The 68,706-nt window shown below is 52.1% G+C and overlaps 2 protein-coding genes across 2 annotated transcripts; one reads left to right on the forward strand and one right to left on the reverse strand.

Annotated features, from left to right (window-relative positions):
- Positions 1–4,059: 4,059 nt before the first annotated feature.
- Positions 4,060–44,999, reverse strand: CAPN9 (calpain 9). Its single transcript, XM_084755958.1, has 20 exons — positions 44,781–44,999; positions 38,017–38,086; positions 36,279–36,397; positions 34,266–34,399; positions 27,511–27,679; positions 26,213–26,296; positions 23,760–23,845; positions 20,464–20,541; positions 20,161–20,321; positions 18,855–19,012; positions 18,502–18,710; positions 17,140–17,176; positions 15,184–15,264; positions 11,965–12,022; positions 10,030–10,094; positions 9,583–9,651; positions 8,883–8,961; positions 7,381–7,497; positions 5,435–5,493; positions 4,060–4,443 (listed from the first exon to the last, which is right to left on the reverse strand). The coding sequence occupies exons 1-20, from the start codon at positions 44,991–44,993 to the stop codon at positions 4,417–4,419; spliced, it is 2,073 nt and encodes a 690-aa protein (XP_084612084.1). The 5' UTR covers positions 44,994–44,999; the 3' UTR covers positions 4,060–4,416.
- A 9,269-nt stretch (positions 45,000–54,268) lies between these two features.
- Positions 54,269–67,043, forward strand: AGT (angiotensinogen). The gene is made up of 5 exons (XM_084755963.1): positions 54,269–54,381; positions 59,723–60,587; positions 63,857–64,124; positions 65,748–65,892; positions 66,505–67,043. Exons 2-5 carry the CDS (start codon positions 59,750–59,752, stop codon positions 66,694–66,696), a joined length of 1,443 nt encoding a protein of 480 aa, XP_084612089.1. The 5' UTR covers positions 54,269–54,381; positions 59,723–59,749; the 3' UTR covers positions 66,697–67,043.
- The last annotated feature ends 1,663 nt before the right edge of the window (positions 67,044–68,706 follow it).

Below are 68,706 nucleotides of genomic sequence, written 5' to 3' on the forward strand. Positions count from 1 at the left end.
AAGGATGACAACAGACTCCTCATCAGAAATACTGCGAACCACAGAGACATATGCTCAACCATATTCATAGCAACCTTATTCATAATAGCCAGAACATGGAAACAGCCTAAGTGTCCCTCAGTAGAAGAATGGATAAAGAAATTGTGGTACATATACACCATGGAATACTATTCAGCTATTAAAAACAAGGAATTCCCAAAATTTGTGGACAAACGGATTGAACTAGAAATTATCATAATGAGTGAGTTAACCCAGAAGCAGAGAGACTCAAATGGTATATATACTCACTTATATCTGGACACTAGCCCAAGTGGCATGTCCCATGAAAGTCTTCACTTACCAGGAAAGTGGGATAGAGGGGAGGACATCCTATTGAGACTCTAGGTGGGAGAAGCATGGAAGAATGGAAAAATAGAAGGATCCAGAGGGTCCTAGAAACCTACAAGAAGAACACTATGATGGGTAGATCTGAGCCCAGGGGTTCTACTTGATCTAAGGCACTAACCAAGGACAATACATGCAGTCATCATCAAACCCCTACCCAATCTAGCCAAGGGACAAACATTCTCCACAGTTAAGTGGAGACTGGGGACTGACTTTCACACGAACTCTGGTGCCCCATATTTGGCCATGTCCCCTTGTTGGGGAGGCCCAATGGCACTCGGAGGAAGGATAGCAGACTACCAAGAAGAGACTCAATACACTAGCATCATATTTAGGGGGAGGAGGTCCCCCTCAGTCACAGTCATAGGGAAGGGGAACGGGGTGAAAGCGGGAGGGAGGGAGGAATGGGAGGATGCGTGGGATGGGATAGCAAATGAGATGTAATATGAATTATTTTATTTTTCAATAAAAATGTGTTTAAAAAAACAAAAACAAAAATAAGAAATACTGTGAACCATAAGAAAATGGAGCAACATCTTTAATACACTGAAAGAAAAAAAAATCTAGAAATAATACCTTGTATTGGATCTGTGGTTTCAATGTGTCCCCGGGTTTCCTGTGCTGAACTTAACCCTGACTGTAACGTATTAAGAAGGTGGAGACGACGGGACTGGGGCGATGCTCCATGGTAAAGCACTTGCTGAGTGAGCCTGAGGACCCGAGTTTGATTCCCAGGGCACACACTGAAGCTATAGTCCCTAGAGTTAGGAGGCAGAACACCAAGCTCTGTGTGTTCATTGGCCAGCCGGTCTAGCTCAAATGGAAAGCTCCAAATTTAGTGAAACTCTGTCTCAGAATCTAAGGTGGAGCAGCTGATGTGGAGATGTCCAGTGTGACTCCCTGGGGTGAGGGACAGATGTGCAGACACGCCCCTCTCCTGTGGTGTATGGACAGACATTCCAGAAGCCCAGACCCCGGGGAACAGCAGACTAGTGACCGAAGCTACGGGACCCTCAGAGGGCCTGAGAAGAGCACACGGTGAGCAAGAGCAGGTAAGCGAGGAGGGCATGAAGCGAGGCCAGAGGCAGGGGACAGCAGGGTGTGAAGAGAATCAATGTCACAGGGTACAAGAGAGACAGCTAAATCCACATGGTGCCTAATATGCCAGCGTTTGATGACAAAAAAAGAGAGTTGAGAAGCTTCTGGAAGCCAGGTCCTGTGTGGCAGAGTCGGTTGGCTCTTTAGACATCTTCCCTGACTGAGCTCTCTAGGGATGGGGCAATTCTCTTCCCAACTGCCTCCTCTTTCCTGTAGCTCCTGAGCTCAATTAGACTGAGAGACCCCTCCTGGCTTGGCCTTCGAGCCTTGGCACATGAGAACTTCAGAATGACATGGCAGGGGTCTCCGAGAGCACTGAACACTGCACCCAAAGCTGTTTCTGCCACGCTATCTTGTATTTGTTCACAGAGGCTCCAGTGCCCGCCTGGCTGTTCCCTCTCACTGAAAGGATCAGAACTTCCACTCACGGCATAGCCCTGCAGACAACAAACCCAGCTTTGTCCTCGGGAGTGTTCCGGTGCCGCACAGTGACCTGGAACTCTTTTGAGCTCCCTCCCCCCCCCCCCCCCCCCAGTTTCTCCCTCTGAAAGGCCCAGGGGCTGGGAACATGCTCAGGTCGCCCTGGTGGCCAGCACAGCCTACTACGGATTCACAGCTGTGTGGTGTGTGGCCTTCGCTCTGGTCCTGGCAGGCACTCTTGGCTCTCAATAGAATGATGCTTTGTTTTCACAAAAGATTCTGGGCCTGAATTGGGCTGGTACCAGTGAACTTAGTACCCTTGCTTGAGTCACATGGCCTGTTTTTCTGAAGCCCTGGCCTCTCAGCAGACCACAAGGCTCTGAGGTGACAGGCTTGAGGGAACTTGGAGCCAGCTCCAACTTTTGAATCCCAGTGGCTGGTTCTGTAGGTTGTGCCAGATAGAGTCCCGAGGATGCAGTTTAAGGACCTATAGAAACACCCAGGGTGTCAGTGTGAGGACCTACAGAAACAGCCAGGGCGTCAGTGTGAGGACCTATAGAAACACCCAGGGTGTCAGTGTGAGGACCTACAGAAACAGGCAGGGCATTAGTGTAAGGACCTATAGAAACACCCAGGGCGTCAGTGTAAGGACCTATAGAAACACTGTTTGTGCCTCAGGTGTGTGTTCTTTAGATCTGAGCACAGGACTGTGAGGAGGGTCCAGCCTGGAGACCACTCTGGATGGAAGCTGGTGGCAGGTGTTGCTGAGTCAACCCTCATGAGTGCTGAGACATCGACCAGTTCATACTCTTAACCACTGGGCCATTTCTCCAAGTGAAGACTTTTTTTTTTTTTTAAGTGGAGCTGACGGAAAAGATGGCTCATGGGTAAGGAATAACACTGCTAGCCCGGCCTGGTGGCGCACGCCTTTAATCCCAGCACTGGGGAGGCAGAGGCAGGAGGACTTCTATGAGTTTGAGGCCTGCCAGAACTCCCGGCATGTACTTCAGGCTGTTCACACTGCCTGGAACTCACTTCAGCCCCAGGGGGTCCAATGGTCTCTTCTGGACTCCTCAGGCACCTGCCTTCGTGTGCACATCCTCACACACATTCTCACACACACATTCTCACACACACATCCTCACACACACATCCTCTCACACACATTCTCACACACACATCCTCTCACACACATTCTCTCACACACATGTTCTTATGCACACATTCTTACACACGGACACATGATTAAAAAAAGAAACATTCTTAAAGTTAAAAGTCTGGAGATGGCTCAGCGGGTGAAGTGCTCCCCTCACAAGCCATGTTTTAAAAAGGCAAATGCAGTGGACTTCCTTGTAAGCCCAGCCCTGGCAAGGTGGAGGCAGACAGATGCCTGGGACTCACTGGCCCAGCCCACCTGGTGAGTTGCAGGCCAGTGAAAGACCCTGCCTCAAAAACAGCAAATACACACACACATAAGAAAACAGGAACAAACAAAAATCCCTAACGTGGAGAGGTGGCTTGGCAGGTAGAAGGCCGAACTGTTCTTGCAGAGAGTGTAAGTGGGTGTCTAGCCCTCATGTCACGCAGCTCACACCAGCCTGTGGCTTCAGCCGTAGGGATCCTCTTCTGGCATTCATGTGCACCTACACACAGATATATACATGTGTGCATGCAATCCAAAATACGATAATTCGAAATATGTCTAAAAAACGATGTGGACAGTGCCTGAAAAATGGACACTTGAGCCAGGTGCACGGCTTTAATCCCAGCACTCGGGAGGCAGAGGCAGGTGAAACTCTGTGAGTTCGAGGCCAGCCTGGTCTACAAAGTGAGTCTAGGACAGCCAAGGCTACACAGAGAAACCCTGTCTTGAAAAACAAAACAAAACAAAAAAGGATTCTTGAGGACACATGCGCTCGTGCGCATGCTCGCGCACACACACACACACACACACACACACAGATCCCACCAGTCACCGATAGTACATTAGAATGGTTTCCATGACGCCATAGCATTTTAGACTCACAGCATCAGCAGGCTCCACTTCTTCCATCTAAGATTAACATCTTTGCTAACCTTCCCTTGAATGAAAAAAGTGAAGAGAAACACTTCGTGTGTGGCATAATAACATGATTGGAGCACACCAAAGCCAGGATTGGGGTCCCAGGACACTGAACAGTCATTTGGTGGAGAAGGGGCAGTGGATGGGGGAGGGGCAGCAGGTGGGGGAGGGGCAACGGGTGGGGGACCATCCAGCAACCTCAGGCCTGGGCACAGGCACATGTGGTTCCCCTTGGTTCTTGTGAAGAAACGATCCCATAAGAACTATCACAGAATCAGAGGACACAGGCAATCCCTTTAGATCCTTCTAGATCACACTGGAGAGGGGAGGAGGGCGGTAGGAGGCAGGGGGACAGCAGTAGGTAGGATGGCCCTCCCTCCTGTAAAACTTCTGTGGCTCATGGTCCAGAAGTCGAGCATCAGAGGGGCAGACAGCATCGCCTCGGTGCAACCTCAGATGTTCATGGTCAAGCTGATGAACTGGAAATAAAGAGAGAGACAAGGCTTGCCCTTCCGAGTCTGGCCTAGCAGACGAGTGGCCTCTGTTTACGTCACAAGGACTCTGCTCGTCATCTTGCCTACAAATTGGGCTTATGATTCAACATGAAACCATGTTTTAAATCTGAACAAATTGGTGGGTTATTTTATGTATGTGTGCATGTGCCATGTGTGTGCAGACCACAGGCTGACATCAGGCATTTTCCTCCCCACCTTATATTCTGAGACAGGGTCTCTCACTGAACCTGTGGCTCACTAGTTGGCCACACTGGCTGGCCAGTGAGTGTCAGAGACCCAGCTGCCTCGGCCCCACGTACAGTGCTGGGAATACACACACACACGCCACCAAACTTGGCTTTTTACACGGGTTTCGGGGAGGGGTCATCATGCTGTGCAGAAGGCACATTTCCCTAGCCAGATAAACCACTTAAAAAGGGCTAAATGAACTTGCAGTGTTTACAGGGCAGGTACGACAGAGGGGCAAAGATGTGGTTTCTCCCTGTTGAGGGGGACAGCCTCACAGAGACATCATGGGCCGGGCAGTGCGAGCTGTGCTTGCTTTTTGGTGACCCTTTTTCAGAGAAAGGTGACCCTGTGCCATAGTATTGCTGAGGGGGAGGGAAGCGGCTGGTGGCTCAGGCTTTTTGGGAGCAAGCGAGCTGCTGAAGAAGCAGCTGGAAACACTTCATTTCTCCCCTCCTTCCCACCAGCCTTGCTTATATTTATGTGTAAGGTTCTGTTTCCTCCACGCCCTCTTTCTTGGGCATAGCATGAGCAGACCCTACGGCGTGAAGACACCCACAGCTCATAGGAATATAGCCCTGATTATAGTGACTGCCAAATGAACAGAAACACCAGCCTTTACTGCTGTGTAATTGCCCCGCTGTGACTGCCCACCCTGCCTGGGCACCCACTAAGGACTTTCGAGCGTTTGTACTCTGCGGGGCCCTGGCTGGGGTCAGCCTGGTCATACCTCATTTATGTTGAGATGCATGGAGTCCCTGTTCGTCACACAGAGAGCCTGGAACACCCCTGGTGGGAGAGAGAAAGCATCACGGTGAAAACAGGCAAGTTTAAGAGCTCCTGGACCACTGGGAAGCCTGTGGGTAGCTGCGCCCTCTACTGGAGATCAGATTGCCTGCCTGACATGGTGGAGAGGACTTGAAAGGGCTCCAATTCTTGGTCCAAGGGACCTGCCTGAAGGGGGCGTGTCCTCTCCAGCCCCAAGGCTTCCACCTCCAGAAGAGGTACAGATGGACTTTGATTAGCAAGGGGAGGAGGGATTGTCCCAGAGCAGGAGAGAGAGAGAAGAGAGACACCACACATGCAGCAAGGACCTGCTTGGATACCAAGTCAACCAAGTAGTGGTGTCAGCACTCTGTCATTGTATGGGACACTGCACTATGGGCTGGGCATCCTATGGTGGTGAAAGCTAGCTAAGATTTTTGTAGGTGTGTGAAATGCATGGCGATCATAAAACCACAAGATGAGGGCCGGGCGATGGTGGCGCACACTTTTAATCCCAGCACTCGGGAGGCAGAGACAGGTGGATTGCTGTGAGTTCGAGGCCAGCCTGGCCTACAAAGCGAGTCCAGGACAGCCAAGGCTAACAGAGACCCTGCCTAGAAAAACCAAATAAATAAATAAATAAATAAATAAAGCCACAAGATGTTGGGACATGTTTGTTTTCAGCTGAAGGGGCAGTAGACGACTGAGCTGCCCTGGATGCATCTGGCCACCCCTCAGGGCTATTTATAGGAGGAAAGTTCTACAGAGAACTGCACACAGACCCTCTCCCTCTACTGTATAGCAGACCCTGCCTAAAATGAGTGAGTCTGTGTCTAGGGCTTTCAGTGGACAGCAAGTGAGGGACAGAGACCTCTCGTTTTATGTTCTGTGAGGGGGCTTGATCTGAAGTGGACCCTCTCTTAGGTAGGAGGCCCCAAACCTGCCCACTTGCAGCACTCCACAGCCTGTAGGTGTGTGACAAAGAGCAACCACAAGATGCAGTTTTCAGTCATTCATATTCCATCTCTCGGATGACCACAGGGCACAGCTGTCTGCGCAGGCATCCTAGATCTGCCATATTTCCCCCTGGTTGTTTCTTATATACTATCGGTGGGGACTGGAGAGCCTGAGCTAGGCACCCCATGCACCCAGGGGTTCAAGGACACTCTTGGCTCCCCTGTACACTCAGGGCTTCCCTGTACACTCACGGCTCCCCTGTACACTCACAGTTCCCCTGTACACTCACAGCTCCCCTGTACACTCACAGCTTCCCTGTACACTCACAGCTCCCCTGTACACTCACGGCTCCCCTATACTCTCAGGGCTCCCCTGTATACTCAGGGATCCCCTGGACACTCAGGGCTCCCCTGTACACACACGGCTCCCCTGTACACTCACGGCTCCCCTGTACACTCACGGCTCCCCTGTGCACTCACGGCTCCCCTGTACACACACGGCTCCCCTGTACACACACGGCTCCCCTGTACACTCACGGCTCCCCTGTACACTCACGACTCCCCTGTTCACTCACGGCTCCCCTGTACACTCACGACTCCCCTGTTCACTCACGGCTCCCCTGTACACACACGGCTCCCCTGTACACACACGGCTCCCCTGTACACTCACGACTCCCCTGTTCACTCACGGCTCCCCTGTACACTCACGACTCCCCTGTTCACTCATGGCTCCCCTGTACACACACGGCTCCCCTGTACACACACGGCTCCCCTGTACACTCACGGCTCCCCTGTACACTCACGACTCCCCTGTTCACTCACGGCTCCCCTGTACACTCACGACTCCCCTGTTCACTCATGGCTCCCCTGTACACACACGGCTCCCCTGTACACTCACGGCTCCCCTGTACACTCAGGGCTCCCCTGTACACTCAGGGCTCCCCTGTTCACTCACGGCTGGCGTTCTCCAGGCGCACCAGGCAGTTGAGGTAGTCATCGAAATCCAGCTGGAGGTTTTCATCTGCATACCTGAGGACGATCAGCTGCAGGAGATGGCCACTCAGCTGAAAGCCTACAGGGGGACAGGAGACTCAGGGTCTGCCATGGCTGAGGCCCATGGTGAGCCCACGTCTCTGGGGCTTTCAGAGGCATAGAAGGGAATTATTTAATGTACAAGCCCTGTGTGCCTGTGTTCATGTGGTTATCCATGTGTGAGAGTGTGGGCAGAGGCCAGAGGACACAGGCAGCTGTAATTCCTCAGGGCCACACACCCTCCCTTATTTTTTGAAACAAGGCCTCTTACTTGTCTGGAACTTGCCGAGTAGGCCAGGCTAGCTGGCTAGCAGTCTCCACGAATCCTCCTGTCTCTACCTCCCCAGTGCTGGGGTTACATCACAGACCACCACACCTGACTTGTTTTATGTGGGTTCTGGGATTGAACCCAGGTCTTTGTGGCTAGTGTGCCACCACCTTGACAACTGAGCCATGTCCTCAGCTGGTATTGCTTAAGAGCCTTAAGAGCCAAGGTGTTGGCAATATCTCCTAAGGGTGCTGCCGCCCTCAGTGAGGGGTGCTGTGTGGGGCTCATTCCTCGGGCTGTGCTGGACAGAGGTGCTGTGCACACTGGAGGCCATTGCGGCCCTAGAGATGGCCTGGCCACCACAGGACATGGCCTTCACTTTCCTCATGCATCAGATGGATGAGCTGGAATTTCATCTGGGTCTGACTCTCATTGCTTGGCTTCCTAATGGATGGTCCTGGCGGGTGTGTGTGTGTGTGTGTGCTTATCCTTTCCCGCTTTAACTCGGGGTGTACACATGTGCAGGTGTTCACAGGAGCACTTGGAAGCCCACCGGGGGGTCTTCTCACCTATTCTCCCAGTTCCCCCAGAGATGGATGCTGGTCAGGCTTTGTTTCTGGAGCATGCACCCTGTGCCTGGCCTCAGCCACTCCTAAACCCCGGCACCTGCACCCATGGGACCAAAGGACCATGAGCAACTCTCCCCGGTATCAACTTAGGAGTGCAAAGACTTGGTTAGGTCCTGTAGTTCCCTGTTCAATCAACTCAATCAGCCCTGGAAATGGGGTCACACGCCCATTTTTGGCAAAAGTTTATGACACATTTTGTTCTTCACAAAGAACCCGAGGTGTCACACTGTGTTGTGCCTTCTGCTACGGAGAGTGGAAAAATCACTGTTTAGAATGCAGCATGGTGGACCAACCTCGGCCGCCGCAGACAGCCCAGATTCTCCTGCCCATATCTTCTCCCCTCCCCCACTGCCCCTGCCCCTCCCCTGTCCCACCCAGGCGTCCTTTCCCCGTTCCTGTCATGTGTTCAGTTGACCTCCCCATCCATCCTCATGTCTTCTTCCTCTCCAGTTCATGCTTGGACTCGCCCCCGCTTACACGCAAACGTGAAAGTATCGGGTAGAATACACACCTGGCGCGTCTCTTTACCTGCAGATTTCAGTGCCGTCTGCAGCTCGTAGGAAGACATGGTGCCAGACTTGTCCACATCGAACTGGACAAACAGGTTCTGGGGCCAAGGAGTACAGCATCGAGCAGTCAGAGGCAGGGATGACGGCTGCCTTCTAGACAGGCAAGGTTGGCCCAGGCCCTCTTCTTCTCTTTTCCTTTCCTGTCTTTTCTCCCTTCTCCCTTTCCTTCCTCCCTCCTTCCCTCCCTCCCTCCCTCCCTCCTTTGACAGGGTCTTATGTAGCCCAGGCTAGCCCCCAACTCTCTATGTAGCAGAAGGTGACCTGAAACTTCTGATCCTTTTGCCCCCACAGGAGTCAGAATCCTTGGTCCTCGGGCGTGGCGATTACAGATGCACACCGCCATGCCCAGTCTCACGCTGGCCATCAGAGCCAGGGTTTCATGCATGCTAGGCAAACACACATCAGCTTAGCTACATCCCCAGGCCCACAGGCCTCTTTTTCTTCGATGCAGCGCTAAGGAGTTAAGGTCTCACACTGTAGCTGTCTTCCGGACGTAGGTCCTCTGTTGTCACCTTTCCTTTCGGGTGGAAGCAGAGTGTAACCTCTGCCAGCATCGGGGTGCACCGAGATTCCTCGGCTCCCCTCCCAGGTCCACTCTTAGCGTGTAGTCTAGGTCTTTGCCCCACTCATCTGCTGGGGGAGCTGACAAGATCACTTACCATCCAGTACTTCAGCTTGTCCCAAAACACCCGGAACTCTCCAAACTCCAGCTTCCCGTTGCCACTGGTCTGGCCACGTGAGCTAAGGTTAGCCTTTCAACGCGGGATCCCTGTGGGAACCCAGCTCTGGGATCACAGCAGGAGGCTAGGGGGCTCTGTGGCAAGAGAAACAGATTTGGGGCCCTGGGGGAGCACCCTTAGTGAGGGAAGCTGCAGGTACGATGGGTGGGCACCTGAATATTTACAGTACAGTAAATAAAGCAGGTCCTTATTTCCCTAAAGAGAACCCTCTCCTCACTGCACTGTTCTGGCTCCTTGCTTCTGACCCAACCCTAGTTAGGTGGGCAAGGTCTCCCGCTTTTTAGAGCTGTGGTGCCTGTCCCAGGAGAGTGATCCCCGCAGGATGCCACTGCTCAGAGGGACCTGTGCACCTGCTGGAAAGGATACGTCCATCAGAGAGATGATGTTCCTGCAGGACAGCAGGCTCAGCTTCTTGAACTTGACGGCTGTTTCTGCAAAAACATGGGAAGCCGTGCGATCACTGGGCCCTGAGAAAACAGTCCTGTCCTCTCTGCTCCTGGGATCCCAGGGGTGTAGGCAGGTTGGGCTTTCAGGGACCACGCTGTGGACACCGCTTAGGACACTGTAGAAAGCAGGGGCTGGGCTTCCGGAGGAAAGATGGCAGTCTGTGCAGAAAGCCTGTTCTCATGCATTTACTTCAATGACCGGCTCGTACAGGTCAGTGGGCAGGATTTAAAGTTGCTCAAGGGGGCTGGAGAGATGGCTCAGAGGTTAAGAGCACTGGCTGCCCTTCCAGAGGTCCTGAGTTCAATTCCCAGCAGCTACATGGTGATTCACAACCATCTATGATGAGATCTGGTGCCCTCTTCTGGCCTGCCGGTGTACATGCAGGCAGAGCAGTGTATAAATAATAATAAGTAAAATTTTAAAAATTGTTCAAGGGCTGAATGTGGTGGCTCATGTAAACCCCACACTAAGGAGGCAGAGGCAAGATACTCAGCAAGTTTGAAGCCAGTCTGCTCTGTGGCATAGCAAGTTCCAGGCCAGCCAGGGTCTGAGTCTTGGTTTCAAACAAACAAAAAGTAACACCCTCCCAATTGCTGAAAAATTTTGATATTCATACACAGTTTGTGGATCCTCAAAAACACTGGTATCTGGGTGTACCACATGCTTGTAACCCTGGCATTCAAGATTTGGGGGCTGGAGGGATGTAAATTTGAGGCCAGTCTAGGTAGTTAGCCAGACCCTGTCTCAAAAAACAAAATCAAGGGCCAGGGCTACGGTTCAGTCAGTGAGGTGATTGTCCTGTAGGCAGGAAGATCTGGGTTCAATCCTCCTGAACTGACATAAAACAACAAAGCCAGGAGCACCAGCATGAACTGCAGTCTCAGCGCTGGGGAGGTGGACCCTGGGGCTCCCGCTGGCCAGGCTAGCTTTCTCAGTGAGAGACTCTGTCCTGACAACCAAAATAAGGTGGCTGGCCTTGAGGAGCATGGCTGAGGGTGTCCTCTGCCTCTACATGCAGACGCACATGTGTGCATGTGAACACCACACACACACACACACTAAACACTGTGCTAAGTGTAAGAATCTAGTAACCACCACATAATGTATGATTCTTTGATATAAAATGTCTGTTACAAGTTGGGCGTGATGGCGCACGCCTTTAATCCCAGCACTCGGGAGGCAGAGGCAGGTGGATGGCTGTGAGTTTGAGGCCAGCCTGCTTTACAAAGCGAGTCCAGGATAGGCAAGGCTACGCAGAGAAACCCTGTCTCAAACCCCCACCCCCCGCCGCCAAAAAAAAAGAGTCCGTTACAGCAAGTCTGAGACAGAAAGGAGATGAGAGGCCATGAAGGTCTGGGGAGGATCAACTAGGGGCGACTACTGTGGTAAAAAACGGGCTTCATACACACAAACACAGACACATATACACATATGAAAACACACACACATACACACAAATGGACACACAGCACAGGCAACACCCATGTACACATGCATAACACAGGCATATATACACAAACATGCACAGCACAGACAGTGCACACATGTGTACACACATTCACATCTGCAGAAAGCACAGAGTGCACACAGTGACAGTGGCTACTTGGGGGTGATGAGGTTCAGCCATCTTCATCTTCGCCGCTAGCTTCTCTGTAGAAAAGTCTGTGAAACACTCTGTGGGAAACCTGCATCGTTTTTGCAGTTAGGAAATGAGAAACGACAATCGTTTCTACAGTCTGCATACAGGTCAGCCATGGTGCTGGTGCTCTGAGGAGCAGAGCTTGAAAGAGCCCTGACAATGTGGTCACCCCTTTTCCCCAGGAAGCCCTTGTCCCCAGTGGGGATGGCACTTACTCTTCTGCAGAACAGCATTTAAAGTATATTCAAGCTCCTCGGCTGTCACCTCCATGTCCTGTGGAGTGGAGACAGTTGCTCTTTACGCTGCTTGGCAATTCTAAGCTTGCCTTGGCCCTGGGAGAAAATGACCCCGAGAACGCCGTGCTAGGAGCTGAGGTCACCTCCGTGGAGGCTGCAACCCATTGGCTTCTCAGGGAAGGGCCGACCACCCACGTGAGACGTGGGAAGACTCAGGAAAGGATAAGCCGTGTTGCCCATCCCCCAAAGAGGCAAGATTCTGTGAGAATGCTTTGAAAAGCCACCAGAGACGTTAAAGAGTCAGAAGGCATTTGGGGAGGGGCAGGGGGTCCTCACGCCTCCCCACACCAGCACCCAGAGAACCGAAAAGGCTCCATGCATTGGGGTCTCACCTGCTACTCAAGATGGAAGACCTAAGACACTGGCTAGTTTAAAGCCTCTAGGGGTGAATCTTGACATCACCAGTGTAATGCACCCACCAACTCCAGCATCCGCAAAGCAGAAGCTGGTGACAGATGCACTCAGGCCAAACCAGAGCTGTGGAAGGGAGCCTGCAGTCCTAGGATGCTCAGGCATTTCAAACAGAATTTTATTTTTATTGTATTGTGTGGTATGTGTCTCTCTGTCTCTCTCTGTCTCCCTCTCTGTCTCTCTGTCTCTGTCTCTGTCTCTGTCTCTGTCTCTGTCTCTCTCTCTCTCTCTCTGTGTGTGTGTGTGTGTGTGTGTGTGTGTGTGTGTGTCTGTGTGTGTGTGTGTGTGTGTAGGCCAGAGCACAACTTTGTGGCGTTGGTTCTCTCCTTCCACCTTTACCTGAGCTCTGAGGACCGATCTCATCCCATCAGGCTTTCATGACAAGCGCCTACGCTCTTACGTGCTGAGCCATCTTGCCAGACCTCGCTTAGTTTTTTGAGACAACGTCTCACCCCTGTAGCCCAGGCTATCCTGAAATTCACTGCAAATCTCCCTGTCTCAGCTTCCTGGTGCTGGAGGAGCTACTTGGCTCCCTAAGTGGGATTTTCATGCACATGGAGGCCTGGCTGGCTCCTCAGTACACCTGGCTGTTGGCATTAGCTTAACATCTGCCAGTCGGCTCTACCGCTCACTGCAGCTTCCAGGCCTAGGGAGTGGGCCTTTGGGATGTGTAGCTCTGGCAAGAGAGGAAAGTACAGTGCGGGGCCATCCTGACCAGGGGAAGTAGGCGTGGAGCCACCCAGCTGCATGGGAGCGGGACAGGACCCCGCGGGTAGAAATTCACTCTCGGGGGCTTTCTCTTGCTTGTTGTTGCTAATGGCGGTTGAGTGAATTCTCCTGCTTCCCTTCCAAATGCTGTGCTTCTCCCCCAGTGACCTCTGCCTCTGCCTCAGCTTGAGGGTCACAGCTGTCATGATGTGGGGCAGCCCATCACCCCTGGAATTAGAGGCCATTTGATTCTGAGGTGTTCCGCACCCTCATCACCTATCATCTTCTGCCCAGATGTGGAGAGGGGTGGCTGCACACGGCCCGGTTGTTCACAGCAGTGTCTACTACCTTGCGGGTTCTATCTTTCTTTCTCTCTTTCTTTCTTTTTTGTTTTTGTTTTTTGAGACAGGGTTTCTCTGTGTAACAGCTCTGGGTGTCCTGGAACTCACTCGAAACCAGGCTGGCCTCGAACTCACAGAGATCCACCTGCCTCTGCCTCCCAAGTGCTGGGATTAAAGGCGTGCGCCACCACGCCTGGTCTAGCATTTTTAAAATTAATTTATTCTTGTTACATCTCAATGGATCCCCTAGCATTTTTTTTATACCCTCTAAAATGTCCCCAGAATTCTAAATGTCACACAATCACAGAAGCTATCTGCAGCTGGCAAAACCACACCCTCGCCAGAGCATGGGGCAAATCACAGCCAGCTGTTGTGGGCAGTCTGAGGCAGCCCCATATCCCCACACCTGGGGTTAAAATGAAAACATTTCTGTGTTTTTTGTTTTTGTTTTTCAAGACAGGGTATCCTGGACTTGCTTTGTAGACCAGGCTGGCCTTGAACTCACAGCAATCCATCTGCCTCTCTGGGTTGCTGTTTCCAGTCCAGGTGCTCAGGCAGGAAGAGGAAGCAATGTCATACAGTCGCTAGTGTCTGAGTCCAAGCCATGAGGCCTGGAGCTAGCTGAGGTTTCACCTCACTCCCTAGAATTGCCAGGGCTCCCCAAAAGGAAGCTGAGTGGGCTGGGGATGGTGTGGAAGACGGGCACAGGAAGCAGCACAGGAAGTGGGCAGGTGCTCTGTCTCCTCCCTCTGGCCCTGGTCTGCCAATCGGACACTCCTGGGGCTAATGGCTGAAAGTGCTTTGTTCCCTGTGCCTCCCTGGGTAGCATTTTAGTGGGTGTGATTTGGGGCAGAGTTTGCACTCACTGTCTCCTTTAAATAAGAGGCTTCAGGTCAGTTCTGAGCCCTTTGAGCCCTAATTCTAACCTTAGTCCTACCCCTGAGCTATCACCCCTAACAGAGGTGAATTGATTTGACCTTATTAGCAAGCTGGAGCTCAGGCTCCCCGGGGACCAGAGCTGGCTTTACTTTGCAGCAATCCCACCAGGGCTTGGGGGGGGGGGGATAGTGCTGACAAGTGTATGACCACAGCCCTCTGCTGGGGACCTAGAGCAGGCCCCTCAGCCAGGGTGGCGGTTGGAACGGAAGCTTGGGTTCCTTGGTAAACTCAGCTGAGTTCTGTAAATATGTTTTTGTTCTAATCCCAAGTGTGGGATTTTAGCTTGAGCTTTAGCTTGTCCACACCTGTTAAGCAGCTTGTGAGGGGCGTGGCTTTTGCCAGCTGGTAAGGGCCTTCCTCAGGAAAGCACAGAGAGGGGCGTGGCCTAGGGCTCTGAGGATGTAAATAAGAGCATGGTGGTGTGTGGTGTTGGCCTGTGGCCTGTAGCAGTTTGAAGAGACCAGAGACAACAGTACTGCATTTTGGAGCAGGAACACTTTGGGGGACAGCGGCTTGGAGGAGACTGCCAGACAGAGATGGTATAATCCAAAAGAACCTAGTTGACCCTAAACAGCCAGGAGAAGTAAAGGGGCCCCCTCTCCCCACTAACCTTCTGTCTCCTATGTAGGGTTGGGAGGTTGGAAGGGAGGTTGAGGCCTAAACACCCCAAATAAGTAGAGTTTAAAAGAAAGACTGCTAAGGGGGTGGGGAGTTGGGGTCCAAGGTGGCTGCAGCCTACCTCGCCAGCAATTTGACGGAACAGGGCTCGGAACTGCTGCTCCTCTTCCGTCTCCTCCTCCTGTGGAGTCGGCTTTGGAAGCTGAAAGACCCAAGTGAGGTTGTGTCATGGGCAGAGCAGGGCTCACAGAGAGAAACCTGACACATGCTTTCCCACACAAACAGCAGGAAAGACGAGCCCCACACTGGTCACACCACACTGGCCCTGAAGAGCCTGTGGAGCCTGTAGACTCTTCCCTGCCACGATGGGGACCCTGGTTCAGTCCCCACGCAACAAAAGAAAAGAATGGAACCCACACAGCACAGCACAGCACACACTGGTCAGCAACAAGCCGCTCCCGAGATGGTCACCTGGTGGTTAAAGCAGGGGCCTTCCCAGTCACGTGGCCAGAGCTGGCACGTCTCACGCTCATTGGCATCTCCTGATTTCCCAAAGCTACGTGAGCAACTTGGTTTCATCTTGGGGCCATGAGGTTGAGAATGAGCGACTGCACTTCAGTGTGTGAGCTCTACCACTTAACACGGACGGGAAGGCTAAGGGTGCCGCCCTGACTGGCAGCTTGGCACAGGGCTGCCCACACTCCAGCCGCATCCCCAATCCATCCCCTCTCTAGCCAGAGAGTCAGTGTCCAGGAGTTTGCCTCCAGCACCCAGAGCAGGCGAAAGGCGCAGCACACTGGGTGTTGAGCTTTTCCGTAGAGTTCGGCCCATCTATAAACTGCAGCCCTGGGGGTGGAGCACAGAGCAGCAGGCTCTCTGCTGCCCAAGGAAGTTCCTGCTTTTCCAGAAGCAACTATTGTGTCTCCTCGACCCCTCGGACAGTCAGTATCCCTTATTGAGCTTTGGATTTCACAATGACATTTTCTTTCTATCTTCCTTTCTTTTAAAGATTTATTTATTATTATGTATACAGTGTTGTCTGCTTATACACCTGCAGTCCAGAAAAGGGCAGCAGGTTACATTATAGATAGTTGTGAGCCACCATGTGATTGCTGGGAATTGAACTCAGGACCTTTGGAAGAGCAGGCAGTGCTCTTAACCACTGAGCCATCTCTTCAGCCCCACAGTGACGCATATTATATGCTTTGACCTTATTCGTCCCTCTGTTAGCCTCTCCTGCTCTCCCTGCTAGATCTCATCCTCTTTCCGGTTTCCACGTCTACCTTCATGACACATATATGACACATAGACATGTGCACATGTGTAGGTAGATCTTAGGCACGCCTTCAAGATATCACAGCCCTCCACAGTGAGCCCTGTGCTCCTCAAATCAACCTGCCTCGGTTTTTCTTCCTCCTTCTCTCCCTCTCCTCTTCCTCCTCTTCTTTCTCCTCTTTTTTCCTTTATCGTTCTGTGTGTGTGTGTGTGTATGTGTGTGTGTATGTTTATATGTGTGTGTGTGTATGTGTGAGTGTGTGTGTATGTTTGTATGTGTGTGTGTATGTTTGTGTGTGTGTGTGAGTGTGTGTGTGTGTGTGTGTGTGTGTGTTTTGAGACAGGGTCTTATAAATCCCAGGCAGGTCTTAAGCTGACCCAGAAGCCAGGGCTGGCCTTGAATGTCTGATCCTCCTGCCCTTACCTCCACAGTGCTGAGGTGTCAAGTGTGTTCCACACAGTTATCTTAAATAAAGTACATTTGGAGATATTCCACTGCCTTCGCAATTAGCAGGGGCCTCTTGGGGGTGGGGGGGGGGAGAGGGAGGCCCAAAGAAAGATGGCACCCATCAGAACTTTATCCCAAGCACCCACCTGGCCCCTGCACAGTCCCATGGGCTGCGTGTAGTGAGAAAAAACCCTGGCCTCCAGGGTACAATCAGCCAGGGTGCCTGTCATGACGCCTGCCTGGCTGCAAGCAGCCATCTCCTGAATTTGAGTTTTAAGAGGCACTGTGGTTTGAAGAAGGGTTCTAGAACCTTCAGCTGAACCCGACCCTCCCTAGCCACACCAGAGGACCCACCTCAGGAAGGTCAATGTCTGTGTCCTCGTCCAGGTCCCTGCAGTAGCAGAAAGCACAGTCTCAGTTATGGACCTGCCTCTTGCGGGAGCAGAGCTACAGAAAGGCTCTGGCCTGTCAGAACCCTCTCGCGGGAGCAGAGCTACAGAAAGGCTCTGGCCTGTCAGAACCCTCTCGCGGGAGCAGAGCTACAGAAAGGCTCTGGCCTGTCAGAAGCCTCTCGCGGGAGCAGAGCTACAGAAAGGCTCTGGCCTGTCAGAAGCCTCTTGTTCAGTTCGGTTTGTTCACCCCAACCCCAGCCTTTGAACCTTGCCCAGTGTGCCAGAGAGAGGGAGACTGGCATGGCCCTAACCCAAGGGTAGTTTGTAACGCTGAGCAACCCTAGCCCAGGGCATTTTCATCACAGCAACAGGAAAAGTCACCAAGACACCATCACCCCCTTATCATTCCTTGGACACACATGACATTATCTCTCCAAAAAAGGCTGATGGTTAGGGCCGCATCAACAGACATGGCTGGGCCCTGCTTCATAGTGGGACCATCAGGGCTCAATTTTCAGTCCCATTCTGCCTTCTCACACACAGAAGGTAACTAGAGTGGGGCCTGCAGCCATCTCTCTCAACACATCTGTACATGTTGGTCTCTTCTTGGGTTGTATCTGGAATTCTGTAGATCAGTGGTTCCTTTTTTTTTCTGAGACAGGGTCTTTCTGTGTTAGGCCTGGCTGTCCTGGAGTCGTTTTGTAGACCAAGGTGGCCTCAACTTCACAGCGATCTGCCTGCCTCTGCCTCCTGAGTGCTGGGACTAAAAGCGTGTGCCACCACGCCTGGCTAGATCAGTGGTTCTTAATCTCCCTAATACAGTGTGTGGTGACCCTCATCAAAAATTATTTTCGTTGCTACTTTATAACTGTAAGTTTGACACTGTGGTGAATTGTAATGTAAATATCTGTATTTACTGACCGGCATAGGTAACCCCTGTGAAATGGGTGTTCAAGCCCCAAAGGGGGCATGACCCACAGGTTGAGAACCACTGCTCTCCATGGTCTTCCCTAGATTAAGAAGTGATTTCTTATATATTGAACCATTTCCCATGTGCCACATACACAGTCACTGATGGTAAATGACAGCAGCAGAAAATGTTCACAGCAGGATGAGCTAACTGAAAAAGACTTCTTCTAAGACTCCTGAGCACATGCAGGGCGTGAGATAGCTAAACCCAAGTGGTCCCCATCTCATGTCCTGTGCAGGTGGCAGATGGGTGGGGAGGAGGGAGTCTTAGGTCTGCTAGCCATCTTCCTGGTGGGTGGCCTTTGGGTGTGCAGTGCACAATGAGAAAGGAGGGCCTGTGAGCCCCAGTCCTCACCGAGTAACGGCTCTCTTCTCCGAGAAGATTCTCAGGCAGAAGTCGGCCTCCTGGTGCGGCTCAAAGGTGCTGGGGATGAGGATGTAGTCCCCCGGGGGCAGCTGGAATCGGCCTGAGACTTCTCGCAAGTTGATGAATGTCTTGCTTCGGGCCAGGGAGGCATGGTACTTGAAAAAGTCCCTACTCAGGTGTCCATCCTTGTCTGGGCACTGCAAGGACAAGCAGAGGTCATCAGGAAGATGTGACTGGCCTTCGTGCTCGCCTGGAGGACTGACCGTTGGTCACAGTATGGAGTCCAGAAGCAGCTGGGAACTAAATCCTGGCAGGGACACTGAGGGCAGCTGGCCCCCTACCTGGTACACGGCATAGCCAATGGTCAGCATGTTGGCGCCAAACCGCTTGAGCTTCCTGCGGTCCTTCTGCATCAGGGCTGCTAAGAAGGTACAGCTCTCCTGGCCCTCGTCCCTCTCCATCAGGGACAGCTTTATCTGTGGGTTGGTCCAGAAGGTGTCTGCCATTTGAAAGAGGGTGCGTTACTATCTCTTCCTTAAAAACACAAAATCATAGTTCAGATGACAAGGGGCTTGCTGTGCCAGCACTGGAGTTGGATTCCCCAGAACCTGCCCCCGTTCCCCTGCCCCCAAAACAAACAAAATGGACAAATAAAACAAAAAAAGCTCAGGAAGATGGCCCAGTGGATAAAGGCATCTTCTGTCAAGACTGATGACCTGGGACCCACAAGGTAGAGGAAAAAAGCCACCTCCCAGAAAGTGTCCTGTAACCTCCACTGGTGCACCTTGGGATAAGCATGCATGCATGCACACAAGTGTACATGTGCAAGCATACACACACACACACACACACACACACACACACACACGCACACACACACACACACACACGCGCACACACACACTAAATGTGATATATGAAAAGACAGTGTGTAGTGGCATGCATTTAGTGGTGGGGTATGGAGCCAGGCAGACCCCTGGTGCTCCCTGGCCAACCTAGCCCCCTTGGTGGGCTCCTGGCTAGTGAGAGACCCTGTCTCAAAAACAAGGTGGGTGACATTTGAGGAGTGACAGCCAAGGTTTTCTTTTGTCTCTACACTCATATGAATACACAGAACAAAAATTATAAAATCAAAACAAAATGGGTGATCACACTTAGCACCATGGGGGGGGGGGGTCGGGCAACAAAACAAGACCCAAACCAAAAAGGACAATGTTCTATGCTCTCCCTACACCTCCATGGATTGCGTCTTAACCCTGAGAAGGCGGTCCCTTCCCTCCCTGTTTCCCCCTCAGCCCTCTTGCCTACTTCCTTTGTCCTCAGCAATTCTCCAAGCCCCTGCCTTGCACTTTGTCCAACTTTTCCGCCATCACCTGGGCAGCCCTTAAAGGCTCCGGGGCCTGCCCTGCTTCTCTGAGGTACTGTTGGACCTGACCACTAGCCTGCTGTGACTGGTGATGCTGTCACCTGTACCTCACACAGGAAATCTCCCTGAGGGTCCCAGCTTTCTGCCTAAGGCTCAGCTGTCCTCTCCCCCTGTTCCTTCCCTGACTTTGCTGCCCAGCTGCACACAGACCGCCCCTTCCGTGTCCCCACATGGATTGCATATACGGGGATAGGAGAGAGGAGGGCAGAGAGGCCGCCTACCCAGGAAGTTTCGGCAGCCACCAGCCGTGGAGCCTCGGACCCAGCTTCCTTGGTGGATGGTCACTTCCCACTTGTGGAGGGCGCTGTCCTCCAGGGCATCAGGTGTGAGGTTGCAGATCTCCACTTTGTCAAAATGGGTCTTGAAGTCCTCGAAAGCCATCCTGAGACAGAGGGGAGGACGGTGCGTGAAGCTCCGTGGGGATGTCTCCAGCTGCCTGGACAGTCAACCCCTTAAGCCCCTAACCCAGGGGTCCCTCCCAGGGGAAGGAGAAAGAAAGAGGCGGGAGGGAAGGATGGCACCACCAGAACTCCCCGTCGTCAAGGGCGGCGTGTCCCAGGCGTCTCTGCTCCTCCGGGTTCACAGAGCGCCACTCGGGAGAGCTGCAAGAACAGAAGCACAGTTCAGCCTGGGCGCTCCACTTCCCCAGAGCCACACCAAACCAGATACCCGTGATGTGGGGCTCGCACTCCATTTAAGTGAGGTTTGCTGGGCCTGGGGAACACAAGGCCAGCTCACTGCTGGCTTCAGTAGGACGGTGGCTGGGAAGGACACTTCTGAGTGCTGTGGTAGGCAGTTCCTCTCCGTAGGCCACAAGGAACTGGACACAGTAGCTCAGCTGGAGGAGGTCACAGTTCACAATATGTCCCTAACTCACAGCCTGCCTGGGGCCTGGAGCAGGCACTGACACCTGGGTAGTGCTCCTAATACCTGTGGCTGCCATTTGAAATACTAAGTGTCCCGTTTATGTGATCAGAGGCTCAGGAAGTGTCTGCTGAAGGTGAGTCCAAGCTCAGGTCCCAAGCTGAAGGCTCAGGCAGGCCCAGAAGTCACTCTCAGAAATCAAGGAGAGATGCTGGCACCCTTGCAGGCTCAAACTGGGCATTCTAGTCTCAGGGATGCGGTGCGTGCCTTGGGCTTTCCCCACTGACATCTAACCCAGCAGTGTCTCTAGCCCTGGGAAGGTTCTAGGAGCCCCAGTACAAGCCAAACCCATGAGCACAGAGCCCCACTCATGCCTCCTAAACATACACAAATGTGAGGTTTGGTTTATTAAACACACGGTTGAGTTTAGCAGCAATCCCTACTAACGTGGGACAATCAGAGCAACACAGTGTGACAAAGTTGTGTGAATGTGTTATCTACTATTTATCAATAATATGTATCATCTGTATCATCCATCTATAATATATACTTACCATGTATCCATCCATGCACTCAAGCAGCCACCATGTACTCACCCGCTCTGTACACATCTGTCCGTCCGCACACCCGTCCACTCACCCATCCACCATATACACACCTGCTCTGCACACATCTGTCTGTCTGCACACCCGTCCACTCACCCATCCACCATGTACACACCTGCTCTGCACACATCTGTCTGTCTGCACACCTGTCCACTCACCCATCCACCATGTACACACCTGCTCTGCACACATCTGTCTGCACACCTGTCCACTCACCCATCCACCATGTACACACCTGCTCTGCATACACCTGCCCGTCCACCCATTGATTTACCCGCCCGTGACCTACCCACCTGCCCATCAGCCCATCACTCTTTCATCTATCAATCCATCCATTATCTAGCTGTGCACCCACCCACCCGCTCATCCATCGCGTATGCAGCCATCTGTCATGTATGCCTCCATATGTTCATGTATCATCTATTCTTCTAGTTATCCATCGTCTGTGCATTCATCCATCTATCATCCATCCATTATCCATGCATCAATTTATCCATCACCCACTCATCTATCACCCATCCATCAAGCCATTGAACATATATCCATCCCTTCATTGTCTATCATCCCTTGATTATCTTCTCTCTCTCTCTCTCTCCATCATCTATCATCTATTGATATCAATCTCCTATCAATCATCTATCTTTCATCTATCTATCTATCTCTCATCCACCTATGGCTCTAATTATCCTGCAGAGCTTAGAAATCGCAACACACACTGCACTTCTTTCCTAGTTAAGTTCAATGCTTCTATATTTTAACTTGAGGGGTGCATTTTCTGCCTCCTCTGACCCGTTTGAGTAGCCAGTGTCCCTATCCTGGCACTTGGGTTTGCTGCTAAGTAGAACAACTTTATTTGAACACACACTGCAATAGTCCATAACGCAGTGGTGTACACAGTGTAGGCTTCATCACACCCTAAGGAGGATGTGACAGCGCTTAGTTTAGAACTTTCCATATGATACTATGTGTTCAGACCTCAGTGGACCATAGTGAACTGAAACTGCGGGTGACACGTCAGGTAAAGGGAGTCGAGGTTATTTAAATCTCTTCACTTTGGCTGTGGGGCTGAGACTGTGTGGCAGGTCCATCGTGTGTTCATGGGCAGGGCTCGTGGTGTCCAGGGTGAGCCTGGGCAGGACGGAAGACAGAACTGAGGGCCTCAACTGGCTCACTGAACCATTTCCTTCTAAAGGGTCCTGCCTAGTGATGGGCCAGAACAGCTAAGCAACGTCACCAATTCTGGTTTCAAAGTCAGTCTTACTGACTCAGGTTCCACTGTCTTGGCCCCTCCCATTCCCAGCAGCAGGTTCCCTGAGACCTGAGCAGGGTGGCTGGAGCTGGCTGAGGTGTGGAGAGGCTGCGGCGTCTCAGTTCCCAGTCACCTGGGTCACTGTCCAAGGCACAGGTGGGCACAGCCTGGAAAGCTGGCCTTCCCAAATTAGCAGGGCCTTGGAGCGGGCCTGTTCAGGAAGCTGTACAGAGCTTCCTGTTGCTACTTCTGTTTCTCTGTCGGCCGTGGGCTTTAGCCAGGGACCAATGTCCAGCAGAGAGAGCCTTGGAGTGATCTGTTTGGCAGTGTTTCAGGGATTCCGCCCTCAAATTACTCATACACACCCTTATACACACACCCTTACACCCCCTTAAGCCCTATACACACCCTTGTACACACACCCTTACACCCCCTTAAGCCCTATACACACCCTTGTACACACAATATATCCCCCACACACACCCTCATACACACACCCTCACAACCCTTACACACACACCCTCACCCACACACACCCTCATACACACACCCTCACAACCCTTACACACACACCCTCACCCACACACACCCTCATACACACACCCTCACAACCCTTACACACACACCCTCACCCACACACACCCTCATACACACACCCTCACAACCCTTACACACACACCCTCACCCACACACACCCTCATACACACACCCTCACAACCCTTACACACACACACCCTCACCCACACACACCCTCATACACACTCTCACATACACATACCCTCACACACATGCTCACACACACACACACATACACACACACACACACACACACTCACACACACAGAGTTGCTCATAATTGGAGTCCAAAGTCTTTCCTGTTACCCTGATGACAGTAACAATTTCATCAGTAAATGTAATCATGAGACAGTGAGAGTGTCATCCTGAGAGCTGTTTAGCCAGCATCAAGCTTGACGTAGGTGTCCTAAGTAAGGCCTGAAGGGAAGAAGGCAGTCCCTCGCAGGTCTGCACAGGCCGGGCTATGTGTACCTGGCTACCCCCCCCCCCCAGGAGCTGGCCGCAGGGCAGGAATGGAGCCACTAACCTGTCACTCCACCGTCCATTCCACTCCACCTGGCCCCAAGGGTTACGGACCCTGATGAGCCGGATTCTCTGGCCTTGGAAGTTTACCTCAAAGAAAAAGCATCAAATAAACATGGTGCGATGGGCCTAAAGTGGCCTTTAGCCATCCATGACCCAGGTCCATCTCTATTACCATTATCCAAGCTCTCGAGAAACCCGCCCTTGAGGTGTGCTTCAGCTGCTCTTCCCTCGTGCCCGCCCGCTCCTTGCTTTTCTGAGACAGGGTTTCACTATACACTGTATAAACCGTCTCCAGCTTTGGTCAAAACACGGTTCTTGCTGTTGGTGTGGGGAAGCCGGAGCCGATAGGAGGCAAGTCAGCCATTGCCGAGGTCTGGGTAGGAAGGGGGACTCTGAGAAAGGCTTCAGAGGTTAGGAGCTACAGACTAGACAGAAATCGTAGCTCTTGGTTCATTTTCACATGTTGTATTGCAGCATAGTGAAAATTCAAATAGGCTGGAGAGGTGGCTCAGCCAGTAGGCTGCTCACCTAGAGTGCACGGAGCCCGGGCCTTCATCCCGGCACCACATAAGACAGGGGTGTGCCCACACCTGTAGTCTCACATTGGGTGAGACTATCGCTTGGGTGCTGGAAGCAGGAGGATCAGAAGTTCAAGGCCAGCCTTGACTATACCACAAGGCCAGCCTTGACTATACCACAAGGCCAGCCTTGACTATACCACAAGGCCAGCCTTGACTATACCACAAGGCCAGCCTTGACTATACCACAAGGCCAGCCTTGACTATATCACAAGGCCAGCCTAGGGTACATGAGATCCTATCTCAAAACATATCAAGTCTCAGAGTTCAGGAGCTCACAGCTCTGTAATCAGACAAGCCAATTCTTGTAAGAAGTCTCTCATTTGGAAATGAGCAAGCACCTTATCCGTGGACAGGATGCAGAAGCAAGTGGACCAGGGTGAGAAGTCATTGGGCTGGGAACAGCTGGAAGACCTGGGCTAAAATCCACCCGTCTACCCGAGTGAGCAGGTATCTCAGCATGTGTGGCGGGACCAGACACCGGAACCAGTGCCAGTGACCAACAGCCTGCAAAAGCCCAGTGTCCACCTCATGTAGACCTGGGCTGCAGTGTGTTGGGGTGCCCAGTGTCTACGTCATCTCAGACCTGGGCTGCAGTGTGTTGGGGTGCTGAAGTTCCCTCTTCCACATTCTGCTCTTAGAACATTTCAGATGTGCTACCCAAGACCCTTCAGAGAAGAGGGGTCGCAGGTGCCATGTCTTCTACAGATGAGGCTGGACACCCATCCAGAGGGCTATCAGGGCAAACCAGGCCCTGGGGATTTCTTTGCTGGACTTGCTCTGGGGTTGGTAATTTGGATTTCTTCTCTCTCATCCTGTTCTCTTCTCTCTTCTCCACATGCCCGAGAGCCTCTCCTTCAAGACTTCCTAGAGTTGAGGTGTTCTGTGTGAGGCTTGGATGTCTGAGGATCAGTTCCACACTGGACTACCGCTACCAAGGATGGGATTCAAGGTGGCCATGCCACATTTCATGTGTCAGCTAGACTGGGTCATGGGGCACCCAGATATTTGGTTCAAGCAGAGCTTAATTGTGCCTGTGACTTTTATGTGACAGACTACATTTTAATTGGAAGATGTAGCAAAGGGCCTGCGTCTGAAGAGCGGGGCAGAGTAAACAAAAGGCGGAGGAAGGAAGCTGCTGGCTGTGCTCCTTGCTGGGCTGAGGCAGGCTCTCCTGCCTAGGGACTGGGGATCTACTGCTGCTTTTCCTGGCCTCCCTCACCCTTAGCCTGCTGTGAGGCCATGGGTGTTCCTGAAGTCTGTGAGCTACAGGAGACATATCACATGTGAGCTACAGGAGACATATCACAGCGGTTTTCATAATTATGCAGGCCAATCCCGATACATTTATATAGTAACTGCACATGTGTACATAGCTACACAATATGGACATGTATGTCCTTACGCACAATCATGTACTTATATAAAATGAGTGTGCATATGTACATAACAAACATGAATATATTTCATATACTCATAATTTGTATACTCATGGGCATATATAATGAATATGCATATCTGCATGCATATATAAAAATATGCATATATGCATATGTAATGAGTAAGCATGTATATGAATGCATATATATATATTTATCAACTTGATCTTGTAATGGCTGTGTTCCTCTAAAAAACCCTAGCTGTATTTGACTGCTTTGGAACTGGAAAAGAATTAATTTATAAACAAATAATCCAAGGAAGAGCAATTGCTATCTCCAAACGGTCGGATTGGTGCATGCGTGGTCACTCGCCTTCCTCCTGGTTTCTGCCGGCTGTTTCTCCTCCCAGCCCACCTGTGTTAAGTGGGATGTCCTAAAGACCAGGGTTGTCCTGTCCCCGCCCCCATTCCATCCCCTGCAGTGGGCCCTGCCCTTACCTGGTCCAGCCCAGTCACAGTGTAGGCATGGCCCTTAATGAGACCAAAGGGTGTGCGGGCTTCAGATTCCGAGACACTGAGGATCTGGAAGTGAGGAAGAGCAGGGTGAGTCCCGTCTTCTATGCCAGCCTCCACCCCCCTGTGCCCCCCCCATGCCAGTCCTAGCCCAACCCTAGGCCAGGCTCAGCACAGCACAGCCCTCCGTTCCACAAGGACAGCCATGTGTGTAGGCCTTAGAAGTTGGGTGTGCAGCACCCCTAATAGTGATGCACAGCAAGACCAGTCTCTTCCCAGGGGAGCCCCGTACATTGCAATGAGCTACTTTTCTGACCCCAAACAGGAACCAGCCACCCCAGTCATAGTTTAGTGAATGACCCTCACAGCCACACAGGGGAAAGGCCAACTCTGCTGACACGTGATTTGGTCATGAATACGAATCTGTGGGAGAAGTAAATAGTTTGAAGCACACACCCACAAAAAAATTGATCTTTGTAGTTAATCCAAGAAGAAAGGGAAATTTTGAATAATGATAGAAGAATAGAAAAATGCTGTTAGCTTTCTTTCTGGTGGATTTTTCTCCCATAGTGTAGAAAGTAAAAGGAACACATTTCAGAGGCGCACACTGGGGGTTCCCTTCAGTGGGGTGAAGTCCGCCTTCAGTGCTGATGCTGCAGCCCTGAGCATGATGAGAGAGACAGGCAACTCTGCCTCTGCACCTCACAGGGTGCTCCACTTGACCGCAGGTGTATTTGCCTTTTGCAATCCAACAGTATTAAATAAAAGCTCATGTCTGCTTGTTTGACCGTCTCATGTATCCCAGCCTGCCCTCGAGTTATGTAGTGGAAGATGACTTTGAACTTAGGGCTCTCCAGCTGCTGTCTCCTGAGTGCTGGGAGTTATGGGTCTGTGTCATCAGCCTGGTTTACACAGTGTTAGGGACGGACCCCAGGGCTGCCGGCATGCTAGGCCAAGTGTTCCACCAACGTGTGTTTTAACTAAAGGTCCTTATGTCCCTTCTGGGTTGTCACTTCCATCTGCTGGCGCTTACACGGGGTGGGGCGGCCACTCACATCTGCTGGCGCTTACACGGGATGTGATAGCCACTCACATCTGCTGGCGCTTACATGGGGCGGGGCAGCCACTCACATCTGCTGGCGCTTACACGGGGCGGGGCGGCCACTCACATCTGCTGGCGCTTACACGGGGTGGGGCGGCCACTCACATCTGCTGGCACTTACACGGGGCGGGGCGGCCACTCACATCTGCTGGCGCTTACACGGGGCGGGGCAGCCACTCACATCTATAGAGCAACCCAGCAAGGAACCACGCTCCAAGGCCTTCTCCAAGATCTCATAGAAGTCCTCGGGCGCCTCTCGGATTTGGAAGGTCTCAGCCACTCCCCCAGTGAAGTCTTCCATGGCCTCGATGGTGCTGCCCCCCTTCAGCGCCTCATAACTCCCGTTAAGCCTACAAAGATGGAGGAGCAGACTGGTTGAGGGAGTGGAGGAACCAGAAGAGTTGCAGGCCCGGCTCTGTGAGGAGAGGCAGTGATTGGCACTGGGCTCAAGCCCTGGTTCTAGTAAGCTGAGAAACTGAGGCTGACACCTCAAGGGGACAGGAGTCTGTAGACCACTCATGCCAACTTCTTCATGGACAGGGTTTTCTGTGTTTAAACTGCTCAGTGTTTTTAATCTGTTCTCCTGCTCCGGCCTCTGAAGTGCTGAGATTATTTTCACTGTTCTTGTTTTTTGTTGTTGTTATTGTTGTTTGTTTGTGTTTTGTTTTTTTGAGACAAGCTCTCACTCCATAGACCAGGCTAGCTTCGAACTCATAGCAAATCCTCCTGTCTCAGGCTCCCCTTGTAGGAATCAGGCCCGACTGGGCTGCCTGCCTGTCTTTTTTTTTTTTTTTTTTTTGGTTTTTCGAGACAGGGTCTCTCTGTAGCCTTGGCTGTCCTGGACTCACTTTGTCGACCAGGCTGGCCTTGAACTCACAGTGATCCGCCCGCCTCTGCCTCCCGAGTGCTGGGATTAAAGGCATGCGCCACCACGCCCGGCTCTGCCTGCCTGTCTTGCTGTTTCACATCCTGTTTCTAGCAGCTTCCACGTCTGTGTTTATCTTGGTTAGCTAGTCATGTTTACTGCTCTGAGAACGCACCCCTCCCTTCCTCAAGACTTTTCCTCCTGTGTGTGATTACCTCTTGAGGGATTTCACCTGGGAGGAGGATTCCTGTTTTGCTGCCTATAAGAAGGCTCTTTGGAACTCTGGGAGGAGAATAATAAACCACTGCCGCGGCTGTTGCTCTCTTAGCATGAAGGACCCGCTGTGTTAGTGTGTGTGTGTGTGTGTGTGCGTGCATGAGTTAAATCCGCAGTCCCTCACCCTCGACTCGGTACCGCGGTGGCACAGGCGCCACAAGTGGAGGTTCCACCGAGACCAGGGAAGGAAGGGAAGAAGCTGACGGATCGCCCAGGGAAGCTGGCCAGCGCCTCAGGGAGGTAGGAAACGGGCGTATTGGAAATAGGTGCTGCAGGTTCGTCCACGGTTCTGGTGGACTAGTGATTAAGGCACCGGGATTAAGTATGAGAGTGTTAAAATGGGCGCCGCAGGTTCATCCACGGTTCTGGTGGATCAAGCATTGAGATTGTTAGAGGATCAAGGCACCGGGATTAAGGATGAGAGTGTTAAAGATTTTATAAAACAATAGAATTGAGTAGTCCTTGGTTTATGGTATCGGGAGAGCTAAATATCCAAGATTAGGGTCAGGTGAAGTCTGATCTCCAGAGGACTTTACGAAATGAAGGGTCCAGCAGTGTTCCTATCGCTACCTTTTCGTTATGGCGTCTTGTTAGAGATGCGCTTAGAAATGAAGATGAAAAAATAAGAGAGCAGCTAGGAGGTATGGAACTTGCCCTGACTGAAGTGCAGGAGGAGCAATCTGTGAAATCTTTGGCCCCGTCTGAGATTGCCTCTGATACATCTTCTTCTACTTCTGAGGAGGAAGAGGCAACTTTAACCTCTGAGATACGGGCCCTAAAGAAGAAGTTGAAGGAGTGTAAGATTGAAGGAAAAGAAACTAGAGGAGAGCGGCCCCAGGCATATAACCCAGATTATCAAAGTCAATTGTCTTTGGCAAAACCTTCTGCTCCCTCTCGGGGAGTAGTCTTTCCAATAGTGGAAGTGCCTCACCCAACTAACCCAGGGCAAACGCAGAGACAGCATGAAGCCCTCCAGTTTAAAGACATAAAACAGCTTAAGGAGGCAGTTATAGCTTATGGTCCACATGCCCCTTTTACTATTGCCATTTTTGAATCCGTCACTGGACAATTTTTAACATCTAGTGACTGGCAACAAATGTGTAGAGCAGTCCTCAGTGGGGGTGATTATCTGCTTTGTCGCAGTGATTATCAAGAACAGTGTATTCAGACCACCACACGTAATGCAGCAGCTGGGGTTCCACAGAGAAATGTGGATATGCTAGCAGGCATGGGTTTGTATGCTGAACTTAGTGCCCAGATACAATATGACCCAGCTGTGCATGCGCAGATTGCAACTTGCGCCACGAGGGCTTGGAAGTCTTTGCCTAATAAGGGGGCAGGAGAGCAGCTGTCTAAAGTGGTCCAGGGACCCTTGGAGCCCTTCCAGGAATTTGTAGATTGCCTTATGCAATTGGCAGGAAGGATTTTTGGAGATGTGGAAGGAGCCATGCCTATTATTAAACAATTTGCCTTTGAAAATGCTAATAAGTATTGTCAGGAAGCCCTTAGGCCTTATAACTATAAAAGTGTGAATCACTATCTGAAAATTTGCCATAGTATAGATACTACTCACGTGATGGGACAAGTAAGTAATAGCTTCTGCTGTTCAGGGACGGACACCTTCTGGGGGAGTCCGGCCGAGAACATGTTTCAGATGTGGCCAGATAGGACAATTCAAGAGAGAATGTGCTCAAAGGGAGACTGGACAAGCCCGAGATAGAGTTGATCATACTAAGCCAATTTGTGTCCTTGTTGCCAATGAGGGTATCATTGAGGGAATGAGTGCCTCTCTAGGACAAGTAGGCAAGGGAGGCCATTGCAGGGAAATGGGCCCCGGGGTCAGCTCCAGGCCCCGTCAAGACGTGTGCGGAGCATTGCAGACACCTGCCCTTCAAATGACTCAACCTGTGCATTCTATCCCCCAAAGAAACCCATCTTTATCCGAGATCTCACCCGGGGGACCTCTGTACCTCCACCAGAGCCATTTTAACACCTCAGATGGGCCCCCAGGACATCGGGACAGGAATTTTTGGTCCGTTATCTGATGGCTCATTGGGACTGATGCTGGGTCGAAGGTAGTGCCCTTATGAGAGGTCTTAAAGCTATTCCTGGAGTCATTGATGCTGATACAAGGGGAGAAATAAAAATTATGGTGGAAACTACTAAGGGTATGCTGGTGATTTCCCAGGGAGCCCGTATAGCTCAAATAATCCTAGTACCTCAATTCCGAGCAACCAACCCATTTTTAAAGGAAAAGAGAGACGAGGGAGGGTTCGGCTCTACTGGGCCAGTGGCTTGTTGGAGAGCAACCCTTAATGACCGCCCTATGCTTACACTGAAATTTGATAGCAGAGAACTTTAAAGGCCTACTGGACATGGGAGTGGACATCTCGGTCCTTTCTCTCTCCAATTGGCCTACGGCCTGGCCACTGCAACAAACAAATACACAATTTCAAGGAGTGGGAACAGCCACACTCCTTTTCACAGTACTAAGATGTTGACTTGGAAGGATGAGGAGGGACATCAGGGAATATTTCAGCCATGTTTCCTCCCTCATATTCCTATTAATTTATGGGGAAGGGATATACTGGAAGGAATGGGGTCTGTATTGACCACACAGCCAGTAAAAGAATGTTAAATCAACAAGGATTTTGTCCAGGACAAGGTTTAGGCAAAAACCTACAGGGCAATAACTGTCCTGTCTCAGACCAAGAGATAAATCTCCGCCATCCTTCTGATAAACAGGAGCTCATTTGTATTTGAGCCTTGATAAATGAGTATCCAATGACGGGTAAGACCATGGAGGTACCTACCCACCTAAGACAGGAGGGTTTTGAAGCACAAAGCCTTTCCAATGACGGGTAAGATAGGAAACCAATGTCCTGGTGACCTAAGACAAGAGCTCATTTGTATTTTATATAAAGGGGGGACCTGTAGGAACCAGGCCCGACTGGGCTGCCTGTCTGTCTTGCTGCTTCATGTCCTGTTTCTAGCAGCTTCCGTGTCTGTGCTTACGTTGGTTAGCTAGTCATGTTTACTGCTCTGAGAACGCGCCCCTCTCTTCCTTGAGACTTGTCCTCCTGTGTGCAATGATTACCTCTTGAGGGATTTCACCTGGGAGGAGGAGTCCTGTTTTGCTGCCTATAAGAAGGCTCTTTGGAACTCTGGGAGGGGAATAATAAACCACTGCCGTGGCTGCTGCTGCTGCTGCTCTCTTAGCATGAAGGACCCGCTGTGTTAGTGTGTGTGTGTGTGTGTGTGTGTGTGTGTGTGTGTGTGTGTGTGTTAAATCTGCAGTCCCTCACACAGTTGCCACACCTCTGTTCTATGATTGTAGGAGGAAGTTACCAACCACATCCAGCTTCTCCTTGGAAAAAGAATGAGACATGATATTGCTTATATAGCCCTGGATAGCCTGAGACGTGCTATGCAGGCCAGGCTGAGCTCAAATTTATCGTGCTCCTCCTGCCTCAGTTTCCCCAGAACTGGGGTTATAGGCATTCATCACCATGCACAGCTTCTTCTTGACTTCTTTTTTGTGTGCATGAATGTGAGTAGGTGTGACGTAGACACACATCTGTGTACAGGAGCATGTGTCTGTGTGCTCACACAGAGGCCAGAGGAGGACATCTGGTGTCCTGCTCTGTCACTCTCTTCCTTATTCCCTCAAGACAGGGTCTCTCACTGAACCTGGAGCTAGGCTAGTGGCCAGCAACCCCCAGGAATCCTCCCGTCTCTGCTCCCCACAGCACTGGGGGTATAGGCATTCACAACCAAGCCTTTAGTGTTTGTGTGTATGACCTATGTATACACACACATTGGCTTCCCATCACTGCCTCTGTGGGGAGCCTCACAAGTCTGCCTGCCCTGCACTCTAGTGTCCTCTGTCAGCGTATACCACAGCCCTTCTCCCCTGGTGGGTAATTTTGCCCTCCAACAGCTAGCATCTGGCTTCCCTACCTGCCCTCTGTCTCGCCAATTGCTCAGGCACTGTGTGGACCACTGCGTCAGGATCCTCTTCCAGAACCCTGTGAGTCGTGACCTTATCTGCTAGAGTGTAGCCCCTTGTTCTCTCAGACATGTGTTTCTGGGGTGACTGAGGCACCGGCTGTCTGCCCCACTCAGCAAGCTTCATTTCGCACATTTGTGATGTGATCGGCTGTGTCCCCTCCAGGCTGGGACTGGAGGTCTGAGGGAATTGGGATGTTATGGCTAGCGGTTAGAAATGGATGTGCTAACTCCATTTATGTGAAGTTCTTGGACTGGTTCAACCACAGAGACAGGAAGTGGGTGGTGCCAAGAGGGGCTGGAAGGACAGGGGCTGGGAGGCAGTGTCTTCTGGGAACAGAGTTTTAGTTTTTGCAAGGTGACTAGTTCTGAGGATGGGTGCTGTGCTGGTCACAAGACAGAGAAGGTGCTAATGCCCTTGAACTATGCTCTCAAAATACTAAAATGCTGGGTTTTATGTCATGTAGAGGACTTTTAATTCAGAAAATGGCTGCTCTAGCAAGAGGTCTGCGTGATCCAGCTGGAATACAGACATGCCTTAAACCCCAGGAGATAGAGGCAAGCAGATCTCTGAGTTCAAGGCCAGCCTGGTATAGAGCAACTTCCAGGTAAAGAAAAGGTCCAGGCGTGGGGTACAGGCCTTTAACCCCCGCACGCAGGAGACAGAGGCATGCAGATCTCTAGGCAGTTCTGTTCGTGCAGTTTGGTTGAGTGGGTGAGTTGAGACTCAGTGCAGCAGAGTTGAGTTCCTGGCAGATCAGTTTGTGGAATTCAGAGGCAGTTTTCACAGGGAGACTTTTACAGAGACAGGTTGAAGAGAGAACCAGCCAGACACAGGTGAAGACAGAATGAGCCAGAAGATGAGCATAGATTGCTGGAGTTAGTTTGAGGCCAAGCAGAACAATTCAGTGAGAACCTGAGAGAAGCCAGATTGAATCAGTCAGCTTGGAGAGGAATTTGGGCCAGAACAGCTGATTTAAGCCAGTCAACCAGAAAGAACTAGAAAAGGTGAGCTTATTCAGCGGCAAGTCTCACAGGCTGAAAACATTCTAGGACTAGATTAGATTGTACAGAGCCTGGAAGCTTCCAGGACTAGATCCAGGTTAGCAGACAGAGACATTAAGCCTTGGAGACAACAATTAAAACAGGCAAATAAAAGATACTTTACAAAAATAATGAACATTTAGCCAGGCTGTGGTGGTGCACGCCTTTAATCCCAGCACTCAGGAGGCAGAGGCAGGCAGATCTCTGGGAGTTTGAGGCCAGCCTGGTCTACAAAGTGAGACAAGGACAGCCAGGACTACAAGAGGAATCATGTCTTGAAAAAACCAAGCCAAACCAAAATAAAAAACAAAAAATACCAAAACCACAAACCAACCAACCAAAAAAAATATGAATATTTCATAACAAATTTTAAAAGGAAGGAAAGAAGCACTTGTGGGGACGACAGACGGACCCACTCATGTGGCTTAAAGCCTGAGCTGTGGCAAAGTCTGGTATGAGATCTGAAGAGCCACTGTCCCCTGTGGGCATAGCCAGGGGCCCTCCCCCCTCCTAGTAGCCTTCCCACCAGCATTTCTGAGGCCAGGTCAGTGACTAGAGGAGACAGAGGAGGCATGTGGCTGCTGTGCTTGCAGCTGGAAGTGTCTAGGCCATCGCATGAAGATGGCTCAGTGGTCCAAGTCCTCGAGAGGTAAACCACTCTTGCACGCTCACCGCACCCCAGTCTCTCTACCTCACAGGGATGAGTCCAGGCTTCTAGGAGCAGGATGGGGGAGCCTACTCACTTGGCATAGGCTTTCTCCAGCAGTGCGCTCCAGAACTCATTGTGGTCAGCAGAGTGGAGGAAGACCAGGCGGTCCCTGAAGGTGGGCAGGCGGTCATCAATCACGACGTCCAGCCACTCGCTGTGCTGCCAGAACTAGTGCCCAGGGCAAGACAAGGAGACAGGGTGAATCCCACGGAGGTGTGGGCCCAGCGGCAAATGCTTACCCCACGGTTCGTCTCTCTGAGCAAACTGCCTTTGTGGTCCAAGGAAAATCTCATCTGGTGCCACAGCAGGGTCACATCAATGTCATAGCAGGGTAAGCCAGGGCTGCCTGGGGTTTGTCCACTCAACCATTCCAGGACGATGTCACCATGGATGTGGGTGAGACACAGTCACAGTAGGCACTCCTGTGCATCTTTTCCACGGGTCACCAGGTTAGGCGGGCAGGGGAGGGTGGTGTATGTGCTTAGCTCTGTTCACACGCAGCCCAGTTTCCATGCACACTCCCACCCAGTTTTGTCCTTCACTTCCTGCATTTTCCAGTCCACATAGTTCTATCCTGGCTCATAGATGGAGCCCCAACATGAATGTGCCTGGACTTGGTTTTCCTTAGTGCCATGCGTGTAGACGTGAGGGGCATGTGGGTAATGCACCTGAGAGTCTGTTTGCATGTGTGATCATAGACATCTGTTGGCATGAGTGTGTGTGTGTGTATATATATATGTATATATATATATACACACACACACATGCATATGTTTGTGAACCTGAATGTATGTCTTCATGTGCATCTATGAGGTTCATGTACATGCACATGTGAGTATATATATTTAAATGTGCATTGTGTGGGTGGGTATACTATGCATTACACACACACACACACACACACACACACACACACACACACACACACAATCATCTGTCAAGTTGACACAGCTTGGAGTTCTCTAAGAGCATCTCAATTGAGGAATTGCCCAGATCGGGTTGGCCTGTGGCCACATCTGAGTGTTTATCTTAACCACTAACTGATGTGGGAAATCTCAGCTCACTGTGGGTGGCACCATCTTCAGCAGAAGAAGTCATGGACCAAACAAGAAAGCTAGTGTGCGTGGTCCAGGACAGCCAAGGCTACACAGAGAAAGCCTGACTAAAAAAAAAAAAAAAAAAAAGACAGAAAGTTAGTATGTGTGAACTGTCTCTGCTTGAGTACTGCCCTCATTTCTCCTCAGTGACGGATTGTGACCTGATAGTGTAAGCCAAATAAAGCCTCTCTTCCCTAAGTCACTTTCCATCCAACTGTTGATCACAGAGACAGAAGGAAACTAGAAGAGTGAGTGTGCAGGTGGGGGACAGAACATGTACATGTGAACGTGAACGTGTGTGTGTGTGTGTGTGCAGTATGCATGCGTATGTGCACATGTGTGAGTGTGCATATATGTGACTTTGCACATCTATGTGGGCGTACTGTGTGTGAGCCCATAGGTGTGATAATGTAAGAATATGCATTGCTTTCATGCATAGAAACATGGGTATTTGCACAGGCATGTGAGTACATGTGTGTTTACGAATACAGGTATGTGTGCACATGTGTGACTATACACACATATGAGCACATGTTTGACATCTGTGTATTAAGCATGTGTCTAGGTGGAGAGAGATAGGCAGGGGAAACAAGAGGAAAGCAGGAACAGGCACCCTCCCACACACACAAGCTTCCCCATGCAGTTCAGTCATACAACCTCATGGCTGTTTTTGTATGGCTGTGTTTCTCAGTTTCATGCTTGAGTGCCCCAGTCAGGGAGCTGCTTTGCTTATGAGAAGTGCCCTGGCCCCCAGGGGAGCAACCATGGTTCCCTGAGGATACCACATGCTTCTGTCCTGCCGCTTGCTGCCTCTGAAGTCCCCCCAGAAGATTCCCACACGGTTTAGCACCATGGCTCCTTGCAGGGCTGTCAACAGTACAAAGCTGTACACAGTGTCTCCCGGGCCTCCTCTCCCCACAAGCAAACCCAGAGGCTCAGGCTTCTCTTACCTGGAAGTGAAATATCCCGGCATATCCGGAGCCAAAGCCTTGGTCCTGAGGAAGGACCCTGGCCAGTGCTTTCTGGTTGAGGGTGAGGGAGGCGATGGCTGCCAGGAGCCAGCAGTCTCCTGCAGGGGGAAGGCCACATAATCATAGCACACTCTCAGCCGCTGGCTCTCAGGATGAAGAAAAAGCAGCGCCAGAGCAGAGTGGAGACACCTTTCCACTTCGCCACGATCAGTGGAGCGACGGCAAACACCTCTGTCCCCTCCCCCTGTGCAGCCTGCTCCCCTGCCCTCCTCTGTGCTTGGCTCCTGGACACTGTGGCAGGATTGCTGACTGGCTTGAGACACAGAGACCCATTGCTTCTCATCTTCATAAGGTCCCAGAGGACCAGGGCTATGCCACGTGTCACAGTGGGTCTGTGGCACTGTGTGGGGAAAAGGTCTCAGAAACAACCCACTGGTGCTACTGCCTCTCGTGGACCAGGCTTGGTTCAGCTACAAGCAGCAACAGCTCCAAGGAGACTTCTTCTTCTTCTTCCTCCCTCCCTCCCTCTTCCCTCCCTCCCTCCCTCATTCTTTTTTTTCCTCCCTGGTCTTTTATGACAGGGTCTCATTTAATAGACCAGGCTGACCTGGACCTCAGTCTGTAGCCCAGACTGGTCTTGGACTTGTAGCAATCCTCTATCCACCAGTCAACCATCTCCCACTTACGTGTCTATATCACCTACTCATCCATGTATCTTTGTACATCATTTACCCACCTACCCCTTATCCATCCGCCCATTAATCATCTGCCCACCCACTTCTTCTATTCATCCATCCATTGACCGGATGGATACCATCTATGAATCAATTGTATTATCATCTGCTACTATTAACTATCAATCTATTTAGTATGATGTTAACTCTTTATGGTCAGTCTTCCCATCTCTCATTTATCATCTAATTATATAGGATCTGCCTTTTATAATCTTTTTATGTATATTATCTATCTTCAGCCTATCATCTACATATCTATCTATCTATCTATCTATCATCTATCCAGCAATATCTTTCTCAATCTAGTTAACAGTCACCGTTTGGGCAGCTGGCTTTGGGATTCTGTGTGACGACAGCTCAGGTTCTCATGGAGAATCCAGATGATTCATCCTACCCACAGTGTTTGTCTTTTCAGAGGTTCAGTAAGGGTAAACCTTGCTTTACCACAGCAACCCCTGAGGCTGCTGTGAGGCCCACCAGGGTCCCTTGCAGGAGGAAGGACGTGTGAGCATGAAAGCTACTGTGCTGTACAGCTAGAAACATGACCTCTGTCGCCAACATGGTTTTGCAATCTGAGTGCCCGTTTGTCACCTGTGACCTTGGGCATACTGCTTGGTCCCCTTGCCTCAGCTCCTCATAGGAAACCCTGGGAGGTTGGCTGGGAAAAGAGACAGAAGTGTGCGTCTCAGGGAGAGTATGTGGCAGATGGAGAGGCTCACGGTGTAGGCATCAGGGAGCTATGAAGCCACGGGCCTCCAGCGGGAGCCAAAGGGTTGGGAGCCGCTGAATCAGCTGCTTCTAGGGGAGACCACGTAACGAGAAAAGCAGGAGTGCCAGGGGTAGGGAAGGCACTGCACACCAGGGAGGGGCAGACCCTGGTCTTGTTCTGCCCAGCCCTGTTCCCCGGCCCTCGAGGCCTCTGTGGCGCTGGCTCTGGTGGCATTTAGCGTGTGACCCCTCAGCATCCCCGCTCTTCTACTCACCCAGTTCCCCTTGGCAGATGTCAGTCCTGGTGGCTCCTCCAAGGATGAATTCCGGGTTTTCCACGATTTCCTGGAGAAGTGAGAGTGTCTTAGGGGAGCCCAGGCCGCAGCCGCAGCCGCCCCCTTCTTCCCAGGGAGAAAGAGTCTCATGGATTTGATTTTCCCCTACAGAAGGTCAGGAGGAGGCAGGAGCTGCCAGGGATTTGCTCTCTGACCTTCCTGGGCTCAGCTTAGTGCATCCACAGCTCAGCCCCTTCCTCTGTAGACGCTCACCATGTCTAATGAGGACTTCTGCCTCAGTCCTTGGCCCGGCACAGACTGGTTCTGCGTAGCCCCTTACCATGAGAACTGCCAGTTTGGGGCCATTGAACTCTTCACCATGTATTGAGCGTGTGACCTGGCCCCTCGGGCATCCCCACACGGTCTCTTCCCAGTAGATCGTCTACATTGGTACCACATCTACAGGGATGCCCACTCACAGTTTTATCTTCATGTACTATGTGCTATGTACGCTTTGTAACATATCACCTCATGATTGGATATTTTATGTAATTGTATACATTTTATGTGTATTACTATAAATGTTAACATATAGACACTTTTAATATTAAAGTTCTATATAAAAATTAAAAGTAAAAGCAATTATATAAAACATGGGTTTTAAAAAAAGATTTACTTATTTATTACATATACAGTGTTCTGCCTGCATGTACACTTGCACACCAGAAGAGGGAACCAGATCTCATGATTGTGATTGTGAACCACCATGATGTTGCTGGGAATTGAACTTAGGACCTCTGGAAGAGCAGACAGTGCTCTTAACCGCTGAGCCATCTCTCCAGCCCCCACTGTGTAGCTTTAGATGTCCTAGAACTTGCTGTGTAGATCAGGCTGGCCTCGAACTCATAGAGATCCTTCTACCTCAGCCTCCCAATTGCCAGAATTAAAGGCATGCACCACCACACCCATCTAAAACGTGTACGTAGGAGAAAGGGTTTAAAATTCCGCAAGAATGAAGTCACATGACGTGAAGCATGAGAGCGCAGTCATGTGGTTACCTTGCAACAGCTGAGGACCGTGACGTGGCCAGAGTCCAGCCACTCATCTATGTCCTGTCTTTCTGTTTTATTTTGAAATCGGTCTCATTAAGTTACCCAAGCTGCCCTTTGCATTCCCATGTAGCCCGGGCCAGACTTGAACTTGGGACTCTTCTGTCTGAGTCTGCTGTAGCTGGGATCATCTTACTTCTGCAAAGCAGTCACAGTCACTGGTGCCACCTACCCTGCTGTCCGCGGTCACATCGCTGCTGCTCCCTGACCATCCTGCTTGGTCTTCCCTCCTTAGGAAACCCAGGCCCTGGGATTAGGAACACTGGTCTGGGCAGTGAGAATTTGAGCATTTGCGCTATTCCCCTGAGGTAAATCTGGAGCCACACTCTGTGTCTCGTCCTGCAGTTTAATATCTTGATTTCTTTCTTTTCCTCCTTCCATCCCAAGGCTCCCCCTCCCATGTCTCTCTGTCTCTCTGTCTCTGTCTCTCTCTCTTTGTGTCTGTCTCTTTCTCTGTGTGTGTGCCTGTCTGTCTGTCTGTTTGTCTGTCTCTCTCTCTCTGTGTATGTGTGTCAATCTGTCTCTGTCTCTCTCTCTTTGTATCTATCTCTTTCTCTGTGTGTGTGCCTGTCTGTCTCTCTCTCTCTCTCTCTCTGTGTCTGTCTGTCTCTCTCTCTGTGTCTGTCTGTCTGTCTGTCTCTCTCTGTGTATGTGTGTGTGTATGTGTCTGTGTGTCTGTCTGTCTGTCTCTTCCTTTGGATTTTTTGGCACAGGGCCTCACTATGTAGCCTAGCCTACCGTTGAACTTGTGACTCTCCTACTTCCACTCTCTTCTGCCTTTCTGAGCATCAGGTTCTGTCTCTGGCACTTCAGCCCAACACAAGTGAGAGAGAGCAGCCATGTGCTCTCCAGGGGCAGGAGTGGAGAGCACTGCGTATGATGCGTGCGAGGCAGGACGGAAGCCTCACCTCGGTCCTGGAGGAGGCTAAGCTGAGCAGAGACCTAGGACACACGTGCGTTCCTGTGGAGGTGCAGAAAGGGGAAGAGCACAGCTGGGGCTCAGAAGGACACTCTGGGCACAGAGAACGAGGGAACAGGATTGGCAAAGCTAGAACCAAGGAACGGCCAGGGCTGGGGCAGGAAGGACCAGGAGTCTCTAACTTGACACTTGGGGTAGTTTCTGCTGCGGCTCCTCCTAGCAGTCTGAGTTGTTTTCTTCCTAGCTGGGCACTGGCGCCAGGGAGATGGCTGGAGTGGGGAGTCTGCTAAGGCCAAGGGCGTCCCAGGCAGGGCTGAAGTGAAAGCTGGTAGCTTTCCATGAGGCCCCCAGGGTGTGGCAGTCTGGGGGAGTGCAGCCTCGCAGGTCACCTGCCCAGGACAGGCTGTGTGCCTTTGTTGTTGTTGTTGTTTCTAAAGTGTTCATGTGACCTTAGGGGGGAAGGTTTCGGGGACAGACTGTTACAGAAGCTCAGGCCTGGCAAAAAAAAAAAAAAAAAAAAAAAAAAAAAAGGACAGAGGAGGCCAGCTCTTCCCAGAGACCCTGCACAGCCTCGTGTCCTGCCCTCAGCGCCAGCAGCCTTGGAGTCTGTCTGTTAACTGACCCCATCCACCATGCCCAGGACAGAAGGTGAGGCAGTGGGACAGCTCCTCCATCTTTGTGTCTCAGGGTGGCTGTGTGGCTCTCTCTGTACAGCAAGGCACACTGCTGTCCTTTCCCAGGCAGAAGTCCTCCCCTCCCCCCACACTAGCCTCCCATCCCCACCAGGCTGGGCCCCACTAGGCTTCTTTTTCCTCCCCTTCCCCCACTCTCCTCCACTCAATGATTCTAGCCCTGGGCCACTGCCCAGGCACTGCCCACCACCTCTGATGTCATGTTGGCTTTGTGTCCCCTCTCCCCAAACACAGATGTGTCTGACAAGAAAGAGGGTCAATCTGCCCACAGCCCATAAAGTGGCCTGGCGTTTGCAATTGAGCTGTGTCCTATATGAGACGTGCACTTTTCTGGAGGTTGAGGCAGCTCCAGGGCCTCTCTGTACCCCTGCCCTGCATCAAGTGTACACTTCCGCAACAGTGTGACAAGGGACAGCTCAGGGCTCACATCTGTAAGGCTGAAGCAGAGATGGGCTCCCCGACTAGAAAACAGAGTCTTTTCAGGAACATCCTGTAGCTAAGAGACCATCCTGGCCACACACTCAGGAGAGGGCAGATCCAGTTCTGAAAGCGTCCACATGCATTTGTGTGCACAAGACACACACACACACACACGCACACACACACACACACACACACACACACACACACACACACACACACACACACGTACGTGTTGAGAGTATGGTTATTGAGGTCTGTGGCCACAGTAAGTCAGTAAGTCTGCTCCCAGAAGCTTCTATAGCCAAGTTCTCCCAACCTTTCCTAGTCGGGCATCACAGGATGCGTGAATGTGTGTGGCATCCTGAGATGGAAGGAAAGGCCGCCCAGGGCCAGAAGTGACCGAGCCAAGCTGTGACTCTCCTGGGAAGAGACAACCACTTGTCAAGAAAAGTTTCTCAAGAGCTTGAATCCAGCAGTTCCCAGGGTTGGGTGGACTGAACCTGCAGCCCATGGCCCAGGCAGCTGCTGCTCACCACTGCATGAAATGCACCCACATCCTAGGCAGCCACTGCATGCAGCGCATACACAGCTTGGGAAGCAGCCGTATACCCACTTGTCCTTGTCCTGAGGGATGGAAACAAGCCCAAGAAGAGCAAGGGCTTGAGTACCATCGAAGGTCACTTCTCTGTCTTAAGACTTGTACTTTTGGGCTAGAGAGTTGACTCAGGGGTTAAGAGCACTAGCTGTGCTTCCAGAGGTCCTGAGTTCAATTCCCAGCAACCACATGGAGGCTCACAACCATCTGTAATAGGATCTGATGCCTTCTTCTCATATTCATGAAGACAGTGTACTCATATACATAAAATAAATAATAAAAAAAAGAATTGTACTTTTCCAAACTAGAAATGATGTGCATTTTCTTACCTAGATGAGAGTGTTTTAGTCACCTGACCACATGGCTCACTTTTACTGCCTTTGGCCACATGCACAGAACGTAAGTAACTTAAAGTGACTTCCAGGTGCCCCAAGAGGTCCTGGACACCATCACTATGTTCTACTGGGAGCTCGGAACGCTCACTCCGGTCCCCACACATAAGACACTAAACTCAACACTGCACCCTCCCATGGGGACACTGCCTCACCGGTGGAGGCCGGTACCATCTGTGTGCACAGACACATCCATGTGAATACATGTGGATGTGCACACGGATACACAACACATTCACACAATCTAAAACAAACACACACACATGTACACACGATTAAAAACTGCACATGGGTTAGGACAGGAAATAGCAATTTCTGGTTAGTTTTTGTCGACTTGAGACAAGCTAGACTTGTTGCAGTAGAGGGAGCCTCAGCTGAGAAATCGCCTTCATCAGATTGGACTGCGGGCAAGTCTGTGGGGGCATGTTCTTGATTAAGGACCCATTGGGGCAGGGCCATGTTGTTTTTAAATGATCAATATGGCCTAATAATTATTTATTATCAGGACTATAATTATTATTATTATATCAGTATAACCCACTAGCGATGTTTATTATCAGTATGCCCGGATAGCAATCAATCAAGATACAAATGCTTTTAATCCCAGCACTTGAGAGGCAGAGGCAGGTGGATCACTGTGAGTTCGAGGCCAGCCTGGTCTACAAAGCGAGTTCAGGACAGCCAAGGCTAAAATAGAGAGACCCTGTCTTAAAAAAAAAAAAAAAAGACACCGACACCTGTTATATTTTAAAATAGCCTTAGTTAACCTGGGGCAGGGCAGACATCAATCCTCTAAACTACCTCCCATAGTGGGACAGGCATGGGATCCCTGTCTCAACGCCATGCCATCTGCTTCTAATAACTTCTATCAAGCTACCTCCCATCCATAATCCCAAATACTTGCTCATGTTCTTCATCCAAGCCAAGTCTCCATCCATGCCGGCCATGTGTTTCTCTTCCATCTAACCCATGGTGGCCTTTTTCTCCTTCCTTCTCCTCCTCTTTTCTTTCTCTTCCCAGGATTCCTCTGTCTCTCTAAGCCTGGGTTGCTCTGCCCAGGTGGGATGGCTTTTTATTAATTAGCATCAAAATACATCAGACCATCCCCCAACAGGGTCATTTCCAGGCAAATGGTCTTGGATTGGTAAGAAAGACAGATGAGGAAGCCGTAGGTACCAAGCCACTAAGCAGGGTCCTGTCCACCCATAGTCTCTGCTGCGGTTCTTGTCTCCAGGTTCCTGCCCTGAGTTCCTTCTCTGACTTCCCTTTATAATGGACTAAGAGCTGTCAGGTGAAATAACCCTTTCCTCCCTGAGCCGCTTCTGGTCACGGTCTTTATGACAGCAGAAGAAAGCGCACCAGGAAAACCTCACTGCTTCATAAGTACCCATGTCATGTGTTTGGCACATTCACACTCCCTTAATGACGCGGACTAGGAGGGGGTAGTTACAGCGAGCTGAGATCTGAAGGCTGGTGAGAAGGCCCAGAAGACAGAGGCACATGCGTGGAGGCCCGAGAACCTGAGTCTGATCCCTCCAGATCCCACAAGGAAGCAAGAGCAAAGAGATTTCAGAGTTGGTCCTCTGACTTCCACACATGTGCCATGACATGTTTGAGCCCATATGACCTTTATACACGGTCATAGAAGAAACGAGATGGTGAGGAGGCTCCGCAGGTAAAGGTACCCGCAGCCAAGGCTGACGGCCTGAATTTGATCCCTGGGACCCACGTAGTGGCCACTGTGGCACTCATGTGTTCACACTCATGCACAAATAAATGTAATAAAAGTAGGTAAACATGAATTTTAAAGATGAGATTCTGAGCTACCAGCGATGAGGGAAGGGCCACCCATTTAGGTCCAGCAGCTGGCGCACTGCCCCTCCCTGCGCACACACCACCTGTCCCCACCCGGAGGGTGCAGTCCCATGGCTCACAGGGAGGGCTCTGACTAACCAGGTGCTACAAATATTGACCTTGCACCTTGGGCACCAGCTGGTGCCTCTTAGGGACATTAGAGGTGGGGTGGCACCCACCGACTTTGTCTCTCTGGGGGTGGTGTGTGCTGCTTTGGAAAGGTAGCTGTGTTTTACCTAGGGCCCAGGCATCACACACTGGCTGAGATCATGTGCTAACACCCATGTACCCCCATAGTGCCCCGCTCCCCACAAGCTCTGGACCCAAAGCCTCAGAGCAGGGCTGGCTAGCCTCCTAATACGTTACACACCTCTCATTGGCTCCCAACTGCCATCTTGGCTAGTTTGCCTCTGTGTTCTGATGGAACAAGCAGCCAGAGATTTGTTCTTGAGTTACAGCTCTGTCTGATCCCGCACACAAGTCATAGATGAGACCCCGCCCCCCCTGTTCCCCCACCCCACCCCATGTCTGTCTATGTCCCCAAGCTCAGTGGGACTCAGAGCTGGAAGCCAGAAGGTTGTGGCCCGATACCCTGGGAACCAGCTGAAGGTGTCTCTAGCCAGCATTTACCAGAGCCTCCCACAAAAGACAGAAAATGGCTCTTCCCCTGTTCTTCAGAGCACACTTGCTCACTCTCCCCCCCATCCCTCCTCCTTCCTCCCCCATCTCCATCCCCCTCCTCCCTCTGCTTCTCTTCCTCCTCCTCTCCCCCCTACTCACCCCTGGCCTTTTCCACACAAAGGGCACCTGGGGCCTCTCGCTGTAGAACAGGGAGCTGTTGCTGGCAGGGAAGTCAGCATCCTCAAACAAAGTGCCAGACTCCAGGCAGCCTTGCCTCAGCTGCTCAAAGCTCTGACCTGAGGAGTGGACAGTCCTCGCATTGCTGGGGACTGGGTGCTGCTGGGGCCTCAGCGACCGATGCAGGTAAGGCATGACTGCGTCTCCACAGCCTGGTAGAGACAGATGTGAGAGGCGAGAGCTGCCAGCAAAGAGGAACAAGCGCCAGCCCCGACCCTGGCCTCCACCTGCCTGCTGGGCACCTCCCTGTGAAATGAGATAGGGCCCTCCCGAATGGCAAATACCGAGTGAGACCTCTGCCATTCAGGGCTCTGAGGAACCAGAGGCCAGTCTGGACCATGGCTAAATCTGAGCAAAGCGGGCGATAGCTCTGCCTGGTGCACTGTGGAGGCCCTGAAGGACAGGCCAGGTGGCTTCAAGGAGAAGGGTAGCAAGCAACCAAAGTGGTTCGGGAGGGAGCTTGTTGTGGGGTCTAGAGCCAGCAGAGAGAGGCAGAGCTTTGTGGTTGGAGGGAGCTGGGTGAATCACAACGCCATACTGCAGGCAGCTCCCTGGGCTCTTGTGAACCCAATCCTGTCCTGACTTAGGTCAGGGCTCAGCACTCTCTTCTGTGACAAACCTTTAGGTCCATGGGCCACACCATTTCTGTTCTAGTCACTCACTCACTTGATTGTCACAGTTGCCAAAGCAACTGTGTACACTCAGCCTGCCCTTCAAAGCCAGGGAGTTGGCACACGCATGAGGACTTGAGTTTGAGCCTCCAGGATCTACACAAAACAGCACCCACTTCTAACCTCAGCCCTGATAAAGTGGAGACGGATGGACCTCTAGGGGCCAATTACAGCTGCTGCCTCGAAAGAACAAGGGAACTGGGCTGTGGTGACGCACACCTGTAATCCCAGCACTCAGGGACAGAGGCAAGTGGATCTCTGTGAGTTCGAGGCCAGCCTGATCTATAGACTGAGTTTCAGGACAGATAAAGCTATTACACAAAGAAACCCTGTCTCAAACAAAAACAAAAACAAACACAAATAGCCGGGCGTGGTGGCGCACGCCTTTAATCCCAGCACTCGGGAGGCAGAGGCGGGCGGATCGCTGTGAGTTCGAGGCCAGCCTGGTCTACAAAGTGAGTCCAGGACAGCCAAGGCTACACAGACTCTGTCTCGAAAAACAAAACAAAACAAACAAACAAACAAAAAACCAAACACAAACAAACAGCAGAAGGTATGAGGGCTGGAGAAATGGCTTAGCAGCTAAAAGCACTGGCTGTTCTTCCAGGGGACCTGAGTTCAATTCCCAGCACCCACAGGGCAGCTCACAACCATCTGTAACTCCAGTCTTAGGGGATCCAATGCCGTCTTCTGGCTTCTGTAGCCTCTGCACACAAACGATACATGAAAGTGAAACACTCATACAGATAACATAACAACAACAACAACATTAGAGAAATGGCACATGAAGTTGACCTTTAGTACACACACACACACACACACACACACACACACACACACACACACACACACACACACACACACACATACACCTTTGAAAAGCATGAGGTCCTGGTGGTTTGGCCCTGACTCAGGTGAGCTCAAAGGAGAACTGTTGGTGTACTTATTAAATCTATTTTTATTTTGGTTTCTTATATCTCTTTCTTCCTTCTCCACTTAATCCCTTCCAACACCCCAACACCAGAGAGGAGAGAAAGGTTAGTGGGGAGAAGGGGCGTCATTCTCTTCGGCTACTTCCTGCTGTTTAGTGTCATCTTTCCTTGGGGCAAGTCCAATCCCTGTTTCAAGACATCGCCAATTTCTTCTCATCACACCACAGCAACAGCAACCAGGAGCAGCGGGGCGGGGGCACCGGCATTATTCTTTCTCTGAGCACTCCCCCCCACTCCGTCTCTCTCCGTGCTCTGATATTTATCCCCTCTCCAGAGTCCTCAGAATTAAACTGACTGCAGCTGTCAAAGATCGCGCCTTTCTCAGGACCACAAAAGACAGTCTGCTGCTGTGGACGATTCCGTATCCCGCACCTGTGATGAAAACAAAAACATGTTTACAGAACATAACGGAGAAAACAAAACTCCCATAAGGGACAGCTATAAATCCCCCGCCAGACCTTGCCCACACAGTGTCCCTCATCACATTCGACTCTCCGTGAGGATCTTACAAGCCTTCAGTGGTTTGAGCAAAGTTTCTAGGCATCTCAGAAGTAGACACAGGTATTGTCCAGCCCAGCCTTTCCTTCTGGAGCCCAGACAGTGGTACCTGAGCAGCTGGCAGAGCGTCTGTGGCAGGGTTTCTGGGTCTAAGGTAGCCAGTGGGAAATGCCAACTGGGTAGTTGACTGAGAGGAAGATGGTCCCTAACTTCACAGTGCCCTCAAGGGACCCTGTCAAACTGACTTGCAAGACATAGCCCCATTGACAGAGTACATGTCTAGGATGCCGGATGCTCTGCGTTTGATCCTAAGCAGCACAGACACAGGAATATGGTGGTGCGTGTCTGTAATGCCAGCACTTGGGTGGTAGAGGCAGGAAAAGCAGAAACGTGAAGTCATTCTTGGGTATACAGCCTGGGCTAGACCCTGTAGAAAGTGGGGAGGGGGAGGAAGGAGTAAAGGAAAGGAGAAAAGGAAAGGAAAAAAGAAATCGTGTAACTCCTCCCCACCTGAACTTCATGGTCAAGTTCTCCAGAGCAAAGCCAATCCCTCGGGAGTCTGCTATTCTCACACGCCAAGGATGACACATTTGGAGTGCTTTACCTAGTTGTAGCAAATGGGACAGCTTTTTAGGGTGCTGGCTGGTGAAAATACACTGTTGGGTATGAAAATCTGCCTCAAAGCCAAGGGTTGTCAGTGAGTTTTCCTTCCGTGAGAATATAGTTTCATGTGCTAATAACATCACCCTGAAACAGGGTGGTACAATAGGACAAGATGGACACAGGGCAAGGTGGTCACGGAAAGACTGCTGGAGCCCACACACGCTGCTTGTGGAGAGGGAGAGCATCCCACTGTGTGGAGGACTGAGCCTCTGGGTTCAGGGGACAGAAGTGATCTCAGTGTGTTGGACCTGCAGTTGGGGAGACAGGTGTCCTGGCTACAGAGAGGAGGGGAGGGGAGGGGAGGAGAAGGAAGGGGAGGGGCCCACATGGGAGGCAGCCTCAGGAAAGGCTTGGGCAGAACTTTGAACAGAAGACCTCACTTCCGATGGGGGTAGGCGGGACATGTTGAGAGGGGTGACGTCAGGAGTCATGAGAGCATCCAACCAACAGGGAGCGCTGTTTGAACTAGACCTGAAATCAAGCCCCGCCCTCTCCCAAGCTGTATGTTTCCACAGTGGCAGGTCAGGCTCTGGGATCCTGGCGGCTAAGAGCTCACAGCTCATGCCGCCCCACCCAGGCATGGGGCGGGCTCCTCCTCCTGCTGTAGGGCCTGGCGCCTACCACAGGGACCCAGAACTGTGACCTCTGTCCTCCTCCACCTGTGTCTCCAGAGATGGCCCAGAGACCCCGACTAACATTCCTGGTTCCCACAACTGGCTAAGCCTGCCTAGTCCTTAAAGAGAGTTTGCATACCCACGGGAGAAGGTCCCCATGACGACAGGCTGCACATTGTCACCCCTCATGAAAAGAGAAGAGAACGCTTCTCCTGGTCTTCCATACCTTTTTTTTTTTTTTTTTTTTTTTTTTTTGTCTTTCGAGCCAGGGTTTCTCTGTGTAGCCTTGGCTGTCCTCCACTGGCTTTGTAGGCCAGGCTGGCCTTGAACTCACAGCGATCCCTCTTATTTTTATCTAGCGCTTGTCTTGACCTGACAGCATTCACCAAGGCTTGCCGTTGCTGCCTGGAGCTGGGGGAGGGTGACAGGAGGCCATGGTCCCTAGGCCCTGGCTTAGCTGAGTAAGGATGAGCTGGGAGGTGTGAGGGAGCAAAGGGTACAGTGCGAGGGAGGTCACCTCAGGCTCAGGTCACCTTTGCTCTTTAAAACAAAGCAAAATGATAACAAAAAGCCTCAAACATTTATTTGGGGTGTGTGTGTGTGTGTGTGTGTGTGTAGGACAGCTTCTGGGAGTTAGCTCTCTTTACCATGTGGATCCCAGGGACTGAGTCGTGCTATAAGACTTGTCTCCAAGTGCTTTGCTTGCTGAGCCGACTTTGTCCTTTGACTGGGTGAGCCTAACAGCCACACACACCCCTCACTGTAAGAACAGCCCACTCTCAGCTGCCTTGCCCCGAACTCTCCCCTCTCTCCTCTCCTTTTCTTCCAATTCTTTGCGTGGGAGGGGGTGCATGTGTGTGGGGGAGGGGTGCATGTGTGTGGGGGAGGGGTGCATGTGTGTGGGAGAGGGGTGCATGTGTATCTGAAGGGGTGCATTATGTGGAGGGGGTGCACGTGTGTGAGGAGTGCATGTGTATGGAGGGGGTGCGTGTGAGGGGGTGCATGGACTCACTTGAGGTCAGAAGTAAACCTTTGCTGTTGTTCTTTAGGCACCATTTTTTGTTTGTTTGTTTGTTTTGAGACAGGGTCTCTCACTGGCCTGCAATCACTAAGCACAAGGGTGTCTGTCCAAGGAGCCCCAGAGACACCTGTCTTTCCTCCCCAGTGTTGGGATTACAAGAGTGCTTGGCTTTTTTGCCCCCCTTAAACTGAGGTCCTCGTGCTTGAAAGGCACGTGCTTTTGTTTCAAACACTGTGTATGTTAACCAGATGGCGCCCAGTGCAGGATCCCTAGCCACGCAGCTGGACCACATGCCTCTGTGTACAAGGCCACTGTCACCAGATGGGCACAGCAGCCATCGCGTGCCTTCCCGCACGGCTGTTCAGGCTCTGTCCGCGGCTGCTGTCGTGATTTAGCAGTGCCAGTTAAGGAGCCCCAGCAACCAGCATTTCCTGGCAGTCCTCCAGAGATGGCCCTTGTGCCACTTTTTTTTTTTTTCCTCACGGAGTCTTCCTCGGAAGCCCAGGCTGGCCTTGAACTTGAGGTGATCCTGGCCCTGCCTCCCTAGGACTGGAATTGTAGGCTTGCGCCCCCATGACGTGCATCCACTCCATCTTGCCCCCTCTCTTCCTTGTCTGTAGTGGAAAGACACTAGTGTTTGTGTTTCCAAATGTCTTCGCTGTGTTTTCCGTAGGAGAGGTGACCGTTAAGCAAATATTTTCTCCAGAGCTCAGTTTTCGCAACGGACAGCGGCCAGACCCATAGGACAGCTTGTCTCCCATTGCATGGAGCTCGGGTAGGAAATTGGTGATGACATTTTTCCATAGGAAGAGTCATGCGTCTGGGCCAGAAACACCCTCCCCCTAGATTTCCCTCGTCCCTGCGCCAAGGCAAACATGGAGTTCGGACCAGCAACACAGGGCTGTGGCTGTGGGTGCACGAGTGCTACTGAGCCAGAGTGTAGAAAAGTGTTAGGAAAGCGCATTTTCTGTCTGCAGCTGTGGCCTCATTCAGCTGTGATGAGCCCACAAGGCACCCTGAGGACACCCCAGAATCTGCCACTTTAAGTCTGAGACTTGGTTTAAATGGGTGTGACTGTTGAGGGGTTTTCACTGACAGAGTTTCTAGAATGTACTCTGCTAAGCTGCCTAGGAGTAGCTCAATGGGTAGAGCACTTGCCTAGCATGCTCAAAGCCCCCCAGGAGCCCATAAACCGGGCATGGGGATGCACTTCTGTAGTGTCGGCCCTTGGGAAACTGAGGCAGGAGGATCAGGAGTTCAAGGCAGTCTCAGCTACATAGAGACTTTGAGGGCAGCCTGGGGCACATGAGATGCTATCTTAAAAATAAGAAAGCCACTGAGGTGATTTTATTCATATATATATATATGTTTTTTGAGACAGAGTTTCTCTGTGTAACAGCCCTGGTTGTCCTGGAACTCATGGCCTCAAACTCACAGAGATCCACCTGCCTCTGCCTCCTGTGTGCTGGGAGTAAAGGCGTGTGCCACCACCGCCGGGCTCAACTTATATATTTTAATAGCATTTTTCTAAATTAATAAGTCATTCTCCATTTTTACTTCTCAAAAGCATTTTCTATCAGGATGTCAAGTCTATGGTGGGAGCTAGGAGGTTGGCACAGCGCTATGGGACTTACCCAATCCACCCCCTACACCATAAACAAAACTAAAACAAGCAACAGAAGCAAAGGTGCAGTACAGCTCTGAGTCCCCAGCCTCTGGCAACACCGATCCTTGTCATACACAAACATGTATGCATGTATAAACAACACACACATGCAACCCACACAGATATGCATACATGAGCAGACTAAGCAAAGTACACAGGTATGCACAAACCACAATGTAGTGAGAGCTGTGAAATTTTGGTTTCTTAAAAAACAAAAACAAACAAACAAACAAAAACAAAGTTAAGACAGAAAATGGTGGCACACACCTTTAATCCCAGCACTCGGGAGGCAGAGGCAGTTCGAGGCCAGCCTGGTCTACAAAGCGAGTCCAGGACAGCCAAGGCTACACAGAGAAACCCTGTCTTGCAAAAAAAACAAACAAACAAAAACCCTACAGAAATATTATGAGAATGCTTTTGCTTTAATCCCAGGTGTAGTGACATGGGGTTGCTTCGCAGCAGCTGACTATGATTTGCCTCGTGCTCTGGCAGGGGCGTGGTTTTGCCAGCTGCAGAAAGTTTCTGTGAGCGTGTGACGTTTGCGGTTCTGAGGACTTTTCAGAGGATATGTAAATGCTAGAGCGCCATAGGTGTGGCCGGCTGTGGCTGCTGTTTGTCAAGTAGTTGTGTGCAAAGAAACAAGAAGTAGAGCATAGGGATTCTGATGGAGCAGACCAACTTCCCCCTGGAAACTCGGTGCCCCTAAGCAGCAGGAAGTGGTCTGATGACATCATCGCCCCCTTTCCCTGCTATCCTTTGCTTTTGTTTTTGTTTCTTTGAGACAGGGTTTCTCTGTGTAGCCTTAGCTGTCCTGGACTCGCTTTGTAGACCAGGCTGGCCTCGAACTCACAGTGATCAGCCTGCCTCTGCCTCCCGAATGCTGGGATTAAAGGCGTGCACCACTGCGCCCCCCCCCCCACTGCCACACTATCTTTTTTTTTCTCTCTGGTGTTAGGAGGTTGAAAGGGAAGAAGCAAAAGGGTGGAAAAGAGTAGAAGAGAGAAAAGGAAATCTCAGAAGGGCACGCGCGTACCAGTTACTCATGTGTGCTTGTGGGTACAAACTGCACAGTGCACGCAGACAAAAAGCACACACATACACATGCAGTTTTTTTTTTTTTAAGATTTATTTATTTATTATGTACACAGTGCTCTGCCTGCATATGTGCCTACAGGCCAGAAGAGGGCACCAGATCTCATTACAGATGGTTGTGAGCCACCATGTGGTTGCTGGGAATTGAACTCAGGATCTCTGGAAGAGCAGACAGTGCTCTCAACCTCTGAGCCATCTCTGCAGCCTCAGCTTTTCTTGAAGAAAAAGTGGTGAGGGGAGCCGCAGAGGTCCTAAGATGCAGTCGGAGGAAGCTCTTCCCTCCTCTCACACTCTTTCCTGGAGAGCATAGGAGCAGGGGACCATGGGACTGCAGGCCACTCAGTAACCCCCTCAAAGCAGGCTGAGCCTACACAGCAAGTCTAGCCCAGCAGCCCTGTTGTGTCGCTTGCCACTGCAGGGGTCATTCTCCAGCTGGGGGGAAGTGCACCTGATGTCTGGGTTAATTGGAACAGAGGCAATGAGGAGGCAGTGACACCTGGCGTGAAGGCGGAAGCCAATGCTCAGAAAGCTGTAGTAGTGAGGGCCACCCATGCTCAGCGCAGCTTGGCTACACATCAGACTTACGCCTGGTCCTCTGACGCCTGGCAAGTGGCTAGAACTGTTCCAGGATCTCACTTTGCCTCTGTTAACTGGTTTCTTATGAGACACACAGAAATAGCCAGGCTAAGGGGTTCACAGAGCGAGAGGCAAAACGCTTGGCAGCACAGGACCTCATCGCAATGGGAAATAAATCTTCATTTGTGGCTGTGTTCTTCAGCTTGGACATCTCCAGACCCCAGGGCGTGGGGACTTTACTGAGGCGTCCCTGCTTCCAGGACCAGTGGCATCATTGCCATCTCTGTGCCTCTCTCTTTGCAGAGGGCTGAGGGTGACAGTTCCCTGTGATTGCATGGCCAGATCCTCTGCTCTGGTCACGAGCCCTATCCTAGAGCAACAACAACCCCGAGGCTTCCAGCTACTGGACATCTCATGAGGGACGTAAAGATGCCCAGTGAGCTGAAGAATCCAGTCTCTAGGGTCAGGAACTGAGAAGAAAGCGCTTTCTATCCCTACATTTGGGAGCTACACTCTTGTGTCCCTAGCCCAGGGCTCCCTGCTAAGCCCCACAGCCCCTAAGGCCTCATACACCCTTCAGGGAATTCTGCCCACAGCTGGCCTTTCTTGAGCCCTGACTCCCCCACACAGCCCCCTGGGGTGCTGGCATCCTCCTCCTTAGTCCTCAGAGTGCAGAGCTTCAAGGCTGAGGCTTCCAGCTGTGACCTTCTCATAGTTATTTTACATCCAGCCCAGTGAAGGTCACTTTCCCACCCCTCCCCCCTGCCCCAGCTCAGACACCATCCAGCCCTTCAGTGTGCATCTGCCTCCTGAGTCAGGAACTGTCTTCACTTTCCCATGCATGCCTCATCTGGGCAGAGGCAGCTTGTGCCCGTGTCCGCTCCACGGCCAGGAGACTGCTTGAGTTGGGTTGTTGTGACAACGCAAGCTTGTCGCCATCCATGGTGAACTGCAAGAGGGACTTCACTGCCAGGCCTTCTGCCATTGCTGAGTCCTCAGCTGTCCCCACACTCCCACCCTTTGTGGTGTCCCACCAGTCTCGCCCTCTAAACCGTCACTACTATTCCCCCACACCCTTCAAGGGCGACACTCCAAAATCTCCACCCTCCAAAACAGGTGGTCCCCGTCCACAAACCCAGACCATTTTGTTTCAGTATGGCTGCACCACAGTTGGAATTCTCCAGCCTACCCAGATGTGCTAGAAGGTTCTAGAAGCCCACTGGAAGCCCTCCCTGTGCAGAACAGGCAACTAATGCCATCACAGCTGTCCAAGGTCACACATCCTGAGGGCAGCTGGTGACGTGAGGCTCATTCTCCTGCAGGAGGGCCGCTTCCTGGCACATCCTGAGAGGCTTCCAACAAGTGCATCAGGAGCGGCTCACGTCCCAAGGCTTGCATGGCCCGGCTTTAGGCTGTTACAACCCAGCCAGTCCTGTGACTGTGGCCCCGGCTCCAGGGAACCGGGGTAAATGTGTAACTGGACTCAACGTCACCCCGTTTTGCATGGAGCTCATCTGTCACCAGGGCTTCCTGGAAGGGGCCCAGAGGAACATCGCCCTGGCCCTGGTCCATCTTGGCCAAGCCTGGATTCCCATGGCCCCCCCATCTGGGTCCTCCCCCAGCCTCTGTACCGAGTAGCCCGGGACTGGAGCCATCTCCACCCCTCAAGTATAAATAAGCCTGCTCGGCTCACCAGGGGACAGCTGTGCTTGTCTAGGCTGACCCTGAAGGTAAGCAGAGCCCTCCTGATTCTGTCACGGTCCTTCACGGGGCCTCGCTGGGCACCGGCTGAGCCGTGGGTGGGAAGAGACACTGAAAAGAGCTGCCTGGGATTTGTTCTGGAGCGAGGAGACAGAAGTCTGTGGTGGCAGGTGCTTCAGGAGACATGACCAGCGACTGTTACTCCTCTCCAGAAAACCTAGATGTCCCGGTAGGCTGTCCTCTGTGGGCCACCACTCTGGGCTCACTGGGGATTGCTTCTCTTTAGTCAACCAGGAGAGCCAGGGCTCGGCTTCCTGTGAGCCCAGCTGGGTCCTCAAAGGCAGAGGGCTTACATAGACTCAGTGCTAGAGTGGCCGCGTCCGCTGGACCCACTCCAGCTTGAAGGGAGAACGAGGTGTCGTTGTTCAAGCTGCAGGCAGTAAGAAGGGACAAGTCCTGTGGACATCTTATGTGGCGTTTCTATCCAGGGTCAATGCTGGGGTCTGTGTCTTGTGGCTTCTCACCATGTCCTATAGAGCCTCAACCAAACCCTCTGTAAACAGGAGTCCTCATGGCTCTAACGTTTTCTCAGGCTCGGCACAGGTTAGGAACGCTCAATAACATGGAAGTATGCCAAGCAAAAAGCTACTTTATTTCTAGTGTGTGGTGTATGTGTGTTTGCATGAGTATTTATGTGTGCACATATGTGGGGTGTGTGTATGTGTGTGTACTGTGCAGTGTGCTGTGCTAGAACTCACTCTGTAGACCAGGCTGGCCTCAGACTCGGAGGTCCATCTGTCTCTGCCTCCTGAGTGCTGGGATTAAAGGCACGAAACACCACCCCTGGAATTTTTTTTTTCTTCTGAGACAGAGTCTCACTGTATAGCTTTGACTGACCTGAAACTCACATAATTCGATCTGCCTGTGCCTCTGCCTCTGACCCTGATTGTGTCACTGTGCCCAGCCCAAGGTACATGTGTATTTATGTGAATGGAGCATGTGTGTGTGTGTGTGTGTGTGTGTGTGTGTGTGTGTGTGTGTGTGTTTGTGTGTGTATGTATGTATGTATGTGTATATGTGAGTGTGTGCATATATGTGGTGTGTGGGAAGAATGAATGTATGTACAGCAGCCTGTGAACACAGATGGAGGCCAGAGGAGGACGCTGGGTGTCCACTGTTACTGTCCTCCTTAGTCCCTTGAGACAGGGACCCCATTGAAGCTGGGGCTAGGCTAGCAGCCACGAAGCCCCCGAGATCATCCTGTCCCTTCCCTCCACATCGCTGAAGTTAGGGAGTATGTTGTTGTTGTGACTGGGTTTTCACAGGGGTTCAGGGGACTTGAACTCGGATCTTCACATCTGTGCGACAGAGCGCTCTCACTTGCTGGCCATTCCTGAGCCCGCTCACGTCCTTATTTCCTTCAAGAGGAAATGTGCGTCATGCCTAAATGCCGCTCGTGGCATTGAGTGTCTGCTCTGAGTCCCAACTGTGTGACCTGGTGCAGGCCACCAGACTTGTCTGTTTCTGAATGCCTCTGCCTGATGGCTAGGACCTGCTTGGTCCAGGATAACCCTGGGAAGGTGGGCTAACCTTTGGTCCTCTAAAGCTCGAGGCCCTCAGGTTCCTGTGGGAGTCAGAGCAGTGGGGCACGTAGGAAACGCACAGCTGCGGGACACCGGGTGCTTCCAGTAGCTGCTAGGTACGTAAGAGGTAAGGGAGGCGGCTGGGGAGGCTGGGGCAGGCGCTGAGCATTGAGGATGCGCTGGGCACATAAGGCAGCAGTGAAAACTCACCCTGTTGATGACAGGACAGGCGACATAGCCTAGAAAGCCACAAGACAGGAACACAGAGAAACGGCTGGTTGAGAGGGAACCAAAGGGGGCCTAGAATCCCTCAATTCTCCCGCCCTGATGCAGTCTGGCTTAGGATGAACTTGAATGGCAGCAGAGAGCGAACAGCCAGTTCTGCCTGGGGACAGTGGTGACGTGCTTCCTGGGACAGCGGCCCTGACACAGCTCCCTGGACAGAGCCCGGTCACAGAACAGCAATATGGGAAGGACTGCACCTACCTACGTGGCCCCCACTCTACCACTTGATCTACCTACGTGGCCCCCACTCTACCACTTGATCTACCTACGTGGCCCCCACTCTACCACTTGATCTACCTACGTGGCCCCCACTCTACCACTTGGGTGTCTGAGGCAGGTCCCGGTCCTACTGTGCCTTGGTTTATATAGCACAAGTGGGCACTGCTCTGCACAGGAAGGTCCAATGGGTGCAGGAAGAATGTTCTACTCTGCTTTTCACAACCACAAGACTTTCTTTGAGAATGGTGGCTGAGCCAGATGTGTGTGCTAGGAGGAGGAAGTACTGGGGGGGCCAAGGGGGTCAGAAGTCAAAGGTCCTCTGACCAGTGAGGCGACCAGATCAGAGCAAAGAGCACCCCGCCTGTCTGTGGAAGACATTGTGTGTGCAGCCCCAGCAGATGCCATGACCCAGGGAGGCCTGGGTGACCTCGCAGCTTTGCAACACCATAGGAGCACTCTGAGATCATTAACTTATAAAGAGAAGGGTTTGCTTTGGCTCCTGGTGCTGGAGTTACAGGTTGGATTCAGACAGACTTGTTACTCTGGACCTGCTGAGGTGTCGGGCAGCAATGGCAGGAGGCATTTGACCAAGCGAGCTGCTCCCCATGTGGCTGGGAAGCAAATCCGATAGAGAGGGAAAGGCAGAGGTCCTGAAACCCCTCTTAACGGTGCACCCCCAGCGATCTCAGGCTCTCCTGCTAGACCCTACACCCTAAATGTCTACAGCCCTATCTACGGAGCAACGCTGTGCATTAACATATTCACACAGGGACCTTGAGGGGGTTGGTTTGTTGAGCACCCTGGGGAATATGGAAGGTAGAAGGTTCTATGGGTGAAGGTGAAGCAGGGAAAATGAAGATTCAAGGTGACCTTCACTCAGGGTTAAGGTGCCAAGGCCCAGAAGTGGTGGCCATGGCAAGGTAAGGGGCAGGAAGCAAGCACGACGTGTGGACCCGCGTGGTCAGGACTGAATTATCATTTCCCCATGAGGGTCAGAGGAGTAAGAGGTGGGTTTTTCAGAGTCAGATCAGGAAGCTTCCTCTGAGATCCCAGGCTAACCCCACACACTGTGATAGCTGAGGCTAGAGCACAGCTGAGGGTCAGAGGAAAACAGTCTCTAGCTCAGTGGCCCACCCCATCCCCTGGCTCATGGGTACCTGACAAATCACCCCCTGGCCTACCATTGACCGCTGAAGCCAGCCCTGGGCGAGCAGAGCGGGGCAGGCAGGCCAGTTGTGGCGTCTTTAGCCACTCTGTGGGATCTAGCCAGCATGGAACGTGACAGGTACGAAGGACCTGGGCTTGGACAAGGCCTTTGGAGCCCAATGCTGGATGCAGGCTAGGACCTCATGGACACTAAAATCAGTCCTAGGGCACACCCGTGTCCACACTGGTTCTCCAGGGATGCACTCATAGCCATTGCCGTCCGGTGTGTTCTGGTTCTACCTGGACGGTGCTACAGTCTAGGAGGATAGCAAGAGGAACTCCGGAAAGCCACGGTCCAGGCGTGGCCAGAGCTGAGGCCTCCTGAGGCCTCTGCCTTTGGCTTGTACATTACATCCTCTCCCCGTGTTTCTCATAGTTCTCTGGATTCCTGTGTCCTGACGTCCTCGTGTGTACACGCGTGCGGGTGTGTTTGTATGTGTTTGCGAGAGTAGATGTGTATGTGTGTGCAAGTGTCCTCACTGGTAGAGAAGCCGGGTTAAAAACTTTTGGTATCATCTCAACATGTCTCCATCTCCTTGGAGACAGCGTCTCTTATCGGCTTTAGGTCTCACCTATTTGGCTAGACTGATTAGCCAGGTAGCTCCCTGGGGAGCCTCCTGTGTCCACCAAACTCCAGGCATCTACCTGTCTCCACTGCCTGAGCGCTGAGGTGAACATGCATGCTCCACCACACCTGCTCTCTCTACGTGGTTCTGGGGCTCGGGCTCAGGGCCTCGGGCTTGCTATAGAAGCACTTCACCAGTTGACGTGATCCCTGTTCCCACCAGTCCTCTTTGTCTGAGAACACGGGGGTTCACTGTGAGGCCCTCGTTTTCCCTTAGCCATGCCTTTAAAGACCCTGTTCCCCCAAAACAGTCACATTCTGCTGAGTGGGGGTGAAGCAGGCCTGTAATCCCAGCGACTTACGGGGCTGATGCAGGAGGCACCAGCAGTTCAAGGCTGCCTAGAATACAGAGTGATTTCAAGGTCAGTCAGGGCAACTTACTGAGACATTGTCTTAAAATAAAGAGCCAAAAGAGGGCTAGAGCTGTAGTCCCTTTGGGGTGCTGTCCTGGCATGCCCGAGAGCCTGGGCTGATCCCTAGCCCATGTGTATAAGCTGGGAGTGGTGGGGTGGTGGGGTGTGCAAGCACACAGTGACACAAGTAGTGTAGTGCAGGCGCCTAGGAAATGGACGCAGGAGGCTCAGAACTTCAGAATCATTTTAGTCTATACATCGTGAGCTCAACCAGCTGGGGCTACATGAAACCCTGTCTTTTTTTTTTTTTTAAGATTTATTTATTTATCATATATATATAGTGCTTTGCATGCATGTACACCAGAAGAGGGCACCAGATCTCATTATAGATGGTCGTGAGCCACCATGTGGTAGCTGGGAATTGAACTCAGGACCTTTGGAAGAGCAGCCAGTGCTCTTAACCTCTGAGCCGTCTCTCCAGCACCAAAAAAGTAAAACAGCCTGTGGGAACGGGCTGCGATGGTGCCGCCCCTGCCTAGCACACAGGAGGCCCCGCACCTCGTCTCAGCCACTTCCCAGGGCCCCGGAGGTGGGGCTGTTAACACGTAAACCCAGGGCGCATTCAGCGACGGCGGTGTGCTTTCTGCGTGGGTCGTCCTGAGTTTCCTGGGATCCTTGACCACATTCCTTCTCCTCGCCGATGCCAGGCGCGGGTGGATTCCTCAGGGCCATCTATGGTGGCCATGCTCTTGGTTTTTGAGTGAGTGAGTTACTAAGTGTATAGCGAACAAAAGCAAAAACAAATCACAGGTGACGGGCAGAAGCAAAGGATGGATGGCGAAAGGTGGCCAGACCAGGCTGTCAAAGCACCCAGCAGGGACAACTGGTGTGAGCACTCTTGGGCCTGGGATGGGCATAAGGAGTTCGCCCTACCTCCAAAGCCAGTAGCTCAGCGAGCTCAGACAGCATGAGGCAGTTTGTACCATAGAGTGCACCTTATATACAGCCACGGGGGTGTGGGGGTACCAGGACAAGGGAAGCTTTGGCTTCAGGTCTCCAAATAACCACCTGTTGCTCTCACAAAAAAACGTTATTTCAGGGCACACAGGAGTGAGCGCTCAGACCAATGATGACTCCCACAGGGATAGGCCCGAAGGCCACCATCGTCATCTTCTGCATCCTGACTTGGGCAAGCCTGCCAGCCGGGGACCGTGTATACGTTCACCCCTTCCATCTTCTCTACTACAGCAAAAGCGCCTGTGCCCAGCTGGAGGACCCCCAGGCGGAGACAACCCCCGAGCCGACCTTCGCGCCTGTTCCCATTCAGGCAAAGACCTCCCCTGTGGATGAGAAGGCCCTGCGAGACCAGCTCGTCCTGGCCACTGAGAAGCTGGGGGCCGAGGATCGCCTGCGAGCCTCCCAGGTCGCCATGATAGCCAACTTCATGGGCTTCCGCATGTACAAGACGCTGAGCGAGGCAGGAAGTGCGCCCAGAGGGGCCATCCTCTCCCCACCGGCTCTCTTTGGCACTCTAGTCTCCTTCTACCTTGGATCCTTGGACCCCACGGCCAGACAGCTGCAGGCGCTGCTGGGTGTCCCCGTGAAGGAGGAGGACTGCACTTCCCGGCTGGATGGGCACAAGGTCCTCGCTGCCCTGCAGGCCGTTCAGGGCTTGCTGGTCACTCAGGGTGGGACCAGCAGCCAGGCACACCTGCTACAGACTACTGTGGTGGGCCTATTTACCGCCCCGGGCCTGCGCCTAAAGCAGCCGTTTGTTCAGAGCCTGCCTCCCTTTGCCTCAGCTGTCTTTCCACGCTCTCTGGACTTATCCACTGACCCGGGTCTTGCCACTGAGAGAATCAACAGATTCGCACAGGCCGTGATAGGGTGGAAGATGAGCTTGCCATTGGAGGGGGTCAGCACAGACAGCACCCTCATTTTCAACACCTATGTTCACTTCCAAGGTGAGGCCCTGTGCTCCCCCCTGACCCCGCCCTGCCGGTTTGTGCCAAAGATGGCATCTGGGATGCCACGGTTTCCCCATGGTCCACGTGTGAGATGGGTAGAGATGACAGGCGTCTGCCTCTGTGTTTCCCGGTGAAGCCCTGGAGGATAAGAAAGCAAACCTGGCTCAGGATGGCACAGCCCCACCTCCCTAGCCCATAGCCCTTCCGTGCTGGGCCGTGCTCCTGTGTCTTGAGAAGCCTGGGGCTAGGGTGGCTGCCCACACATGAACTCCCAGCTCACTAGCTCACATGGGGAGCTGGCCGTATATCCCTGTTCAGGAAGTTGCTTATCCAGTCAATGAAAAGTCTTCCTAATTGCAAGACGGGGCAGGGGTCTCAGAGGGGCAGGAGATCCTGACACCCACCCCAAAGCTTCTTATTAAATATCAGCACTGAGGTCAAACACCTGAGGCAACAAAGCAGGGAGCAGTGCTAACTGTGAGGTGAAAGGGGCTGGCGAGGGCCAAGAGCAGGCATCCAAAGCCTCAGGAGATCAGGGTAGGGGTGAGGGTGGAGGGGCAGGCTGGACTCAGAGACAGCACGCCCTGTGAAGGTGCTCTAAGTCCAGTGGGCTGAACAGAACACTTATTCCTAGGAGGTCTGCCCTGTGGCCTGTGACAGCACGTCAGGTGGGGGGATGGCACCCTAAGGTTTACAATGGTTCAGATACACCGTCCTGGGAACATACACTTCAAATGAATGGCTGCTGGGGGAGGGGCGCGTCGATGGGGGCCGGCAGAGAGACATGCCAGCATGCCAGAGGGGCTGCTGTGACAACATCTTTGCAGTCTATAAATTCACACGGGGAAAGACCTTGGCTTGGCTTTGAAGACTAGGAATGTCAGGGGACAGAGGCAGCCCTGGGGCTGGTGAAGGGGGCTACACCCTGTGTAGGGTGGGAAGGAACCTGGAACTGATGCGCCACAGTCCCTCGAGGAGCCCTGGGAGGACTGTCATGGAGAAGGGAGCACTCCTGAAAGGCCAAAGTGTCAATGGTGGCTGGCCTGGGGGGAATGCCTGGTTCTACAAGCCAGACTGCAGAAGCAGGGAGGGGACAGGGGCAACGGAGGGAAGGGAGGGAGGGAGGAGGAAAAGGAGGAGGGCAATGAGAAAAGGAAGGGAAGAAAGAAGAAAGGAGAGAGGAGGAAGCTGGAGGCAGGAGGGGAGGAGGGAGGGGAGCAAGAGGAGGAGAGGGGGAGGGAGAGAGAAGAGGAAGAGGAGGAGGAACATGAGTGGTGCCAGCGCTCAGAGTCCAGGTTGCTCACCCACGTTCTGTCCTGACGTCAGTGCTGCCTGGCCTCCCCTGCCAGAGGCTAACCCCTTCCTCACACCTGTGAGACTGCAGACTGCCTCAGAACCCCCAGGTCCCCTTAGCAACAATCCTGGGGACAGTTAAGTATTTGTATCTAGTGACGCCTCCAGGCCTCAGGCTCATGGTCTCCAGTGCTCTTTGCCCAGTACTTGATGTCCCCAGAGCGTGAATGGTCCTGGCAGTTTCCATGACACCAGGGGACGTGCCTGGGGAGGTTTACTCAGCCTAGAGTAGGGCCAATGAGCTGAGGTCCAGGGAGCACAGGGAAGAGAGGGAAAAAGGACAGCCTCAGATCCCAGCATCTCTCGAGAGGCCATATCCTGTTTTTCTTTGATATTTTTTTTTTTTTTGCTAGAGATAAAAGTTCAGTGCTTTTGGCTATAAACCACTTAGCACCACGGAGGCCCCTGTGGTGACGTGCCAGCTTCTCATGCGTGTGAACCGCATACACGTGACAGGGTCTCACTATGTAGCTCAGGCGGCCTTGAACCCTCAGTGATACCTCCTGCCTCAGCGTTCTAAGAGCTGGGAATGCAGGTGCAAGTCACTCCCAGGGCCTTTTGGGAACAGCTCTTGTCATTCTCTATAGAGGGCTCTGAGTTCAAGGCCGTCATCCTGCTTTCATGTAACCTGAGCCCAGGTGGAGCCAAACCATGCCCAACCCCTTCTGGAGTCACACTGGTGACCCCTGACGTCATGCAGCAGGACACGTGCTCCGTGGGCACCGTCTGCAGAGCTGGGCCTGCACCCCGACCTCAGGCCTATATCCTCCATGTTATGTAGGGTGCTTTAAGGAGAATCCAACAGCGCCCGTGTGCGCGGCTGGCTGAGCCCACGGTATCCAGGCTGGGTGGCTCAGCTTGCAATGCACTTCCCTTCCTACCCCCTCCCCGGTTCACCCCTGCCCAAGAAGACTCTGTGCTCAGATCCCTGTGGCCACCATACCGTCTTGCCCCTGTCTCCATCTCGGGAGGCGGGGGCCACGGTCTCCCAGCAGGGCAGGCTGCTGTAAGAATACATGGATGGACAGAGAGAAATGGCTCTCTGTGACAGCCAGGTGGTGCCACAGGGCTGGGCTTTGTCATTGCAGCTTTGTGCAGCCCTGCTGAGTGTCCAACAAGAGCAGGTGCCACGTGAGCCGAGGGCTCTGGACATCCTTGTAGGCTCAGGGTAAGGTGTTGAGAGAGGGCACAGGAAGCTGCATTTTGTCCTCAGCTTTGCTGGGGTCTAGCACTGCTAAAAAATATGGCCTTTTTTTTTTCTATGTGTGTGGTGTATGTCTGTGCATACACTTGTGCATAGAGGGAGAGGTTGGGAATCTTCTATTGTTTTTTCACTTTTTTTTTTTGATACAGTTTCTCACCCACCCTGGGGCCTACCATTTCTGCTAGACTGGCCAGTGAGCTCCAGGGGCCCTTATGTCTCCTCATCCCCAGTGTTGGTGTTAGAGTTCTGCATAGCCATGCTGGCTATCACAAAGGTTTGGGGCTGTAGGCACAGGTCATCGTGTTTATAGAGCAAGCAGTTTATCCACGGAGTCATCTCCCCAGACCATAATGTCTAAGCTTTTTTAAAAAGTAAGCTTGCAAACCAGAATGGATGAGCTTGCCTGGCTAGGTAGGAGTAGACCGAGTCCCTTGCAGGTCACAGATGTGAGACCTCACACTCTACACCGGCATGTGCCATGTCTTCTGCTGCTGCAGTTAGGGCCTCTCTGGGGAGCTCAAGTGGCTGTGATTTGCAAAAGGGTTTCAGAGAGCACCTAAGGGTGAAGTTCCCAGGCCAGGCCAGTGCAGTGCAGCCTCGTGGTGGAGAGAGCAGGAGAGGATGCTGTGACAGGAGCCAGGGTGTGAGAATCCCTCCCCAGCTTCGCCATCCTCACGCTGAGCCTTCCTCCTGTCTCTGCTGCTTCCAGGGGTGATGAAGGGCTTCTCACAGCTGCCTGGCCTCCACGAGTTCTGGGTGAACAACAGCACCTCCGTGTCCGTCCCTATGCTCTCTGGCACTGGCAACTTCCAGCACTGGAGTGACTCCCAGAATAACTTCTCCATGACACGTGTGCCCCTGGGCGAGAGTGCCAGCCTGTTGCTGATCCAGCCCCACTGCATCTCAGACCTAGACAGGGTGGAGGCCCTCATCTTCCAGCACGACCTTCTGACTCGGATAAAGAACCCGCCGCCTCGGTAGGAAGTGTGTGGGACCCGTAGGGGGTAGAGTTGCGAGGATGGCATCCACCGTGTGCTCACACGTTCTGTCCACATAAACGGGCGTGTCCTGTTACCACCCCCTCCCCCCCTGCTGTCATGAGCAGTGTGGCTGAGGGTACGGTTTGTTATTTGTGAGGCCACGGATACTACCTCCCTCCACCAAAAAGCAAGTTGGGGAGGAAAGGGTTAATTTGGCTTACACTTCCAGATCATAGTCCGGTATGGGAGGAAGTCAGGCAGGAAGGAACCTAGAGGCAGGAGCTGATGAGAGGCCACAGAGGGGTGCTGCTTACTGGCTTGCTCCTCATGGCTTGCCCAGCCCAATTTCTTATAGAGCCCAGGGTGACCAGCCCAGGGATGGCCCCACCCACAATGAGCTGGGCCCTCTCCATCAATCACTAACTAGCAAAATGCCTTACAGGCTTGCCTACAACCTGCTCTTAGAGTCTTAGAGAGGCATTTTCTTTCTTTCTTTCTTTCTTTCTTTCTCTCTTCCTTTCTTTCTTTCAGATTTATTTATTTATTTAATATATATGAGTGCTTTACACCTGCTGGCCAGAAGAGGGCACCAGATTTCATTATAGATGATTGTGAGCCACCATGTGGTTGCTGGGAATTGAACTTAGGTCCTCTGGAAAAGCAGGCATTGCTCTTAACCTCTGAGCTATCTATCTCTCCAGCCCGAGAAGCAGTTTCTTAGTTAAGAATCTCCCCTTTGAGATGAGTCTAGCTTGTATCAAGTTGACATAAAACCAGCCAGCACAGGAACAAGGCACCTGTCTGGCTAATAGGCTGGTTTTTTATTTTTTGTTTTTGTTTGTTTGTTTGTTTTTCTGTTTTGTTTTGTTTTTTCAAGACAGGGTTTCTCTGTGTAGCCTTGGCTGTCCTGGACTTGCTTTGTAGACCAGGCTGGCCTCGAACTCACAGCAATCTGCCTGCCTCTGCCTCCCAAGTGCTGGGATTAAAGGCGTGTGCCACCACCGCCCGGCTTAATAGCCTGTTGTTTAAAGGCATTTTTTACTTTCCCATGGAAGGTCCTCCCTATGCAGCCAGGCTGAGACCAAAGCGCAGACAGCTGCCCACCGTCAGCAAGCTCTCCACAGTGATGTTGCACGTCTGCCTCTCGTTTCAGGAGGCTTTTGTTGTGTTTGTTTCTGAGACTTTCCTTGGGGTGAGAATGTCCCCTAATGTGTGACCTTTCCCTGGGAGACACAAGCAAACATCTATTCACCCAGATAGGGCACCAACTTCGGACCAACGCATGAATCCCTGGCAAGTCGGATTTGGTCATACAGCGCATTCACTGCGACTGTCTTCACGAGTCTGGGCACATCACCAAGGAGCCCACCGCAGCACGGGTGGACACCCACAAAACTGTATCACTGGGGCTCCCTGCGCAGCCTGGAGGCAGCTCTCCCAGCCTCCTCTCCCTGCCAGCAGCTGTTTGCTGTTTATAGGGTGCTGGGGAGGAGCCTGTGAGTCTTGCCGGCTTTCTGAGAGTCATATGCCTCTCCTTCCGGGAGGGACTGTTTCAACTCAGCCCCTTCCTTAATGGGTCGGTGGGAGCTCCCCAGGCCCCTAAAGGCATTATCTCCACAGGGCCATCCGCCTGACCCTACCCCAGCTGGAAATTCGAGGATCCTACAACTTGCAGGACCTGCTGGCCCAGGCCAAGCTGCCCACCCTTTTGGGTGCTGAGGCAAATCTGGGCAAGATTGCCGAGACCAACCCAAGGGTGGGAGAGGTGAGTGCTGCCCTGGCTGGGCCCCAGGGAGGGTGGATGGCCATGTGGAAGAAGCTGAGCACAAGACCAGCAAGGGAGGGAGGGGAGAACAGGGCCAGCAGGCATCGCCAGTGCACTCTGGCTTCCCGCTGACACATGGAGGAACAGCAGTCTCCCTCAGCTTGCTTGCCACCTCTAACCCCAGGCCCATCGCTGTCCCTGTTAAGTCCAGCCTCGCGTCCTCCAGGAAGCTGCTGTAGATTAGGGTGGGAGAATGCTGCCCCCCTCATGCTCTGATCTGTAGTTTCTTTGGGGAGCAGTTCAGCAGTCGAGAACAACGTAAAATAGAGGATGTGCCTGGATAGTATCGGCATCGCCAAGGATGCTGGGAAACATAGGGGAAGCACTGTAGAAGATAAGATCCCACTGTACCATCTGGCCAAATACCGGAGGGCAACATCAAGATGGCAGGTGGGGTGGGGATGGGTTTCTTTGGGAGCCATGTGTTGTTGCTCACTGCCCACTTAGAGGGCACACTTCTGGCAGGCTGACCAGTGTCCTCCCTTGGGGGAGCTGATTGGAGCTGCTGGCCTGCACAAGGCCTCCTGAAGGAGAGATGTCTCTGCTTTGCAGGTTCTCAACAGCATCCTCCTTGAACTCAAAGCGGGAGAGGATGGGCAGCCAAGCGAGCCTGCCCAGCAGCCTGGCTCACCCGAGGCCCTGGATGTGACTCTGGACAGTTCGTTCCTGTTCGCCATCTACGAGCGGTACTCAGGCGCCCTGCACTTCCTAGGCAGAGTAGATAGGCCTCAGAGTGTGGTGTGAGGTGCCAAAGGGGCCCTCGTGAGCAGCCATGGAGACAAGGCCAGCTTCAGAGAGCTACACAAAACTCGTTGCTGTGACCCCTGGCTTCCCATCACCCCTCCCAGCGAGGCAGAGGCCGTCTCCTTGGAGACAGCACTGACAGGGAATAAACAATGAGCAGCGAGCTGGCCTCCTGAGCTGTGGGTTTGTTTGGAGACTGGGGTGAGGGCCAGGAGCTGGCATTTTGCACAGAACTGCCATTCTGTCAAGAATTTGGATCGAACAACTGTTTGTGAAACCAAAAAGCAATCCCTTTTTATTCAAGAGCAGAAATTGGGTTTTAACATTAAAGTACACACTGTCCCCTTGCTTTGGGTTTGCATTTAGCTCGCTGAGTGTGGGACAGTGACCTCCAGAGGCCCCACACCTCCTCACCCTTTCTTCCCACTGCACCATGTTTTGAACAGCAACTGGGTTCATACTAGTGTAACACCCTGGTCCTCACTTTGCTGCGAATTGTGTTTCAGTGATGAGCTAGACACAGTGCCATCTGCAGAACGCACAGGCTTGGTTTAGCCAATGGGCGAAGCAGAGCATGTTCCTGAAGCTCTTCAGAGGGAGGCCAGTGTGTGGTGGAGGACAGGAGAGGCCCATCCTCACCTGGCCCTGAGAGTACCTGGGCACAGGGTGCTCCCTTTTCACCGGAGACACAGGCTTGCTACTTGCTTCTCTCCCGCCTGTCCCCTTGAGATTAGAGACACCGCTTCCAGATCTAGCTACGCTGAGGAAGGAGGCAGGCAGGCTGAGGTAGTGTGTGTGTGTGTGTGCACGCACGTGTGTGTAGCAGGGAAGCAGGTGAACAATGTAGCATGTTAGCCACAGGACAAGGCCAGAGAGCAGCAGTGGAGTCCACAGGGTGGAGACAGCAGGAAATCCCGTGTTAGCCTAACTTGAGCCTGGAGCTGGGACCACAGCGGAAGCGTGCCCCTGTGACTTGAGCTCCACCCTGACAGAAGAGCTGTATGGCCCTTGAGGCTCAGCTTTCCTCACCCAGGCCCCGTTCCCTCAACTCTGGCACTTTACCCTGTGGGTGTGGCATGCCCTGCTTGTGCCAGGCAGCATGGTGAGAGACCTATGTGCCACGATTAATTAGAAGGCAGCTCCTTATTCTCCCTGGCCTATGTGCAAAACAGAAACTGCTATGCTGAGTAAGTTAACTCTCATTGTAAAGGCCGTGCTCCAGAGGGAGGTGGGTAAATGTCACATCGCTGTGATAAAACATCAGACAAAAGCATGTGTGAGTGGTGGGGGGGGCAAGTGTGGTAGGAGATGAGCGTACACATGCGTGCGTGTACACACACACACACACACACACACACACACACACACACACACACGGAGGCTGGTGCTGGGTTCTCTTTCTTCCTCTGTGGGATGCCCACTTTCCGTGTGGGCCTTCCCATTTCACTTAACCCAACCTAGAAGGCCCCTCACAGGAATGCTCAGAGTTTTGTTTCTCGGATGTGTGTAAATTCATCAGGCCAACAAGATGAACCATCATAGGAACAGACGGAAGACAACAGTGGTGAACTGATGTCCAGGTTGAGACTGGTCCCTTGCAGAGCAAAAATAAGAGTTAGTCCTTGAAGGCCACCCTCCCCTAGAGCAGCCCAGGCTTGTCAAGAGTAGATCTAGTTGTTCCCTACTCCCTGCTGTAGGAACCCCTGACTAGGCAGTCATGGGGCCGCCTCAGAGGTTCAGACTGTCCCCCACCTGCGCTATGGCTGAGGTCCCAACACACAGCCTCCTTTTCTCCTCTTCCTGCTAGTCCTCCACAGCTGGGCTGGCACAGGTGACACTGCACAGCTATCTGCTTCAGCAGAGGCCTGAGCCTGGCCTGTACCATCCATCCTGCTGACTGACCTGGTGTCAGAGCTCTGCCTTGTGACCGACAGGCTGCAAGCTGACCAGGAAGCCAGCAGAAGTCCTGCTGGTCACACACCTGCAGTCCTCAGGGTGAGCGGCTCTCCC

The sequence above is a fragment of the Acomys minous genome (assembly GCF_964271855.1).
Source record: "Acomys minous genome assembly, chromosome: 14".
Classification (NCBI taxonomy): domain Eukaryota; kingdom Metazoa; phylum Chordata; class Mammalia; order Rodentia; family Muridae; genus Acomys; species Acomys minous.

What these genes read in the sequence shown, in the direction of transcription:
- CAPN9 (XM_084755958.1), bottom strand. Translation starts at nt 44,993, where the DNA reads ATGCCTTACCTGCATCGGTCGCTGAGGCCCCAGCAGCACCCAGTCCCC. An exon ending in CTTGACGACGGGGAGTTCTG is followed by an intron (nt 20,322 to 20,463) that starts GTGGTGCCATCC and finishes CCTCTGTCTCAG; the next exon opens with GATGGCTTTCGAGGACTTCA. An exon ending in GAGAAGAGAGCCGTTACTCG is followed by an intron (nt 17,177 to 18,501) that starts GTGAGGACTGGG and finishes CTGCTACTGCAG; the next exon opens with GGACCTGGACGAGGACACAG.
- AGT (XM_084755963.1), top strand. Translation starts at nt 59,750, where the DNA reads ATGATGACTCCCACAGGGATAGGCCCGAAGGCCACCATCGTCATCTTC. An exon ending in ATAAAGAACCCGCCGCCTCG is followed by an intron (nt 64,125 to 65,747) that starts GTAGGAAGTGTG and finishes TTATCTCCACAG; the next exon opens with GGCCATCCGCCTGACCCTAC. An exon ending in CCAACCCAAGGGTGGGAGAG is followed by an intron (nt 65,893 to 66,504) that starts GTGAGTGCTGCC and finishes TCTGCTTTGCAG; the next exon opens with GTTCTCAACAGCATCCTCCT.